Source organism: Anomaloglossus baeobatrachus, chromosome 5, assembly GCF_048569485.1.
Source record: "Anomaloglossus baeobatrachus isolate aAnoBae1 chromosome 5, aAnoBae1.hap1, whole genome shotgun sequence".
NCBI classification, from domain to species: Eukaryota; Metazoa; Chordata; class Amphibia; order Anura; family Aromobatidae; genus Anomaloglossus; species Anomaloglossus baeobatrachus.
The window spans coordinates 573,866,486-573,938,574 of NC_134357.1; the positions used below are offsets into that span (position 1 = coordinate 573,866,486).

Here is a 72,089-nt window from a genome sequence, read left to right on the forward strand (position 1 = left end):
AATTTAGTTCTATTAATCCCCGCTGAAAAGAGTGGGTTGTCATAGATAGGTATGAGGGGATTAGGGGTTGAGAAGAGGCGCAAGAGCCTTGATCCTTGTCTGACAAAGCAAGCTAGGTTTCTTATAAGGAAAGAGGGCATGATACTTAAGGCCGAAGGGATATGGTTAGACCAGATGAAAACCAGAGGGCTACAACCCTTTTTCGTTTGGGAACCCTCCCCACACACACCTATTGCCAATCCACATCGTATATATAGCCTGGGTCTCAGCTTCCCATACACGGTAAGTTTTTTAACTGCATGAGAGGACACACACAAGCTAGGGACCCCAACGTAGAGAAATACTTTGGCGTAGTGTTGGGGCTCTATTGCATTGATCAATTCAGTAGCTAAATTTCTCTTTATTCATATATTCATGGCAGTAATGCAGGTTCCATTTTTCACATTTCATTCTTACATATAGCTATTGAATTTTTCATGTCAGTATTCACACGGCAGTTTCTGCTATTCCATGTATTCCCCTTACATAGTCACTGGTGTGCATACCTTATCTCCCCATAGAAAAGAGTGGGTTGTCATAGATAGGTATGAGGGGATTAGGGGTTGAGAAGAGGCGCAAGAGCCTTGATCCTTGTCTGACAAAGCAAGCTAGGTTTCTTATAAGGAAAGAGGGCATGATACTTAAGGCCGAAGGGATATGGTTAGACCAGATGAAAACCAGAGGGCTACAACCAGGCGTGTCGTGTTCAATGTCTACCCATCTCTTCCCACCCCTGTGGTGATATAGGTCAAGTATGCATGTACCTAGGGAAGCCATACTGTAGAGGCGAAAGTCTGGGACTCCCAATCCCCCAGTCTTCCTAGGACTACTAAGTAACTGGAAGGATAGCCTGTGCCGCTTGGATGCCCAGATAATCTTATTAATTGCTTTCTTGAGGCGGGAAAAGAAGGATGCTGGGAGCCAGATGGGGAGGCTTTGGAAAAAATATAGCAGTCGTGGCAACAAGTTCATCTTAATCGCACTCATCCTACCAAACCAAGACAAGTGTAGCTTGTTCCATTGCTCAAGATCTCGCTCTGCTAACCGCAGGACAGGAACATAATTTTGAGCAAATAAACTTGTGACGTCAGGCGATATTTTGACTCCTAGATATGTGAGGGGCCCTGATTGCCATTTGAAAGGGAAATTTGACTGCAAATGAGTGACTAGAGGTTCGGGCAAATTGATATTTAGTATCTCCAATTTGTGCGAATTTATTTTAAAGTTACTTAGGTGGCCATATTTGCAAAATTCTGACAATGTTGGGGAGGCTAATTATAGGGTGTGTAATGTATAAAAGTAGATCATCTGCGAATAATGAAAGTTTATGTTCTGCGGTCTTGAGAGGAAAGCCCTTAATGGAGGGGTTACGTCTTATAGCCTCTGCCAAAAACACTTGGAATTTTTTTGCTGTTTTCCAGTACACTATATGGTAAAACTTATGGTTTCGTTTAAAACTACAACTCGTCCCGCAAAAAACAAGCCCTTATATGGCAAGAGTGACTGAAAAGTAAAAAAGTTATGGCTCTCAGAAGAAAGAGAAGATAAAAACAAAACGGAAAAACGCAAAATGCCCAGGGGCTGAAGGGGTTAATCTCAGGTGCATCTATTTTGTGACCACTCCCCTTTGTTATAAAAAATCATGTAGCTTACCATCTGATGCCGGTTATAGATTCTCATTGTATACTGACCTTTTTGGAAGGAGCCTGTCTCTGGAAGAAGCTGAGTTGTGACTATTGCAGCTGTAGTGTTTAGCTGCATTGGAGCTTCAATTATTTTTCCTTTATGTGTCTATTTTCCCTCTCTTTGTCTCCTTTACCTTGTGTTGCATTATTGTAGTGGTGAGATTACTGTTCTTGCCGGCCTTCTCACTAGCCAGGGTTAGTTCAGAATGAGCAAAGGCTGATGAAGGAGTGGAAGAAGACCCATATAAACATGTTAGGAAGCATATGTGAGTTGCAGAAGGTGTCCCCTCTCCCCATCATCAGGACCTTCCTTTATTATTTCCATTGTTTTCCTTGTGTTACGCTGCACGCTGAGTGTCTGTACGCTCTGGCATGACATAATGTTTTAGTTTTGACAACCCGCAGTTTTAGCCATTAAGCAGATCAAAGTCCTGGACGGAGGCTTAAATTTTGTCCCTGGCATTTTTTGCTGAGGATAGAAATGTTTCATGTCAGAATTACTCTAGTAATAAATATACAACGTTTAATGAATTTGATAGATTCTTCTTCTCTGAACAGAAGGCCATTGTAATGCTAAACTAAATTGAGGAGGATCGTAATTTGGAAGAATTGGTGGGGGATCATCATGTAAAACCAAAGGTCTCAAACCTCATTAGTATCCAGTAAAATCTTGCTTATCGTCATTAGACACGTTCTAGCATTTGATAGAAAAGGACTTGTTGGCTCTGCACCGTTATGTCTCCTCCAATAAAAATAATCAGTTATATAATTTAACCTTGTTTTTGTGCGTTTTAGGGAGGCCATCAATAATTGGTGATAAGGCAATGCTGAGTTTGAAATCTCACCTTAATAATTAAAGTTCCTACTCTTGAGATCTAAAATAATTTTTATTAATAGCCATACAATTGTGTTGCAGCATAATTCTTTTCAGTTTCAGTTATGAATTCTTTTTGCAGACGGAGAGAGCTCCAGTGGGGTCACGTTTCTCCCCATCACTCAAAATGTAGGATGGGGAGAGGAACAGTTTATTTTTTCTTTCGATAATCCCTTTGCAGAGGATTTGATTGCTCTGTTAGTTCGAAGACGGGGAGAGAGAAGCCGGCATGATTGGACGAGGGGATTGGTGAGCCCCAGGGAACACGAACCGTAGAACACTGGAATGGCACTGAGACGATAGGTGAGTAAAGGCTTTTTTTATTTTTTATTTTACCTGGGGAACACGTGGAATCAGAAGGAGTTTTCCTAGTAGTGGACAACCCCTTTAAAGGAGAAATCATAGACCATAGGATGGCAGGAGTGGTGAGTTGACATAAAAATGTTTAAAGGTGTGAAACAACATAAAAACAGAACCTGGTATAAAATATAAGAGAAATATACATAGGTAGTAGTAATAGTATATAAACATAATGTATGTGTAGCGCTCACCACTGCAGATGGTAAAGTGGTGAGCAGGAGTGGACCTACTGGACCACAGGTGGACCCCAGACTTACTCTTTAGTGGCAGGTGCTTGACTAAGCACCCACCACGAGGCAGACACCAGGTGCCACTCCCAGGGCAGTGACCAGGACTGTGGCAGCTGACCCCAGGGCGAGGATGGACACAGATGCAAACAGGCAGCGTCACTAGTGTATAGACATGAACCACCGGGATTGTTCAGACAAGTAGCATGGCCAGGACGGACAGGTATAGTCAATAGCAAAGACAGGGACCACCATGACAGCTGAGGCAGGTAACACGGCCAAAGCGGACAGGCACAGTCACTAGTATTGACAGGGACCATCAGGACAGCTGAGGCAGGTAGCCCGGCCAGAACGGACAGGTATAGTCACCAGTATAGACAGGAACCACCAAGTCAGCCGGGGCAAGTAGCACAGCCAGAACTGACAGGCACAGTCACTACTGTAGATAGGGACCATTGGGACAGCTGAGGCAGGTAACACGGCCAGGGCAGGCAGGCACAAGGTACTAACAAGGCAGGACAGACAGGAACAAGGTAATAGCTAGGAACTAGACAATGGACAAGGGGACTCGACAACTAGCTGGCTAGGGAATAAACCACTAACTAATAGTGTTGCGGGAGAGTGCCTTAAGTTCCCAATGCCGCTCATCAATAGGCTGAGAAGCACTTTCAAGAAATGGTGCGTGGGCTCTTTAAGAGAAGGGCAGCGGTGCACGTGCATGCCCTAGGCGCACTCACGGAGGCCCTGTGCAGCATGCACAGTAGACACCCACATGGAGGAGCACGGGGAAGCCAGGTAGCATGGTGCGGGCTGGCCGTGGCGGTGAGTGAGTTGGTGTCCCTTCAAGAGGGAGAGAGAGCAGTGCAGGGACACTGGCACTAGTTTCCCCCTCTTATGCCTGCTCTTCCTTGGACCTGAATATCTTCTCTCATCAAAGTCATCGGTAGCTGGCAGAATGGCAAGGGGGCCCATTTCCACCTCTAAATTAGGTATAATTGTGCATTTTGATGAGTTGTTGAACTTCAAAAGGGCCCAATTACTGTTCTTGCACAAGTGGATGAAGGACATATATAGAATAGGATCGATTCATATATACCAAGATGAGGGATATAAACTCCAGAATGGGCCCAGGGTGAGATCATATATAGCAGGATGGGCCCACGATGAGTGCCATATATACAAGCATCTGGCCATATATGTCAGGAGGAGGGCCATACATACCAAGATGAGAGCCATATATACCAAAATGGGGATCACGTATACCAGGATGGGACAAAGATGGGGAATTATATACCAGGATGAGAGACACATACAGTATAATTGGAAGGGGCCCAGGATTACCCCCATAAGTGTCAGCAGCAGATCCTACCCAGAACATTACGTCATGACTACATTTTTTGCTTCATTTTGTTTTCCTATTTTTTTCCTCTAAAACTTAGAAGCGCCTTATGATCATAATAATAAACTAAGTTTAAAAAGAAAGAAAATGGTGCTTTCCCTGACCAATTCTTACTTGAGCAATAGATTTTTGGATAAAACCCTTTGACTCATGGTACATCATGATCCCTTCTCCCATGTGACTCATCTGACAACAGAACCTGATTAATGATAAAAATATTTGCCAAATTCCGAAAGTAAAAATGGCTCCTCTACTGTGTGGGTTTTCTAATGGTTGATAAGAATTGATTTACCAGTTAAACATTTCTAATATTCACAACATTAAAAAGGTTTCGTCTGTGTGTGGCTTCTTCAGATGTTTAACGAGTTCTGATTTCCGAGGATAACATTTTCCACATTCAGAACATAAAAATGGTTTATCCCCTGTGTGAAGTTTTCTATGGTCAATAAGAGTTGATTTCCTAGTAAAACATTTACCACATTCCAGGCATGAAAATGGCCTCTCCCCTGTGTGTGATGTTTGATGACGAACAAGAGCTGATTTCTGAATAAAACATTTCCCACATTCTGAACATGAAAATGGCTTTTCCCCTGTGTGAATTTTCTGATGTCTAACAAGGTCTGATTTCTGAATAAAACATTTTCCACACTCTGAACATGAAAATGGCTTATCCCCGCTGTGAGATTTTTGATGCACAACAAGGTCTGATTTCTCAATAAAACATTTACCACATTCTGGGCATGAAAATGGCTTCTCCCATGTGTGAGATCTTTGATGCACAAGAAGAGCTGATTTCCGAATAAAACATTTCCCACACTCTGAACATGAAAATGGCTTCTCCCCTGTGTGATTTTTCTGATGTCTAACAAGATGTGATCGCCGAATAAAACATTTACCACATTGTGAACATGAAAATGGCTTCTCCCCTGTGTGAGATCTTTGATGCTCAACAAGTTCTGATTTCCGAATAAAACATTTTCCACATTCTGGGCATGAAAATGGCTTCTCCTCTGTGTGAGTTTTTTGATGGATATTAAGATTTGATTTCCTGGAAAAACATTTCCCACATATTGAACATGAAAATGGTTTCTCCCTTGTAGGAGCCGTTTCATGTTTCACTTCCCTTCTGTAACTTTTATTTTGTTTACAATTCTGTGATAAATCGGAATTTTGTACTTGTTTGAAAAGATCAGATGATAGAGCTTTCTGAGGAAGGACTGGAGGTATATCTGGGATAGCAGGATGCTCTTCATATGTATCATGTGTGATACTTTCATCATCTGTTATAAATTCTGAAGATATTAGATTTCCATCTGAACTCCCAATACAGTCATCTGCTAAAAATAAACACAATGTTATTAGTTTATAATGATATTATATTGAAAGTACATTTATTTTTTTAAACCATAACATCAGAAATTAAATTAGGAAAAAATGTATTCTGAATCGGTTGTCGAATTTTGACATTTAAGAGTTACATCTTCGTTAATTCGGATCTCCCATTCCTAGCACCAGTTCTTTAGAATGAGCTACAGTAAATAATCTGATTGATTATCACAATGTGAGTGCAGTATAATGAGGGACAGGGGGCTCCTATACTGTCCCTCATGCTAGGGGACCCTAAAGGTACCGTCACACATAACGAGATCGCTAGCGAGATCGCAGCTGAGTCACGGTTTCTGTTACGCAGTAGCGATCCCGTTAGCGATCTTATGTGTGACACCTACCCGTGATCAGGCCCCTGCTGTGAGATCTCTAGTCGTTGCCGAATGGTCCAGGCCATTTTCTTAAAAGGCAATGTCCTGCTGGGCAGGACACATCGCTGTGTTTGACACTGTGACAGGGTCACAGTGACTGCTGATATCGTTATACAGGTCGCTACTGCGACCTGTATTGTTCCTGCATCGTTGGTAAGGTCTGACTGTGTGACATCTCACCAGCGACCTCCCAGCGACTTACCAGCGACTTACCAGCGATCCCTATCAGGTCGCATCGTTTTCGGGATCGCTGGTAAGTCGTTGTGTGTGACTGGGCCTTAAGCTATTCCTAACTTCTGGATCACCCCTGAATATGGAGATGCCTGAGTCCTGTGCCTTACTATTCTCCTGACCAAATCTAATCTGTTATCCCCCTGGGAAGGAAGGGGCAGGAATATGATGAAAACACAGATTAAGGCAGATGGAAAACAGAGATTAAGACAGACAGGACACATTGAAAACTCACAGAAATAAACAGTGAGAGACCAAGGAGAAAAGCAAGAGCAGTAGTGGGACTACACAGCGGCAGATACCGCTCATGACAGACTGCTAGCAGCTGTAGAATTCTTACTAGACTTAATGTATGTACACAGCGGAAGACACTGCTCTGACAGACTCCTAGCAGCTGGCAAAAGTCTATTAGACTAAGCGTGCCTCTTCATGACAATAATGACCAAAGCCTAACACCTTACAAATTTGCTTATCTCATGTGCTAGTTAGTTACTAATAAAGGCCATGTTTGGGCCGCAACGTTTAACTGCACTAAATATTGAATAAATTAATTATTTTCACTTAATCTTGGAGTGCCTCTTATCTATTATTATTTTTGGAGTAGGGCTTATATTTCAAGCATTCTCCTCTCCAAAAATCCCATAAAATCATGTTAAGTCTTGTTTTTGGTGTAGGTCGTCTTTTTGGGAAAACGGAGTATTCATGAACCCTCTGCATGTCTTTGAGTTGCCCTCATAGCAACATAGTACCTTCTCTATGTGGCGCCCCTGAGGCTCTGGTAGCCACAGGGTACTGCACCTCAGTTAAGGTGCGGTATCCATCTCAGGTAAGGGGGGAGTTAATCACCGGTGTTCCACATTCACACACTACATACAGCTTAGGAGACTTCACACAGGGTGGGATGGCTCAGGGTAGGCAGGGGGGGTGGCCATGACGATGCATGGGACTTCCCCGGACTCTGAAGTCAACCACCTGGGCGGCGGGTTCCACTTTGGGGTAGAAATAGGCGCAACACACTCACATCAAAAACAGACCAGTCTGCACCATCGTTCAGACAAGACATCTCTCGAACTCTTGAACTTTACTAGGCCCGGGGCTTGGAGCGGAAGTTCAGCCAGGGTACCTAACCAGGGGTGGGATTCAGCCGGTTCTGTCCGGTTCTGGAGAACCGGTTGTTATGTGCCACCCTGGCAAAACCAGGGTGTCACAGAGGTCTGCTTCCATGTTTTTTGGTGCAGATCTCACAGTCCCTTGGGGAGTTTCCCACACAAACACACACTAGCCAATCAGGCCCCACTCACCCCCTCCCCAGGAAAACGGGAGGGGGGAAAGAGGACCTTAGAAACAGCAGAGTAGAGTGTGAGCTGAAGTCGGTCTGCAGGAGGAGAGGAGTCCGGAAGCAGCCCCTGTGTGGGGCTAGGAGAAGTGGTAGTGAGGGCCTCAGGAATAGGCCAGCCGCTTGTGGGGACCCGAAGTAGACTGGGAGAGGGTAGTGGCCCCCCAGGTGCCAGCTGTCGGGACCCTGTCCGGACCGGTACACGGAGCAGACACAGACACAGACCGCAGGCAGGAAAACAACACCTGAATTACACACACGGGTGTGGGACCCGTCCTCACAGCATCCGTGGGCACCAGTTACCAGCAATTTGGTTTACAAAAGACTATTTCTTCCATCTGCGTTCCTGACCCTCCACATCATACAGCTTCATCCAGCACCACGATAACCGAACTGTGAGTGTACTATTCCCTGCAATCCCTGCCACCACTGTTGAGGACAATAATTGAGTATACAAAAATACTTAATTCAGCCATTTCATAGACTCAGGTATATAGTTTAGTAAGATGTAAACTAACACACATATCTATGCATGTCTTTGTTCTCCTTTACTCTTTTACTAATACGTTTATATAGGTTTATTGCATAGTCAGTGTATTCTCCCTTAAAACAAATTTTATATATATATATATATATATATATATATAATCAGCACATGTATTCTCAAAGATGGCTGCCGTATCCTGTTTGCACCCGAGACAGATGGACAAAAGAAATTCCTGGAGTCTGGACTGTCCAATCAAAGAGAGGATATGCAGATCCTATACCTCATGAAGCCCCGACCTACTATACTTGATTGGACTAAAACTTTTGTTTACACCCCCTTACTGCTCGGTCTAGGCTTTTTTCAAATAATAAAGACCACTTGGTCAGTGCCAGTCATGGAGATAGATGTAACTGACTTGCTGTCCAGTTATTCTTCATTCTCGTGTGCACACATGACATTATGATTAGAAACAGCAGTCAGATCCCGAGACCTTTTGAGTCTCACCATCATCATCGTCATTTTGAACTTGACACCACCACAACTCCCAATTGGGCCCCGGGACTACACCTCCCCTACCCGTGGAGGGGATTCCACCTTGCTGCCCCACACCACCAGTCCCGGGCACGGTCCCCAGAGGCAGCGGCGGTGCCACCATCTCATCACCGCAACCCACGAGTGGCGTCATGGACAATTCCCCTGTACATAATCCCCTTTTTGCTGTGGAGCCTGGGATCACAGACCGGGTCACGCCACCGTACACCTACAAAAGTGACCCCTTGGCCCGGAACTGAGTACCCCTTATCCCTGGGCGACACAGTTAAAATACCAGCCGGTTCCCAGAAACGGCAAGAAACAGCTGCGGAGACCCGGTTCCCTGTATTCATTTGTGTTAGTGTCTCTTTAAGACACTGACACATATGAATCCCCATACCTCCGCACTGCACTTCCGGGTACAGCGGAGCCTGTCTGCTCCCTGACCCGGCGTGCAGCGATGCACTAGCGCTACAGAGGTCACGGCAGCGTGGGGAGGTACCTCCCTGTCAGCGTCAGCGTGCAGAGACAAGCCGCGGAGGAGGACGGAGGACAGAGGAGAAGATGCCGGTGCTTGCAGCAGGTAAGCGCTCAGTGAGACGAAGATGCAGGGAGAGGAGCTGCATAAGATGGCAGCTGTATGTGGCTATATGGGGAGAGGCCACATAAGATGGGAGCGCTATATGTGGAGAGGGGCCACATAAGGTGGGAGCGCTATATGGGAAGAGGGGCCACATAAGGTGGGAGCTATACGGGAAAAGAAGCCATATGGGACAGGCTCTGCAGGGGAAAAGGAGCACATGGGATGGAATCTGCAGGGGGAAAGAGGCCATAATGGGATGGGATCTGCAGGGGGAAAGAGGCCATAATGGGATGGGATCTGCAGGGGGAAAGAGGTCATAATGGGATGGGATCTGCAGGGGGAAAGAGGCCATAATGGGATGGGATCTGCAGGGGAAAAGAGGCCATAATGGGATGGGATCTGCAGGGGAAAGAGGCCATAATGGGATGGGATCTGCAGGGGGAAAGAGGCCATAATGGGATGGGATCTGCAGGGGGAAAGAGGCCATAATGGGATGGGATCTGCAGGGGGAAAGAGGCCATAATGGGATGGGATCTGCAGGGGGAAAGAGGCCATAATGGGATGGGATCTGCAGGGGGAAAGAGGCCATAATGGGATGGGATCTGCAGGGGGAAAGAGGCCATAATGGGATGGGATCTGCAGGGGGAAAGAGGCCATGATGGGATGGGATCTGTAGGGGAAAAGAGGCCATAATGGGATGAGATCTGTAGGGGGAAAGAGGCCATGATGGGATGGGATCTGTAGGGGGAAAGAGGCCATGATGGGATGGGATCTGTAGGGGAAAAGAGGCCATGATGGGATGGGATCTGCAGGGGAAAAGAGGCCATGATGGGATGGGATCTGCAGGGGAAAGAGGCCATGATGGGATGGGATCTGCAGGGGAAAGAGGCCATGATGGGATGGCATCTGCAGGGGGAAAGAGGCCATGATGGGATGGGATCTGCAGGGGAAAGAGGCAATAATGGGATGGGATCTGCAGGGGAAAGAGGCCATAATGATATGAGATCTGTAGGGGGAAAGGAGCCACATGGGATGAGATCTGTAGGGGGAAGGTCGCCCAATCCAATTTTAGCAGGGCTCCTTTAGTAATAATTTTTAAAAATTGTGGAAAAACCATATAATACAATATGACTGGAGCAACTGGTACTGGACAGGCGAGTGACGGTATAGGAGGGGAAGGAGATTTTACTTTAAATTACTTGTATTTTTTGGTTAAGGAAACTGCGTGAAAATGGGTGTGGCTAACAAAATGGGTGTGGTTACTGTGGCGCCCTGGACAAGCCAAGGGCCACAGGTAACAACACCTACACACCCCACACTCCCGGTCAGGCACACCGAAGTCAGACAAAAACCCTTGTTGCCTTCCTCCAGGGGCTGATGTCCACACCAGGGGGGTGGGCCAGGCGGTTGGCCCCGCCCACCGAGGAGTTCACAGTCCTGGAGGCGGGAAAAGCAGGCAGATAGTGTTTTGGAAGTGAAAGTGGAAGGAAGGAAAGTGGCAGTTAAGCAGCCTGAAGTTAGTCCGGGTGTGTAGCCCGGACGGATCAGCAAGGTTGGCAGACGGTGGTGACCGTCTGCAGGAGTGGCCTATTGGAGCTAACCGTAAGGACCGTGGACGGGCGGTGGCCCGGCGGTACCGGACCGGTACGCAAAGAGAAGCCAGCACCATCTGACAGGGGCTTACGGACCCCGGCAAGGCTAGGAGTCGCCGTGAATTTGCCAAATCCGTTAGCGAAGGGAACCTCCTGGGTTTCCCAGCAGCCAAGTCCCGACAGAAGGCAACCGTCCAACCGAGAGAGGGAAACACAGTCACTGCCAAGGCTAAAGTTCCCAGGGCCAGAGCCTGCGGGCAAAAGGGGCTCCTTCAGCAACCTTCAAGCTGGGGAGCGGGTTACCGGTGGGAACCCATTGGAACCGTTACACTACATAGGTGCAGGGAAAGGCAGTCACCATCAACCTGCTGGGAGAAACAACACCGTAGCCGTCTGTGGGACCCGTCCATCCAGCCGTGTGTTTTACCGAGAACTGTGTCCTCATCATTGGCTGAGTGAGTACCACCGTGCCGTGCGGCACAGCGCTGCCCCCGCGACCCTGCACCTCACCAGGCCCCATAACCCGCCTGCCATCCATCCCTACTCCATCACTGGGCCCCGGGACAACCAACCCCCTACCCACGGAGGGGAGAACTAACATCAAAGCTGCTCCCTGTCACCGCTCCCGGGATCCCCGTCCAGAGCAGCGATGGTGTCACCAACCTCACCACAACCGTGGGTGGCGTCACGGACAATATCAAATCCCCACCCTTTTCACTCACGGGCGAGGAGCGCCGCTCGAGTCCCCGGGATCCGGACCACCGCTCGAGCCACCACCGAACAGTAGCAGCAGCAGCCGCAGCGGCTGGACCCGAGCAGTGGGAGAGCGCAGCGTCCCCTCCTCCGCCCGCGACATTACACAATGGGTGTGGTTTTCAAATAGGCGGGGTTTACAGACAACCTGTTAAAAATTTGAATCCCACCCCTGTACCTAACTGCTGAGGGGAACATCGTAGGAAAAGGACAGTCTCTCTTTCTCTCTCCAAAGACCGGTAGCGGCCCCCTTACTTGCTTGGGATTGACCGGCGCTCACGACAGCACACAACAGCACCTGGGTGCAGCTTTGAATCAGTGAGTAAAAGAACCTGGAACTGCAGTTGCCAACTCTGAATAGCGACGCCGACGTCCCACACTCCGGCGCTCCCAAGGGACTGCCATTTCCCTGTTACCCACCTGGGACCCACTCCGCCTGTGCTGCCATAACACCTGCCCCAGTGAGGAATTCTGCAGCGGCGGTAACTCCCTGGCCGCATACCACAGGTGGCGTCATGACAAACTTTTCCCAAGCATCAAACTTTCCCCTCTTTCGCTGTACGCCTCGGGGCAAGGAACTGGGCAAGGCCACCCGTGACATCACCTGACCCAACGAGTAGGTTAACCACCTGCCCCGTGGGGCACTACAACTAGAAACAGTTTCAATCAGCAGGAGAAAAGCAGGTTTAGAATACCGCGCCAAACCACAAGAGTCCAGGTGAAGATAGTAAAACTCTTTTCTTTATTTTCACAGGTCTACGCGTTTCAAGGACATATCCGTCCTCTTCCTCAGGACAAATGTGCAGAAAATATGTCCTTGAAACGCGTAGACCTGTGAAAATAAAGAAAAGAGTTTTACTATCTTCACCTGGACTCCTGTGGTTTGGCGCGTTATTCTAAACCTGCTTTTCTCCTGCTGATTAAAACTACTCCTTGCTGCGGGACCGCTGCCGTCCACGTTATCTACATGCTTTCAAAGGGGTTGTGACTGACACAACCTCACCAGGTGAGTGTTCCTTTTGACATTCACCACCCTTTGTCATACCGGGTAAAACCTTATTGCGCCTTATCTCTCCACAGCTTTGCTGTGACAACTAGAAACAAACAGCAGAAGAAGCAGAAGCAAAGAAGATACAGCTGAAAAAACCAGGGCAGAAAGTCTAAAAATGTAACCACAAAATTAGTGCAGAAAGTACATGAGTAGATATCTCTTACTGGATAGATCTGGAGGAAACACATCCTGAGGAACATCGGGATCTTCTTGTTTACAGTCCTGTGGGAGAAGAGGACGGGGACATCTCTCTGGTGTTGTCCTCTTACTGGATAGACCTGGAGGAGACACATACAGGGACTGAATTCATTCCTTACATACAGATAATTATAGGCCGTGTGTATTTAGTCCTGTCTATTACCTGGTGATGTGAGGGGCTGGGGAACCTCCATCATGACGTCCTTGTACAGATCTTTGTGTCCTTCTAAATACTCCCACTCCTCCATGGAGAAATAGACGGTGACGTCCTGACACCTTATAGGAACCTGACACATACAATGATACCGTCACCCCCGATCCCTTCATAGCGTTACTGTATAATGTCCCAGCATTCCCAGCAGTGTCACCTCTCCAGTCAGCAGCTCAATCATCTTGTAGGTGAGTTCTAGGATCTTCTGGTCATTGATGTCCTCATGTATCGGGGGGTGAGGCCCCGTGATTGGGCTCAGGGGTCTTCCCCATCCCTCAGACACAGGGGCCTGACAGCGCTCACTAGAGGTCTTCTTCACTACTGTGTAATCCTGGTTATGGAGAGACACAGTAAGAAATCTCACTCCAGACATTTCCAGAGTCCTCACCTCTCCAGTTCTGTCCATCTGTTATTCCCATAGATAAGAATGATGTAATGTGACGTCATCAGAATCTCTCACCTCTCCAGTAAGCCGGAAGAGGATCTCTAGGGTGAGGTGTAATATCCTCTCCGCCATCTTGTCCCTGTCCATATCCATCCTTCACGGGGCAATCAGGAGAATTCTCTTCTATAGAGCGATTGTTCTCCCCAGCATCTAATGTGTATGGAGCCTGAGCCCAGTAATGGGGAATCTCCACACACCTCCACCTGCAGAGCCGCACACTAGATATATGGCTGCTCTGTGCTTCCAGGACCTGTGATGATGTCACATGGAGGGGAGGAGTCAGGGGTCACATGATCAGCTCCTCAGTGTAGTCCTATATTGGCGTACACACTGGATGAGGCGCGGTGTCAGTGGACGGTTATAGTAAACTATTGTTCGTATGTATGTGACCCCTGTTGCGTATGCATGTGACCCCTGTTGCGTATGCATGTGACCCCTGTTGCGTATGCATGTGACCCCTGTTGCGTATGCATGTGACCCCTGTTGCGTATGTATGTGACCCCTTCACACTCTTATTTCAATCTTTGCTAAATTGAATTTTTTATTGATAAGTTCAGGTGAGGAGAAGATTTATTGAGCGACTTTAGAAGAAAAACGTTTGGACCTGATCGTTCTTGAACACAAGTCGCTGAAAATGTGTGTATAACGTATATGGAGCAGAGCCGCATGTGTACGATGTGTATGGAACAGTGCCATGTGTGTACAATGTCTACATAGCGGAGCTGTGTATGTAACAGAGCCGTGTGTACATGACGTGTATGTAGTGGAGGCGTGGGTGCATGACATGTATGTAGTGGAGCCGTGGGTGCATGATGTGTATGTGGATACCCCTTTTACCACTTTATTAATCCCCAAAACACCTGTGCAGGTCCAACATAATCCACACGAGGTCCCACGACGATTCAAGCTCTGCTACATGTAAAGTTACAGCGTGATCATGGCACATGACTATCCGCTATGAGGTTCATGCAGAGACTGATCAGCGATTAGTGGTTAGTCCTGGCCACAGCTGGAGGTTCCTACGGTCCTCCACTTGTGACCGCAGGTAACTTGACCTCAGGTGACTTCAGTGACCTCACCTCAATTAATTCACCGCTCATCACGCAACTCACTTAGTCTGTGCCTGACCATCACAGTGTACATAGGAAATCCTGTGGATAGAAGCGCAGAATTACCAGGTAAGGTAACAGATTAGCCAAAGTAATTTAAACCCACAACTTCTGCTTTTGAATCCAGTAATTTGCATTATTTCACGCCAAATTTCATTACTACATACTGCAATGGCAGTGTTTTTATTAGAAAGGTTTTGGAAAAACATTGGAACATGTTATTAAAAGATCCTATTTTAAAGGATGTTATGCCTTCTCATCCGGGTATCACTTTTAGAAGGGCCCCTACCCTGAGAAATATTGTAGCCCCCCAGCAAGTTGAGAATTTCCACGGGTATGACGTGCCCACGGGGTCTTGGGGATTACTCGTCACCGGGCTGGTGTCGGTTTGGGATGTCACAGCGGCTGGGCCCGGTTCCGTGACCCCAGTGGTGTCAATAATAGTGGGGATGGGGTGTGGAGTTTGTATTCATGATGCCACCTGTGGTGTGTGGCCAAGTATTAGCTGCCGCTGCGGGAGGTCTTCTCTGGGGCGCATGATCACGCAACTCGGATGGTACAGCTTTCCACAGGCAGAGCTATGACCCCAGGGAGAATGTTGGGAGTAGTAAGCGCCTATGACGCAGGGCTGCGATGATAGGAGCGCCGGTAGTGATGGGACGACACAGAGGTTGCAGTCAAAGTTCTTTACTCACTGAGATTACACCTTTGCAGTGCCGTGCTCTGTTGTTATGGGCTCCAGCCGATCCAGGATAGTTAGGAGGTCAAGGCTGGTGTTTCCTCCTGTGTGTCCTTTCTAGTGGTCTTCCCTCCACCCCAGCTTATGGGCTGTGGAACGGGTCACGGGTGGTTTCTGCACTCCTCGCGAACCCTGGGATTCCCCTTCTTCCAAAGAACCCGGGTCGAGCCTCCATCTCCGGACCATGGGCCCCTTTCTATACTGTCTTCTTTTCCTGACGTCTTTTCCTGACGTCTCTTCCTGATGCCTTCTCGACCCACTCCCTGGGTGCCGACCTGGCGCTAACTCAATTCTATGTGAGATGGCTCCTAACGTCCCCTAAAGGTGCCCCGCCTCCTGGGTTGCTGAACCAGTGGGCAGGAGGTCCCATAACTTGTGATGGCCACACCCGGCATCTACCCTGGCTCAGTCCCAGTGAATGAGCTCCCGTGTTATGTGTTGGATGTGTTGTGGTGGTTTACCGGTGATGACCTCCTCTGTATCCAAGATGAATACTGCACCCCAGGTGAGGTGCAGTACTCTGTGGCGCCTGAAGCTGCAGGGGCGCCACAGGTACAGTGAACTCTGTGTTGAAAGCAGGCTCATTTTTTTATGTTTTGAAAAAAAAACCAGTTTATTCTGTAAGTCAATCTAACATCCAACATAAGAGGAAATCCTTCTGCTCTTCTTCTGGGTCGGAAGATTTTCTGATAAAGGGCCGTCTCAGATGCCAATCTTATTTTATTGTATACCTGATAGAATGCGAGTGTAATAAACAGTATATGGGCAGGACCTCTCAAACACTCCATGCGAGTGTAATAAACAGTATGTGGGCAGGAACTCTCAAATACTCCATGCGAGTGTAATAAACAGTATGTGGGCAGGACCTCTCAAACACTCCACAACAGACTTCATTCCCACAGGCATAATATTAAAACAGTTTTTTACTACATGGACTCTCTAGGCATTGTACGGTAGTTCATAATAAAAATATGGCTTTAAGGGTGACCCCATCGAACAGATCCCTCCTAATACCTCCTAATAGACTGGAGGTATTAAGTACAGAAGAAACATTCTGGATATACAAATTAAATACTTTGAAGCCTATAGGTTTAAATGATGTGACATCTGTTTTATAAATTTTATTTTATCAATATATTTTTATTCAGTTTAATAGATTTCTTGGTTTTATATTATTTATTTATATTATGATAATTTTATATTATCTTAATTCAGGTCCCGACTTTTAAATATGTTTAATTTTAATAATGTTTGTATTTATAAATTTATATAACTACTAGAAGGTGGCCTGATTCTAACGTATCGGGTAGTCTAGAATGTGTATGTAGGTTAGCAGATTGAATAATAAGGTAATGAATGGACTGGATGGGTTAGGTTTAATTTAGTATTCTTATAATTGTTTATTGGTTTTAAAATGACAAATAACAGAAGGAACAGTTTTAATAGATGATTCTAATGTTTAATTATGTCCATGGCTTGTAATGAAAGAAGACCATGAACAGTGTAAAGTTAAGTAAAAATATGCTGATGCTGTGATGTGGGCCAATGCTGGTATGTGCCCCCATCGTGGTGCAGCCACCATCCTGACATGTACCCCCATCCTGCGGGGTAATGTGTGCGGAGGGCGGAGTGTGGGGTGGGTGGAGCTGAAGACGTCAGTGTTGGGGACTGCATAGCTGGGGACAGGTGACTATCCACGTGTGTGTGTGTGTTTGGGCGCTTTCACACTTGCGTTCAGCGCAATCCGCCACTATGGAGAATAGCGCAGTCTGTTAACGCACTGCGCTATTCTCCATAGACTTGTATTGACAACGCACTGTAACACATGTCTGCGTTGCATCCGCTGGACGACGCTGCGTCGTTAATTTAATGCAGCGTCGGGTGGAGGGAACACTGCATGTAGCGTTTTTTGGGCCGTTAAAATATCGCACCTTGCCGGATTCCGTTAGAATCTGCCGAGGTGTCTAATGATTGTCTATGGTGGCAGATGCTGCCGCAATGCACTAAGCTTCAAAATCCGCTGACGGATCCTGTCACGTTCTACTGCGCATACTCAGCATGCCCAGCAGAACGATCTAAATCGTTTAAAATCACTCCTGGTCTCTCTCCCCCTCTCTCCCCCCACCTCTCCCCCACCCTCTTCCCCCCCTTTCTCCCCCTCTCTTATACTCACCGATCATCAGCGCAGCGCTGCACAGCTGTCACACTGCTCTGGCGGCTTCTCCTGCTTTTGAAATTGCCGGCCACTCATTATTCAATCTCGTATTTCCTGCTTCCCCCGCCCACCGGTGCCTATGATTGGTTACAGTCAGACACGCCCCCACGCCGAATGACAGCTGTCTCACTGCAACCAATCACAGGCGCCGGTGGGCGGGTCTATATCGTGCGGTAAAATCAATAAATAATTAAAAAAAAAACCTGAAGTCCCCCCCAATTTGATACCAGCCAAGAAAAAGCCACACAGCTGAAGGCTGATATTGTCAGGATGGGGAGCGCCACGTTATGGGGAGCCCACCACCCTAACAATATCGGCCAGCAGCTGCCCGGAATTGCCGCATCCATTAGATGCGGCAGTCCCGGGACTCTACCCGGCTCATCCCGAATTGCCCTGGTGCGGTGGCAATCGGGGTAATAAGGAGTTAAATGGCAGATTATAGCTGCCACTAAATCCGAGGTTAATTATGGCAGGCATCTCCCCGAGACACCTTCCATGATTAACTTGTAAGTGAAAGTAAATAAACACACACAACGAAAAATCCTTTATTTGGAATAAAAGACAAAAAAACCCCCTCATTACCCACTTTATTAATCCCCAAACACCCATCCAGATCCGACGGAATCCACACGACGCTTTCAGCTCTGCTACATGAAGCTGACAGGGAGTGCTGTAGAACATGACCGCTCTGTGTCAGCTCCACGTAGCAACTGAAGTGAGCCGTGCTGTCACCGGAGACTTCATTCAGATAGTGCTTGCGTGTGTGTGGGGATGATGGAGGCTGGTGTGTGCGGTGATGATGATGAGTGCGGTAGTGCCGGGGTGTGTGCGGGGATGATGATGAGTGCGGTAGTGCTTGTGTGTGCGGTGATGATGATGAGTGCGGTAGTGCCGGGGTGTGTGCGGGGATGATGATGGGTGGGGTAGTGCCGGGGTGTGTACGGTGATGATGATGGGAGCGGTAGTGCCTGCGTGTGTGCGGGGATGATGGGTGCAGTAGTGCCAGGGTGTGTGCAGTGATGATGATGGGAGCGGTAGTACCTGGGTGTGTGCAGTGATGATGATGGAAGCGATAGTGCCTGCGTGTGTGCGGGGATGATGGGAGCGGTAGTGCCGGGGTGTGTGCAGTGATGATGATGGGAGCGGTAGTGCCTGTGTGTGTGCAGGGATGATGATGGGAGCGGTAGTGCCAGGGTGTGTGTTCAGTGTACACATGCGGAGGGCGGAGTGCGGGGGTCATGGAGCCGAGCGGGGCCATGTCGCTGAGGACGTCAGTGCCGGGGACTGCATGGCTGGGAACAGGTGACTGTTCAAGTGTGTGTGCGTGTGTGTGTGTGTGCGTGTGTGTGTGCGTGCGTGTGTGCGTGCGTGTGTGTGCGTGCGTGTGTTCAGTGAACGCATGCGGAGTGTGGGGGGGTGGAGCCGAGTTACTCTGGTAACAAAGCGTTTTGCTTAGTTACCCGATGTGTACCATGGTTACCAGCGTACGCCGGCTCCTGACACGATCCCAGCAACGCAAGGGTATGTGTCGGCTGGGTTGCCGGTGTGGGCTCCCGGGGGTGCGGCACTCACCGGGGAGTCGGGGCTCCTTGTAGGTGTGGGGAAAGGTGTCGGGCGTCGTCCTGTCGCGCTGTAGTTCGTGCTGTCGACTTAGCTGAGTCATTGGTTGCAGGCTCTTTAGCGCACGCGCTGTGGTGACGGTTGTCACTGTAATGACGTCATTTTGGAGCAAGACAGACAGACAGAATAAGGCAATTATATATATAGATAAATTGTATATGATTGATGTTAATGATTCATGTTTCTAATTGAGGGAAGGGGTGCGTGATTATGGGTGTGGTTATTCTGGCACTGTCCTTCGCACTGTAGTCATACGGGAGGGCTTCTCGTTTGAAGCTTGTGAACTTTCCGTAATCTGCGTAGATGCAGACGCAATGAGGTAGTTCCCACGGTCTAAAGTCTTTTAACCTCCACACATGCGCAGTGTGGTTCTCTCCCACTGACCTGAACTCCTGTTACCCCTCAGACATGCGCACTCCTGCTTTACTCTGGCACTCGCTTTCTGAACCTTCACAGCTAGAATCACTATACTAAGGGGTACTTTGCACGTTGCGACATCGCTACTGCGATATCGTCGGGGTCAAATCGAAAGTGACGCACATCCAGCGCCGGTAACGACGTCGTAACGTGCAAAGCCTAGATGCACCAATAAACGATTGCAAAAGCGTCGAAAATCGGTGATCTGTGTAGTGTTGGCTATTTCCATAATATCGCTGCAGCGACAGGTACGATGTTGTTCCTCGTTTCTGCAGCAGCACACATCGCTGTGTATGAAGCCGCAGGAGTGAGGAACATCTCCTTACCTGCCTCCAGCAGCTATGCGGAAAGAAGGAGGTGGGCGGGATGTTTACGTCCAGCTCATCTCCGCCCCTCCGCTTCTATTGGCCGCATGCCGTGTGATGTCGCTGTGACGCCATACGGCCCGCCCCCTTAGGAAGGAGGCGGGTCGCCGGCCAGAGCGGCGTCACAGGGCAGGTAAGTGCGTGTGAAGCTGCCGTACCGATAATGTTCACTACAGCAGCTATCACAAGATATCGCATGTGCGACGGGTGCGGGTACTATCGCGCTCGGCATCGCTATCATCGGCTAGTGATGTCGCAGCATGCAAAGTACCCCTAAGGAATACAAATATATGGTGCACATCAACACTCCCCACCAATAACTAATATTCTTTAATTCAACTAAAATTCATTATTTTAACATTCCTTTTTGTTTTTAAAACTGAAATGTTCATTAATTACATTCCTCCATGGATTTTTCGTCATTGCTTCTTGAGCGGCTTCATTTGCACAACATTAAAACTCAGACGGATCACCACCTCCATGGCTTCTAACTGAGTCTGTTTAGGGCCCTTATACAAAAAAAAAAAAATAATTTTCACATATTGCTTTTTTTGCTTATATGAACTCCTTCTAGTACGTTAACCTCATATGTAGGATTGCCGCACGCGGTCTCTGCACACACACTGTATATTATGTCTGCACTACTATATGAAACCTCAACACTTCTTACCCACAAGGACTTTCCTGCTCGTGGTCTTTGAACATTCGCACTGCATATCAATTTTTGCACAACCCGTCACTGTACACACACAATTTTTTATTTTTCTTCAGATTTTTCCTTTTTCCCTTTGATAAATAATACATGAGTTTCAGGGTCAAAGTTTTTGATTGTTTTTATTTTTTTTTTTTTATTTTTCTGTAATATCATCATCAATTTATTTTTTCAGCACAACCCCCGCCCCATTTTTTAACACAAAATATACCATAACCTTTCTTCTTCTCCCATTGTTTATCATGATCCCCTATATAGGGCTGTGGATAGAGCCTCCAGCCAGTGTATTACTATGATCCCCAGTAAATCCCACAGTTCTAGACTCTCAGCATTCTGTTATATTTCCAAGAAATATTTTTACATTATTCCTTATCTCTTTTTCCTTTTTGCTTTTTGTTTTGTAATTTCTATATTGTTGCGATATTTGTTACTTCCAGGACTTTTAAAGTCATCTTTTAATACATTTTGCTTTAAATCTTGTTGCCGTTATTTGATAAGTCGACTGTCTCGCCAGAATTTGAAATACAGCGGGCGATCCTCTGACGTATCTGTATATATATATATACAGTTAGGTCCAGAAATATTTGGACAGTGACACAATTTTCGCGAGTTGGGCTCTGCATGCCACCACATTGGATTTGAAATGAAACCTCTACAACAGAATTCAAGTGCAGATTGTAACGTTTAATTTGAAGGTTTGAACAAAAATATCTGATAGAAATTGTAGGAATTGTACACATTTCTTTACAAACACTCCACATTTTAGGAGGTCAAAAGTAATAGGACAAATAAACCAAACCCAAACAAAATATTTTTATTTTCAATATTTTGTTGCGAATCCTTTGGAGGCAATCACTGCCTTAAGTCTGGAACCGATGGACATCACCAAACCCTGGGTTTCCTCCTTCTTAATGCTTTGCCAGGCCTTTACAGCCGCAGCCTTCAGGTCTTGCTTGTTTGTGGGTCTTTCCGTCTTAAGTCTGAATTTGAGCAAGTGAAATGCATGCTCAATTGGGTTAAGATCTGGTGATTGACTTGGCCATTGCAGAATGTTCCACTTTTTTGCACTCATGAACTCCTGGGTTGCTTTGGCTGTATGCTTGGGGTCATTGTCCATCTGTACTATGAAGCGCCGTCCGATCAACTTTGCGGCATTTGGCTGAATCTGGGCTGAAAGTATATCCCTGTACACTTCAGAATTCATCCGGCTACTCTTGTCTGCTGTTATGTCATCAAAAAAAACAAGTGACCCAGTGCCATTGAAAGCCATGCATGCCCATGCCATCACGTTGCCTCCACCATGTTTTACAGAGGATGTGGTGTGCCTTGGATCATGTGCCGTTCCCTTTCTTCTCCAAACTTTTTTCTTCCCATCATTCTGGTACAGGTTGATCTTTGTCTCATCTGTCCATAGAATACTTTTCCAGAACTGAGCTGGCTTCATGAGGTGTTTTTCAGCAAATTTAACTCTGGCCTGTCTATTTTTGGAATTGATGAATGGTTTGCATCTAGATGTGAACCCTTTGTATTTACTTCCATGGAGTCTTCTCTTTACTGTTGACTTAGAGACAGATACACCTACTTCACTGAGAGTGTTCTGGACTTCAGTTGATGTTGTGAACGGGTTCTTCTTCACCAAAGAAAGTATGCGGCGATCATCCACCACTGTTGTCATCCGTGGACGCCCAGGCCTTTTTGAGTTCCCAAGCTCACCAGTCAATTCCTTTTTTCTCAGAATGTACCCGACTGTTGATTTTGCTACTCCAAGCATGTCTGCTATCTCTCTGATGGATTTTTTCTTTTTTTTCAGCCTCAGGATGTTCTGCTTCACCTCAATTGAGAGTTCCTTAGACCGCATGTTGTCTGGTCACAGCAACAGCTTCCAAATGCAAAACCACACACCTGTAATCAACCCCAGACCTTTTAACTACTTCATTGATTACAGGTTAACGAGGGAGACGCCTTCAGAGTTAATTGCAGCCCTTAGAGTCCCTTGTCCAATTACTTTTGGTCCCTTTAAAAAGAGGAGGCTATGCATTACAGAGCTATGATTCCTAAACCCTTTCTCCGATTTGGATGTGAAAACTCTCATATTGCAGCTGGGAGTGTGCACTTTCAGCCCATATTATATATATAATTGTATTTCTGAACATGTTTTTGTAAACAGATAAAATAACAAAACTTGTGTCACTGTCCAAATATTTCTGGCCCTGACTGTATATATATACATATATATATATATATATATATATATATATATATATATACATATATATATAAAGGTTCTTTCCTCTGTAGTAGAGTGTTGATTTCTCCTTCATGTCCTGATGAAGGAGGCAGAGTTCTCTGAAACGCATCGACCTGAATAAAAGCATAACGAGATGAAATAATCAACATCTGATTTTCTGGTGATAGCGCGGCATACACCCGATCTCCCCCCCCCCGTTACGTCTCAATTCGCTTTCCAGGACTGCGGCTGCCGCCATCTTTTATGTGCTTTTAGGAGTTGTGACTGGCACAACCCTAATAGGTGAATGAAATTACCTTGGCTTATCTGTTACCTGACCTGGTAAGACCCTATTCTGCGCTTCTATCTACAGTATTTCCTACGTACACTGTGATATTCAGGCACAGACTGAGTGAGTCGCATGATGATCGGTGAATGAACTTAGGTGAGATCACTGAAGTCACCTGAGGTCACGTTACCTGCAGTCACAGGTGGAGGACCGTGTGAACCTCCAGCTGTGGCCACGGCTAACCAGAGTGACGTGACCATTGATCGCTGCTCGGTCACTGCCTGAACCTCACAGCGGGCGGTCATGTGCCATGATCACGCGCTGTAACTACATCTAGCAGAGCTTGAATCGTTGTGAGACCTCGTGTGGATTATGTTGGACCTGCACGGGTGTTTTGGGGATTAATAAAGTGGTAAAAGAGGGTATCTGCTACATACACATCATGCACACACGGCTCCACTACATGCGCATCGTGCACACATGGCACTGTTACATACACAGCTCCACTCCGCAGCTACACTACTACACATAGCACTGTCCCGTACACATCGTACACATGCGACTCTGCTCCGTATACGTCGTACACACATTTTTAGCGACTTGTGATCAAGACCAATCAGGTCCAAACGTTTTTCTTCTAAAGTCGCTCAACAAATCTTCTCCTCACCTGAACTTATCAATAAAGAATTCAAGTTTAGCAAAGATTGAAATGAGTTTGAAGGGGTCACATACATATGTGATGCCCTGGACTAGCCAGGTAGTCACAGGTAGTCCCTTACACAAACACCTGCCCCTAAAAAGGTACCAGCAGCCAACCATAAAACCCTGAGTCCCCCCTCTCAGGTTCTGACGTTCACACCCGGGGGGCGGAGCAAGGCGGTTGGCCACGCCCACCGAGGAGTTCGGATGGCCTTAGACGGGAAAAACACAGAGATCTGTGCGGAGGTGAAAGGGAGAGGAAAGGAGAGGAGTAGGGAGAGAGTTAGGAGGAGAAGACGTCTGTCAGGGATCTGGGTCAGAGCCCGGATACCCTGTGGCTAGGAGGTAGACGCTGGTGGCCGCCTGCAGGAGCTGGGATTACAGCCGGTGGAACCGTAAGGGACCGGGACCGGATAGTGGCCCGCCGGTACCAAACCGGGGAACCGATTGGAAACCGGAGCACTAGGAGGGGTACTCAGACCCAGTACGAGGCCCAGAAGCCACTGGACCGAGTCGAATTCACTGATTGGGGTCTGGACTTTAGGTCCTTTCCCACCCAAGACCCGACTGAAGACAACAGCACAACCAGAGGGATAGAAAGCCACCGCCCAGGCATCGAGATCCCATGGGCCAGCGGCTTCACCAGCGCACACAAAGCTGGGGAGCGGACTACCGTTGCTCAGGCATAGGAGTCATCATTTCTACCAAAAGTGAGGTGCAGGAGAAAGGCAGAAACCACCAACCTAAAAAGGGGGGAAGCGCAGCCGGCTGCGGGCACCGTCCACCATCTTGTTTGGTTTACCAGAGACTCCAGTGTGTCTGTAATAGTGAGTATAACAATGCCCTCGGGCCGCGCACCGCACCAACACGCCAGCACACATCCATCTCTCCCCTTCTTGGCACGCTCGTCATCCCCCTACCCATGGAGGGGTCAACACCAAGCTGCGCAACACCGTCCCCGGCAGCCTAGTCAACGGCAGCGGTGGTGTCCATCCATTTACCACAACCCGTGATGGCGTCACGAACTTAATCCCCAAACAACCGCGGCCTCGGCCATGGACCACCCCACCGAACACCACCCCTCAGGTAGCGCCAGCATTCCCTTCAGAGCGACGTGACCCCCGGGTCCGGGAGGAGCTCGACACACCCACCGATGAGCACGGATCCAAGCGGCTCGGCAGCCGGCCGAGCCCCGGTGCGGTACACATACGCAACAATGGATTACTATAACCGTCCACTGACACCGCGTCCGCGCCTCATCCAGTGTGTGCACATTAATATAGGACTATACTGAGGAACTGATCATGTGACCCCTGACTCCTCCCCTCTCCATGTGACATCATCACAGGTCCTGTAAGCACAGAGCAGCCAATATATCTAGTGTGCGGCTCTGCAGGTGGAGGTGTGTGGAGATTCCCCATTACTGGGGCAGGCGGCATTAACCCCTTCAGCTCTGAGACTTTCTTGCTGTTTTTCTCTCGCTGATTTCTATGAATCGTGAGGTTTTTGTTCCTTTTCCCCTGATAGATACAGACGCCCCAACTATGAGAGGCCGGAAGTGAGGAAACCCGTCTGCCCTCAGTCCTCGGCCCCTTTCTACCCTCAGTCCTCGGCCCCTTTCTGCCCTCAGTCCTCGGCCCCTTTCTGCTCTCATTTCTCGGCCCCTTTCTGCTTTCAGTCCTTGGCCCCTTTCTGCCCTCAGTCCTCGGCCCCTTTCTGCCCTCGTTCCTCGGCCCCTTTCTGCCCCCACACAGAATAATGTTCCCCAGAATGTTCTCATTATGTTTCCCCTTATTATCTCCAGCAATTGTATTATTACAGCGGATTCTTTATGATGTTACATCATCATCTTCTCCCCATTCAGGTCCCTACAATATCGGATCCTCTCAGTGGAGTTCTTCTATAGAAGAGAATTCTCCTGATTGCCCCGTGAAGGATGGATATGGACAGGGACAAGATGGCGAAGAGGATATTACACCTCACCCTAGAGATCCTCTTCCGGCTTACTGGAGAGGTGAGAGATTCTGATGACGTCACATTACATCATTCTTATCTATGGGAATAACAGATGGACAGAACTGGAGAGGTGAGGACTCTGGAAATGTCTGTAGTGAGATTTATTACTGTGTCTCTCCATAACCAGGATTACACAGTAGTGAAGAAGACCTCTAGTGAGCACTGTCAGGCCCCTGTGTCTGAGGGATGGGGAAGACCCCCGAGCCCAATCACGGGGCCTCCACTTCACCCCCCGATACATGAGGACATCAATGACCAGAAGATCCTAGAACTCACCTACAAGATGATTGAGCTGCTGACTGGAGAGGTGACACTGCTGGGAATGCTGGGACATTATACAGTAATGCTATGAAGGGATCGGGGGTGACGGTATCATTGTATGTGTCAGGTTCCTATAAGGTGTCAGGACGTCACCGTCTATTTCACCATGGAGGAGTGGGAGTATTTAGAAGGACACAAAGATCTGTACAAGGACGTCATGATGGCGGTTCCCCAGCCCCTCACATCACCAGGTAATAGACAGGACTAAATACACACGGCCTATAATTATCTGTATGTAAGGAATGAATTCAGTCCCTGTATGTGTCTCCTCCAGTTCTATCCAGTAAGAGGACAACACCAGAGAGATGTCCCCGTCCTCTTCTCCCACAGGACTGTAAACAGGAAGATCCCGATGTTCCTCAGGATCATCAGGTAGATGGAGAGAAGGTGCCATGAAATCTCCCTATGATGTGTAGGCGGCTGTGAAGGTCTTGTGCTCAGTCTTGTTTTATCCACCAGTATTATATGTTTTATACTTGTATAATGAGAGCGGTGGAGATGGTCTGATAGAGCTGGTCATAGATGTGACTTCTCCATCTGTCTGTGACTTTTGGATCACATTTATCCCTTGCTCTATGCTGAGATCTTACATCAGGGTTTTGTTACGGGGGTATCAGGACAGAAAGAGGTCACCCCTATTCCATAGGTCAAAAGGTCGCCGCACACACAAGCACTGGTTGGACTTGCTTTGCTTTCCAGTTAGCTGTGCAGACTGTCCTTGTGCTCACCCTGCTAGGGTTAAGCAGACCCTTGTTTCTTTCTTGGCTTACCGTCCTAAGTTTTCTTAGCTGTTCTGATTTCTCCCCTTCCATCTGGTTTAAGAACTCACCTCTTTGCCTTAGTATTCGCCAGTGTTTGCTTGCCATTCCATGTTCCTAGCATGGGGGTGTGAGTCGGAGATTGCTGCTTGGAAGTTTGTTTGGTGTAGTGGTATTCAGTATCTCTCTTTTGATTTATTTTGCTTCCCTTCTCTTTTTACCCACTTGTTCTTTTGGAATGCAGTTTCTTTTTCCCTTGCCTGTGATTTTCCCTTTTTGAAATTATTATAGAGCAGGACTAGTGTTCCTTCTGCCCTGCTCACTAGACACGGTTGTAGTTAGGGCTAGACAGGGATAGACACGGGATCGACACACAAGGTGAAAAAAGCTGTCTTGGGACATCGAGGAGCTCAGGGTTGCTCAAAGTAAGTGACAGAGGTTATCTTTCCTATTCTTCCCTAGAGGCAGTAGTTCCCACCCCATCTTTCTCGCTGGGCACCACTCAGCCTCTTGGTGGAATGCGACAACTGGGGACTGCTTTAAATTGGTACCTGGTGCCTACTGTCAGGAAAGTCAAACCTTACGGCTCTGGTGATGACTAGGTATTCACTTAATCATACCCCTCCGAGTAAGCCTGATTTAGGGCGCAGTGAGGCTACGCCCCTTCTCCTCGACTTATTAGGGTTATAGGTTTACATGTAAATCTCCAAATGACATGATTCAGGTGAAACCCCCAAGGGATCCATTCACTGTAATGAAGAAGCAGTGTTAGTCTGGTCTCCATCTCGCCTCTGTTCAGTGGTGTCTGTCTTTTCAGAAGTGCACAAAACTGTGGCCAACCATTCTATTTCTGCACACTTAAAAAAAATGAACACCCCAGGATCATAGGCCAGAAACAGTACATAGTGTCTCCATCTGCCTCCTTATAGGGAATGTTCCATTCAGGGTTTCATCTGAATCTCGTATTTCAGAGATTTAACCCCGGTGTAAGTGCTCAGTGTAGAGAGCAGGATAAATGTGAGTCACGCCTTACTGCGATCTTTGGGAGGCAGAGCAAACAAATCAACAGCGGTTCAAGAATTTATTATATATGGTGAGGTATAAGTGATTAGGGTTTATATCTGGTTTTTACGTTTGGCTACTATCACACACTAAAACAACCATTAAAAAAAGTTTTTTTTCATATTTTGAGAGCTACAATTGTTTAATTCTTCTACATATCATGTGAGGGTTTTTTTTTTACGGGATTTGTTGGCGTTTTTATTTGTATCATTTTCAGACACTTCACGTTTTTTGATCACACTTTATTGTGATTCTTGGGAGGCAGAATGAACAAAAACCAACAATTCAGAAATGTATTTATCTTTCATGTCTTTCACCGTGTGGTAAAAGTGATGAGACGGCTTTATTCCTCGGGTCAGGACGATTACAGCAATACCACATTTATATTTAATTCATGTTTTGTTTCCTTCACATAATTAAAACTATTTTATAGGAAAAAAAAATGATTTTGCATCGCTATTCTGAGAGCTCTAACTTTTTGATTTTTCCACTGACGGAGCTGTATGGTGGTTTGTTTATTGCAGGGTGAGATGACCTTTTCAGGGATACCATATTTAACCCTAGAACGCGCAAGCATAACAATCTACGATAGAAAACAAATGACCTAGCAGGCTTGCGAGGCCCCAGGTATGCGTTCTAGGGTTTATTACATGTGATTTTTATTTTTTTTAAACTTCTTTTTATTAAGTTTCAAAATACAATATGTATGTCAAAGATAATAATAACAAAAGTTGAGACATTAATATATCAAAATAAGCCCAAACAGTCCCTAACACCCCCCCCCCCTGCGTGCGCCATCTAACTTATAGCGTCTATTATTATGGAATTGGGCACTTATAAGTCCTAACAGGTACCACGATGTGGGCTCAAACTGAGATCTAAGCCTGGCTCTAGTGACATCTGGTAACATAGGTATGAACGGGGACCATATTTCAAAGAATTTCCTTGTCAGCTTTTCTTTGTCAGAAAGAGCGTCCAGCCAGTCCATTTTACATATGAACATAACCTTTGTTTAAATGAGTGATAATGATGGGGGTCCTGGACTAAGCCACTTATATAATATACTTCTTCTAGTGGCCGAGGCCCATATAATAAGAGCTGCTTTAGTATGTCCTGGTATTTTTAGCTGGTCTTCCTCAGGAATGTTGAAGATAGCCCATTGTGGCGTCAATGGGAATTTAATGTCATACAGTTAGGTCCAGAAATATTTGGACAGTGACACAATTTTCGCGAGTTGGGCTCTGCATGCCACCACATTGGATTTGAAATGAAATCTCTACAACAGAATTCAAGTGCAGATTGTAACGTTTAATTTGAAGGTTTGAAAAAAAATATCTGATAGAAATTGTGGGAATTGTACACATTTCTTTACAAACACTCCACATTTTAGGAGGTCAAAAGTAATTGGACAAATAAACCAAACCCAAACAAAATATTTTTATTTTCAATATTTTGTTGCGAATCCTTTGGAGGCAATCACTGCCTTAAGTCTGGAACCCATGGACATCACCAAACGCTGGGTTTCCTCCTTCTTAATGCTTTGCCAGGCCTTTACAGCCGCAGCCTTCAGGTCTTGCTAGTTTGTTGGTCTTTCCGTCTTAAGTCTGGATTTGAGCAAGTGAAATGCATGCTCAATTGGGTTAAGATCTGGTGATTGACTTGGCCATTGCAGAATGTTCCACTTTTTTGCACTCATGAACTTCTGGGTAGCTTTGGCTGTATGCTTGGGGTCATTGTCCATCTGTACTATGAAGCGCCGTCCGATCAACTTTGCGGCATTTGGCTGAATCTGGGCTGAAAGTATATCCCGGTACACTTCAGAATTCATCCGGCTACTCTTGTCTGCTGTTATGTCATCAATAAACACAAGTGACCCAGTGCCATTGAAAGCCATGCATGCCCATGCCATCACGTTGCCTCCACCATGTTTTACAGAGGATGTGGTGTGCCTTGGATCATGTGCCATTCCCTTTCTTCTCCAAACTTTTTTCTTCCCATCATTCTGGTACAGGTTGATCTTTGTCTCATCTGTCCATAGAATACTTTTCCAGAACTGAGCTGGCTTCATGAGGTGTTTTTCAGCAAATTTAACTCTGGCCTGTCTATTTTTGGAATTGATGAATGGTTTGCATCTAGATGTGAACCCTTTGTATTTACTTCCATGGAGTCTTCTCTTTACTGTTGACTTAGAGACAGATACACCTACTTCACTGAGAGTGTTCTGGACTTCAGTTGAAGTTGTGAACGGGTTCTTCTTCACCAAAGAAAGTATGCGGCGATCATCCACCACTGTTGTCATCCATGGACGCCCAGGCCTTTTTGAGTTCCCAAGCTCACCAGTCAATTCCTTTTTTCTCAGAATGTACCCGACTGTTGATTTTGCTACTCCAAGCATGTCTGCTATCTCTCTGATGGATTTTTTCTTTTTTTTCAGCCTCAGGATGTTCTGCTTCACCTCAATTGAGAGTTCCTTAGACCGCATGTTGTCTGGTCACAGCAACAGCTTCCAAATGCAAAACCACACACCTGTAATCAACCCCAGACCTTTTAACTACTTCATTGATTACACGTTAACGAGGGAGACGCCTTCAGAGTTAATTGCAGCCCTTAGAGTCCCTTGTCCAATTACTTTTGGTCCCTTTAAAAAGAGGAGGCTATGCATTACAGAGCTATGATTCCTAAACCCTTTCTCCGATTTGGATGTGAAAACTCTCATATTGCAGCTGGGAGTGTGCACTTTCAGCCCATATTATATATATAATTGTATTTCTGAACATGTTTTTGTAAACAGCTAAAATAACAAAACTTGTGTCACTGTCCAAATATTTCTGGACCTAACTATATGTGGTTTGTAAGACTGAATGGACGCTCCTCCAAACCCCCCGAATCCTCGCACACTCCCAAAGGTGATGTAATAAATCTGTCTTCCAAATGCCACATTTAGAGCATACATGGTTTGTTGCTGGGTTTATTTTTGATTGAATATAGGGGGTGAGGTAGGCTCAATGAAAAATCATCAGTGCCATGTCGGTGTAACTGCTAGCTGATATCAATTTCCTGTGAATCAATGTAGCTTTCAAGAAATCCTCACTTTTATATTCCGGTATGGCCTCCCCGCACTTAAAAGGCTTCCGACTCCTGTCTCCCACGACCAATGTGATCTTAATCTTGCGTATACAGTTAGGTCCAGAAATATTTGGACAGTGACACACGTTTTGTTATTTTAGCTGTTTACAAAAACATGTTCAGAAATACAATTATATATATAATATGGGCTGAAAGTGCACACTCCCAGCTGCAATATGAGAGTTTTCACATCCAAATCGGAGAAAGGGTTTAGGAATTATGATTCTGTAATGCATAGCCTCCTCTTTTTCAAGGGACCAAAAGTAATTGGACAAGGGACTCTAAGGGCTGCAATTAACTCTGAAGGCGTCTCCCTCGTTAACCTGTAATCAATGAAGTAGTTAAAAGGTCTGGGGTTGATTTCAGGTCTGTGGTTTTGCATTTGGAAGCTGTTGCTGTGACCAGACAACATGCGGTCTAAGGAACTCTCAATTGAGGTGAAGCAGAACATCCTGAGGCTGGAAAAAAAAAAATCCATCAGAGAGATAGCAGACATGCTTGGAGTAGCAAAATCAACAGTCGGGTACATTCTGAGAAAAAAGGAATTGACTGGTGAGCTTGGGAACTCAAAAAGGCCTGGGCGTCCACGGATGACAACAGTGGTGGATGATCGCCGCATACTTTCTTTGGTGAAGAAGAACCCGTTCACAACATCAACTGAAGTCCAGAACACTCTCAGTGAAGTAGGTGTATCTGTCTCTAAGTCAACAGTAAAGAGAAGACTCCATGAAAGTAAATACAAAGGGTTCACATCTAGATGCAAACCATTCATCAATTCCAAAAATAGACAGGCCAGAGTTAAATTTGCTGAAAAACACCTCATGAAGCCAGCTCAGTTCTGGAAAAGTATTCTATGGACAGATGAGACAAAGATCAACCTGTACCAGAATGATGGGAAGAAAAAAGTTTGGAGAAGAAAGGGAACGGCACATGATCCAAGGCACACCACATCCTCTGTAAAACATGGTGCAGGCAACGTAATGGCATGGGCATGCATGGCTTTCAATGGCACTGGGTCACTTGTGTTTATTGATGACATAACAGCAGACAAGAGTAGCCGGATGAATTCTGAAGTGTACCGGGATATACTTTCAGCCCAGATTCAGCCAAATGCCGCAAAGTTGATCGGACGGCGCTTCATAGTACAGATGGACAATGACCCCAAGCATACAGCCAAAGCTACCCAGGAGTTCATGAGTGCAAAAAAGTGGAACATTCTGCAATGGCCAAGTCAATCACCAGATCTTAACCCAATTGAGCATGCATTTCACTTGCTCAAATCCAGACTTAAGACGGAAAGACCCACAAACAAGCAAGACCTGAAGGCTGCGGCTGTAAAGGCCTGGAAAAGCATTAAGAAGGAGGAAACCCAGCGTTTGGTGATGTCCATGGGTTCCAGACTTAAGGCAGTGATTGCCTCCAAATGATTCGCAACAAAATATTGAAAATAAAAATATTTTGTTTGGGTTTGGTTTATTTGTCCAATTACTTTTGACCTCCTAAAATGTGGAGTGTTTGTAAAGAAATGTGTACAATTCCTACAATTTCTATGAGATATTTTTGTTCAAACCTTCAAATTAAACGTTACAATCTGCACTTGAATTCTGTTGTAGAGGTTTCATTTCAAATCCAATGTGGTGGCATGCAGAGCCCAACTCGCGAAAATTGTGTCACTGTCCAAATATTTCTGGACCTAACTGTATATGACTAGTTGAGAAAATCTGTGTCCTAGCTTGTCTCAGAGATGTATCTAGGTCTGTCCCTCGCTCATGTAGTGGTTTATTAGCGATACATTTCTGTGCAAAACTGCGAGCTTGGAGGAACAAAAAAGGGTTTCCAGGAAAAGCTTGGAAGCATTGTGACAGTGTCTCATAGGGGAGTATTAAATATCCAAGGTCCAGTAGGTCTGCCACATAGACACACCCCTGCCTCGCCAATGTATCATATTGTGATGGAGTCCTGCCCTTAAGGAACCTCGAGTTCCCCATAAAAGGCTGGAATGGCGAGTCCCAGGTGCTTGCCCCACACAATTTCCGTATACTTCTCCATGTTTCAATCGTCTGCCATATTGTTGGAAGCTCTCTAATCTCATTTGGAGTTTCATCACCCTTCAGTTGCATGTGATTTTGTTTTTTTTTAATTCTTTTTATCATGTTTTATTCCTCTTTTTCACTGTCAGTTTGATGAGAAAACATACTTTTTTTTCCACTTTTATGAATTTAATTTTGTTTTATGGTGTTTACTGAAGGGTAACTAATGTGACAGATTTATAGATTAGAGTGTTCTGGATGCAGCAATACCAAATATGTGTGTTTTTTTTTCTTTATTTTTGTTTTTACATAAATATACGTAATTATTGGTAGAATATTTTTTTCTTTTATTTTTTTTATATTTTTTTAAAAAAATCCTCTTTTTCCCCACTTTTTTTTTCTTTTTACTTAGTACCTACAGTTAGGTCCAGAAATATTTGGACAGTGACACAATTTTCGCGAGTTGGGCTCTGCATGCCACCACATTGGATTTGAAATGAAACCTCTACAACAGAATTCAAGTGCAGATTGTAACGTTTCATTTGAAGGTTTGAACAAAAATATCTGATAGAAATTGTAGGAATTGTACACATTTCTTTACAAACACTCCACATTTTAGGAGGTCAAAAGTAATAGGACAAATAAACCAAACCCAAACAAAATATTTTTATTTTCAATATTTTGTTGCGAATCCTTTGGAGGCAATCACTGCTTTAAGTCTGGAACCCATGGACATCACCAAACGCTGGGTTTCCTCCTTCTTAATGCTTTGCCAGGCCTTTACAGCCGCAGCCTTCAGGTCTTGCTTGTTTGTGGGTCTTTCCGTCTTAAGTCTGGATTTGAGCAAGTGAAATGCATGCTCAATTGGGTTAAGATCTGGTGATTGACTTGGCCATTGCAGAATGTTCCACTTTTTTGCACTCATGAACTCCTGGGTAGCTTTGGCTGTATGCTTGGGGTCATTGTCCATCTGTACTATGAAGCGCCGTCCGATCAACTTTGCGGCATTTGGCTGAATCTGGGCTGAAAGTATATCCCGGTACACTTCAGAATTCATCCGGCTACTCTTGTCTGCTGTTATGTCATCAATAAACACAAGTGACCCAGTGCCATTGAAAGCCATGCATGCCCATGCCATCACGTTGCCTCCACCATGTTTTACAGAGGATGTGGTGTGCCTTGGATCATGTGCCATTCCCTTTCTTCTCCAAACTTTTTTCTTCCCATCATTCTGGTACAGGTTGATCTTTGTCTCATCTGTCCATAGAATATTTTTCCAGAACTGAGCTGGCTTCATGAGGTGTTTTTCAGCAAATTTAACTCTGGCCTGTCTATTTTTGGAATTGATGAATGGTTTGCATCTAGATGTGAACCCTTTGTATTTACTTCCATGGAGTCTTCTCTTTACTGTTGACTTAGAGACAGATACACCTACTTCACTGAGAGTGTTCTGGACTTCAGTTGATGTTGTGAACGGGTTCTTCTTCACCAAAGAAAGTATGCGGCGATCATCCACCACTGTTGTCATCCGTGGACGCCCAGGCCTTTTTTGAGTTCCCAAGCTCACCAGTCAATTCCTTTTTTCTCAGAATGTACCCGACTGTTGATTTTGCTACTCCAAGCATGTCTGCTATCTCTCTGATGGATTTTTTCTTTTTTTCAGCCTCAGGATGTTCTGCTTCACCTCAATTGAGAGTTCCTTAGACCGCATGTTGTCTGGTCACAGCAACAGCTTCCAAATGCAAAACCACACACCTGTAATCAACCCCAGACCTTTTAACTACTTCATTGATTACAGGTTAACGAGGGAGACGCCTTCAGAGTTAATTGCAGCCCTTAGAGTCCCTTCTCCAATTACTTTTGGTCCCTTTAAAAAGAGGAGGCTATGCATTACAGAGCTATGATTCCTAAACCCTTTCTCCGATTTGGATGTGAAAACTCTCATATTGCAGCTGGGAGTGTGCACTTTCAGCCCATATTATATATATAATTGTATTTCTGAACATGTTTTTGTAAACAGCTAAAATAACAAAACTTGTTTCACTGTCCAAATATTTCTGGCCCTGACTGTATATGGGGCATCAACTTTTATTACTCTGACCACTGGTATAATGTTTTACAATCCATCCATATTGCAATACACTACACCTGTCAGTGTGATGCTGACAGAACGCCTGTTAGACATGTTCCAGGCATGGTCCAACACAACACCATAGCTGGTAGATTTGAAGGTCATCATTTGACCTGGGGTTCCATGGCAATAATTGGACCCACGTGATCACGTTTCGGGAGCCCCGATCGGGTGGGAGAGAGTGCATTCCCTCTCTCAGCCTGCTGAATGCTGCGATCGCAATTGATTGTAGCATTTAGGCAGTTACACAGCCAAGGACCGTACAGACACCATAACCAGGAGATATCAGTACATCCATTTGTGTGAATGCACTGCTAAATAAGTCGTACCAGTACATCAAATGTCAGAAAGGGGTTAAACTGTATAGAATTACAAAAGCATTAAATGTGTTTGTTTTTTTTTTGTTTTTTTTTTATTTCACCTCTCTGTTGTGGAAATATTAGCAATCTAAGTACTGACACATAATGAGTTCATTTTTTTATTATGTCCAACTGGGTATTAGTTACTCTCCGGTGGGGGCTTGTACGTCTTCTGCCTGTATGGGCTGCCCAATCATAAGCAGGCAGCCAAAACCTAGAGTGTGAACACCTCCCACCAAAGCTTAGGTTTTTCAGTGTGTGAGATGAAAAGCTGGGTTTACACACTGCAACATCGCAAAGGACATCGCTGTAACGTCACCGGTTTTGTGACGTAACAGCGACCTCCCTAAGTCTCTGCTAAGTCGCTGGTGAGCTGTCAAACAGGCAAACCTGGCCAACAACGCAACAGTGATCCGGACCTGCAGAGCGACCTAGCTGGTTGTTGGGGACGTTGATAAGCAGCCTTTTGAAAGGGAAGTTGCTAACAAAGTCGCTGCAAAGTCTTTCACACACTGAAACTTTCCAGCGATGCTTGCTGCACAGCGGGAAACAAAGGATCTAGGAATGGTCCTGAACGATTTGTAACGATTACAACTTCACAGCAGGGGCCGGGTCGCTGATAGGTTTCACACACTGCAACATCGCAAACAACATCGCTATTGCGTCACAAAACCGGTGACGTTACAGCGATGTCGTTTGAGATGTTGCAGTGTGTAAACCCAGCTTAAGGATACAACTCTGATCTCCTGGTCTGACCTCCTGCATGATTAGACAATGCTGGGTATAAACCACAGATGACTCACACCTTTCAGATAAGAACTACTCATTGCCTGTCCAACTTGTAATCTGTGGATGAATATTACCATATATTGGGTGTCCTTTTAGGATGCACTTATACAGTGCTGGTCAGCCAGCCTGATCTAATAGTATGAGCATCACTAAAAGGCTGGTGACCAGTCACTGTGCACCACACTTATTTGAGTGAATGACACCCTATACGGGCCTTATCTGTGTACATTTATAATACTGGGCAACAATTCCCACCATGAATGGTACTATTGTTACCTTTGTTAGTAAATATGGCTGCCCTTTCAGTGCTCTGAAAACTCAGCTTTGCTCTGTTAGTCTAAAGCAGGGGTGGGGAACCTCCGGCCCGCGGGCCGCATGCGGCCCGCCATGACCTTTTATGCGGCCCCCGGGCAGATTCCCGGGGGAGGCAGGGCTTGTGCTGTCACCGCAGTTTTGCAGGCCGTCAACCCTTTAAATGTGATCAGGACTTACTTTGTGGGTGGGTCCCACAGCAACCTCACAGCTTCCAGCAGTGTGTGCCCGCCCCCCTGCCCTCCGGAGCTGAGTACCCGCCCCCTTCCCTCTGGAGCTCTGTGCCTGCCTTCTCCTTCTGATGCTGTGTGTCCGGCGCCTGCACTCTGATGCTGTGAGTGCGATGCTGCTCTAAGTCCAGCACCGGCCCTCTCCTGCTATGTGCCCTGTCTAGTGCTTTGTGCCTCCCCACCCCAGGTCTGTAAACCCTCTCCCCCAGAGTTGCATGAAACCCTCAGCGCAGTGTGCCCCCCAATGTCCTGTGTGCACCCCCCATCCTGTGTGCAGCCCCCAAGTCCTATGTGCAGCCCATCCCCCAGTCCTTTTGTGCAGCCCATCCCCCAGTCCTTTGTGCAGCCCATCCCCCAGTCCTTTGTGCAGCCCATCCCCCAGTCCTGTGTGCAGCCTAACCCCCAGTCCTGTGTGCAGCCTAACCCCCAGTCCTGTGTGCAGCCTATCTCCCAGTCCTGTGTGCAGCCCCCCCAGTGATGTCTGTGCTCCCTCTAGTGATGTCTTTGCCCCAGCCTCTCTTGTGATGTGCATGCCCCCAGCCCCACTTGTGATGTGCATGCTCCCAGCGTTCCCAGGGATGTGTATGCCCCCTGCGTCTCATGTGATTTACACATTGGAGATGCTGGGGGCATATGCATCAGATTGGAGATGCTGGGGGCATTTACATGTCCCCAGCCCCTTGTGTAATGTTTGTGCCCCCAGTGTCACCTGTCATGTGTATACAGTAGTCTCAGCGTCTCCTATGTGATGTATATACAGCAGTCCCAGCGTCTCCTATGCATTATACGTACCTTCAGCGTCTCATGTGATATAGATACAGTGTCTGTTATGTGATGTACATGATTTACCAATCTTATTATCACAAAGAGTTGACTATGCTCCAGACGGAGACAAACATGAAAAACCAGTTGCGAGAAGAAACATGATTAGTATCACCGAACATCACAGCCACACCAAAGAGAAGCCACTCCGGCCATCATTATAGGGGTGAATTAATTAATTGTTTCACCAAATATAGCAGGGTCATTTAAACATTGATAATTTTGTGCGGCCCCCGAAGGTTGGTAGAAATTTCCAAATGGCTGCTGGCAGAAAAAAGGTTCCCCAACCCTGGTCTAAAGCCTCATTCAGACACCCATGCAGCACAGACATCTGAATGAGGCTTTACACTAACATAGAAGAGCTCAGTTTGCAGAGTGCAGTAAAAAGAAAGTAACAGGAAAGTCAGCATCTACTTACAGTCCCAGTATCTAATCACATGTTATACATTCCGCTAAGACATCTATCTAATCCTATATTGTGAGATACAGTTGCCAGAGCCATGTATCTAAACCTATCATGTGTGATTGCTGTGCTGTGTATTTACTGTTAGGATAAGATATATGGACTGTATCTTACATATCATATGAGATACAATCCACTGATCTGTATATCCTATTATGTATGAAGCTGACTCCTGAACTGTCTATTTACTGCAACTTAAGCGCTGCAGCCACATTCATATGACTGTTCCGCTGAAATCTCTGTAGAGACCAGTGAGCAGCACAGTGACAACTAAAAAAATTAGAAAAAAGTCTATAGTAATATAACCGCTCTTCAGTTATAAGCCGTCAATCCATCGAGTATTTCAGTTTCTTCATCTGTTGGGCCGCACCAACCATAACTTCCCATAAACTGTTCAGAGATGGGACTATTTTCCTTCAGCAGAAATCTTCCTTAGAAAAGGAGCCCACAAGTTCTCTGTAGAATTTAGGTCAGGTGAGGAAGGATCGGAATCAGTAAATATCAGTTTTCTTGAAAGATTCAGACTTATTCCTCAACCACTGCTTTAAGAATATTTCTTAGAAAAACTTGTTGTGTAGAGTACACAGGGAGCGCAGCAGGCAGATTATATAAGTGCGATTCTGTTGTTTACAGGATGATACTCCTGTGTCTTCTTTAGTCTCTCATGACATCACTGCAGGTATGTCATTGGTCACAGCGGTGATGTCACTATGTATGACACGTGATCGCTGTGGCCCTCAATTTGCTATAACTCATGTGACTGTGACACCACTGTGACCTCAATCACCAAGGATCCGTCCTGACCGGATATTAACCCTAGAACGCATACCTGGGGCCTCGCAGGCCTGCTAGGTCACTTGTTTTCTATGGTAGATTGTTATGCTTGCGCGTTCTAGGGTTAACCTTATATTTCACAGCAGACTCTTTATGATGTTACATCGTCATCTTCTCCTCTGATAGATACAGATGACCCATCTATGAGAGGCAGGAGGTGAGGAAACCCGTCTGCCCTTAGTCCTCGGCCCCTTTCTGCCCTTAGTCCTCGGCCACTTTCTGCCTTCGGCCTCTTTCTGCCATCGGTCCTCGGCTCCTTTCTGCCCTCTGTCCCTTTCTGCCCTCGGTCCCCAGCTCCTCTCTGCCCTCGGTCCTCGGCCCCTTTCTACACCCACACAGTATAATGTTCCCCCAGAATGTTTTCTTTATATGTTTCACCTTATTATCTCCAGTAACTGTATTATTACAGCGGATTCTTTATGATGTTACATCATCATCTTCTCCCCATTCAGGTCCCTACAATATCGGGTCCTCTCAGTAGGGATCTTCTATATAAGAGAATTCTCCTGAATGACCCATCAAGGATGGTAGTGGACAGAGACAAGATGTCGAAAATGATATTACACTTCATCCTAGAGATCCTCTTCCGGCTTACTGGAGAGGTGAGAGATTCTGATGACGTCACATTACATCATTCTTATCTATGGGAATAACAGATGGACAGAACTGGAGAGGTGAGGACTCTGGAAATGTCTGTAGTGAGATTTATTACTGTGTCTCTCCATAACCAGGATTACACAGTAGTGAAGAAGACCTCTAGTGAGCGTTGTCAGGCCCCTGTGTCTGAGGGATGGGGAAGACCCCTGAGCCCAATCACGGGGCCTCCACCTCCCCCCACGATACATGAGGACATCAATGACCAGAAGATCCTAGAACTCACCTACAAGATGATTGAGCTGCTGACTGGAGAGGTGACACTGCTGGGAATGCTGGGACATTATACAGTAATGCTATGAAGGGATCGGGGGGTGACGGTATTATTGTATGTGTCAGGTTCCTCTAAGGTGTCAGGACGTCACCGTCTATTTCTCCATGGAGGAGTGGGAGTATTTAGAATGACACAAAGATCTGTAAAAGGACGTCATGATGGAGGCTCCCCAGCCCCTCACATCACCAGGTAATAGACAGGACTAAATACACACAGCCTATAATTATCTGTATGTAAGGAATGAATTCAGTCCCTGTATGTGTCTCCTCTAGGTCTATCCAGTAAGAGGACAACACCAGAGAGATGTCCCCGTCCTCTTCTCCCACAGGACTGTAACCAAGAAGATCCCGATGTTCCTCAGGATGTCTTTCCTCCAGTTCTATCCTGTAAGAGATATCTACTCATGTACTTTCTGCACTAATTTTGTGTTTACATTTTTAGACTTTCTGCTCTGGGTTTTTCAGCTGTATTTTCTTTGCTTCTGCTTCTTCTGCTCTTTGTGTCTAGTGCCTTCTCTATGTTGTTATGAAGGCAACTCAAAGACCTGAAGAGGGTTCGTGAATACCCTGTTTCCCTGAAAATAAGACCTACCCCAAAAATAAGCCCTAGCATGAAATTATGGGATTTGTGGAGAATGCTTGAAAAATAAGCCCTACTCCAAAAATAAGCCCTAGTTACAGTCAGGGCCAGCTTTGGGAGCAATTTTTCAGGAACTCCACTGTCTACGGAACCCCATCAGTGTTATTCTGAGACATCTGATGACTTCAAACTCATGTGACATGATGTAACGAAAGGTCTCCTAATTGCAGGAGTCTAAAGAACTGAAAAGAAGACTGGATGGCATGCAGGACTGGCATTAGGGGAAAGGGACAACAAACTGGGCAATTTCACAGGGCTCCCATTCTCCTAGGGGCCCCAGTGTTTATGTGCCGATTATAGGACTGCTTAAAAACCTTTTTGACATCACGTCATGTGATCAAAGGTCTTAATTGCAGGAGTCTAAAGGTGAAGAGGAGACAGGCTGGTGTGCGTGTTCACGCCAATTTTAATCAGCTTTGCCAAAATGAGCAAAGCTCGGCCAGAACAAGGGTGTGATGCCACCTTGTCTCTAATTTATACCAAACTGCAGCATTCCCTATGCCAAAAATCTCACTCCAGTCCCTAACATAATTTTTCAGTGTACATCATCACATTGTTGTCCCGGACAACCCCGTTATATATCTGGAATCTGTCTGTAACTATTTTATTCGGAAAAAAAATCTCTTTGAAAATGTCTATGTTGTGGATCAATGTTGCAAGGAGATTTCTGCAGGTTTTGCCAACTGTCATGGCAGCGTCAGGATCTATGGAAATTATAGATTCTTGTACGTTGCATGTTAACTTCTCTGATGTCTGTGAGCAGCGCAGGGAGACGCAGGTGTCGAACCACAGGCTTGGGCAGGCTAACGAGTTATTCTCTGCAGGGCTGCTTGTAAATATCTTTGATCACATGCTGTAGAGGAGAAAGTATCATTTGCTCCCCTCCTGTATATGCCTACTGGACTATTTCATTGATGCCAGCTATAGCTTACCTATACTGGTCTGGTGAGGTGTTGTTTGTGCATTGTTACTGTGAGCTGTTGTGGTGTTAACCCTTGGTGTCTTTTTGTTGCTTTTCTCCTTATTCTTTCACTTTTTATTTCTGTGAGTTTCATCAATGTGTTTCATCTCTCTTAATCTGTATTTCCCATCTGTCTTATTCTGTGTTTCCATCATATTCCTGCCCCTTCCTTCCCCGGGGGATTACAGATTAGATCTCATCAGCAGAATAGTAAGGCACGAGACTCCAGCATCTCCATCTTCAGTGGTAATCCAGAGGTTAGGAATACCTTAGGGTCCCCTAGCATGAGAGATAGTATTGAAGCCCCCTGTCCCTCATTATCCTGCAGTCACATTGTGACAATCAATCACATTATTTCCTGTAGCACATTCCAGAGAACTGGTGCTAGGAATGGGAGATCTAAATTAACGAAGAAGTAACAGATGACAAAATTTGACAACAGATTAAAGGGAACCAAGCATCAGGTTTTTCGTCTATAAGGTGCAGCCATTTCAGTACTGGCACTATCAGGCACAGTGTTTACATACCATTAGTGGGCAGCTCGGGTGTTTAGGCAGTGAAATCCAACTTTATAAAGTTTGAAAATTCGTGCACTTTTTGATTGACGTGTGCACCTCTCTCCTAATGTCCGGGCGTGTTATGCACTTGTATCCCCGCCCCCCTCCCCACCCCCCGCCGCCTGTTCCTCCCTCTCTCTGGTTGTATTTAAATTTCCCTCTTCAGTAACGTGACGTCGGAGTTGGCGCCTGCGCTTATCTCCGGCGCCATGTTTCTGAAGCCTGCAGTACCGTGCAGCCGTGTGCACGAGAGGGCGGCGCATGTGCCCTCGCTTCTTCAGATCCCGTTGTGACCGCGGGAGCGCGCGCGGTCACAACAGGACTGGCGAACAGCTGATTGGAGGACGTGATTAGCTGCAGCTATGCTACCAGCAGCCGCCTAGGACACCGGGGCTCAGGTGAGGTGAGTTCACAATGCTGTGTGTGCGCGCCCCTGCGTTGACCTGGGCTCACCTTCTGAATGCCAGGTCACCACAGGAAAGCACTCACAGCTGTGTGTCTGTGCTATGTGTGTGTGCAGTGTGTGTGTGTCTGTGCTATGTGTGTGATTCTGTGCTGTGTGTGCGCAGTGTGTGTGCGCAGTGTGTGTGCGCAGTGTATGTGTGCGGAGTGTGTGTGTGCTCAGAGTGTGTGCGCAGTGTGCGCGCGCAGTGTGGTGTGTGTGTGCACGCTGTGTGGTGTGTGCACGCTATGTGTGGAGTGTGTGTGTGTGCGCATGCTGTGTGGTGTGTGTGTGTGTGCGCACGCTGTGTGGTGTGTGTGTGCGCACGCTGTGTGGTGTGTGTGTGTGCCCTGAATCCAGGCCTGGCATTACTGTAGTTTCCTCCAGTAGCCAGTCCGACACTGCACTGAAGTGTGTAGTTTTTTTTTTTCCCAGATGATATTGGATCCGGATTGGACGGCGCGGAACCCTTGACCCAGGATTACGGCGGAGAGGAGTTCTTTATTTCAATAAAGATGGAGTCACTAATTGTGTTGTGTTTTATTACAAATAAAAATATTTTTCTGTGTTTGTTTTTTTTTATCTTTACTAGAAATTCATGGTGGCCATGTCTAATATTGGCATGACACCATGAATTTCGGGCTTAGGGCTAGCTGATAATACACACCTTGCCCTAACCCCATTATTACCCAGTGAGCCACCCGGCATCAGGGCAGCTGGAAGAGTTGGATACAGCGCCAGAAGATGGCGCTTCTATGAAAGTGCCATTTTCTGGGGTGGCTGCGGACTGCAATTCGCAGCGGGGTTGCCCAGAAAGCTTTGGCACTCTGCACTGCGGATTCCAATCTCCAGCTGTCTAGTTGTACCTGGCTGAACTCAAAAATTGGGCGAAGCCCATGTCATTTTTTTTAATTATTTCATGAAATTCATGAAATATTTAAAAAAAAAAAAAAAAAAAAAGGGCTTCCCTATATTTTTAGTTCCCAGCCAGGTACAAATAGGCAGCTGGGGGTTGGGGGCAGCCCGTAGCTGCCTACTGTACCTGGCTAGCATACAAAAATATGGTGAAGCCCACATCATTTGGGGGGGGGGGAGACAAATAATCCTGCATACAGTCCTAGATGGAGGATGCTGAGCCTTGTAGTTTGGCAGCTGCTTTCTGCTCTCCTGCATCCACTAGTGGATGGAGTATGCTGAGCCTTGAAGTTCTGTTCCCCCTGCCTCTCCCTCCAGCATACAGTCCTGGATGGAGCATGCTGAGCCTTGTAGTTCTGCAGCTGTTTGCTCTCCTGCATAGACTAGTGGATAATGAAGAACATATTGAAGGAAATGACATCAGACCTTTTTTCTTTTTCTTTTTTTTAACAATCTTTAATGGCATTGTTCACTATTAGAAAACGCATAAAAGCGCAGTGAGCAAAAATGCAGCAAAAAAACCGCACCAAAATGCGGTAAAAACGCATGCATTTTTTGCCGCATTTTTTGTCGCGTTTTTTCCCACGGGTGCGTTTTTGTCTGATCACTCATTCTTTTCTCCCTATCAGAGCAGCACCACTCAGATCAGGAGAAATGCTCATCTCCTGTAACCTGCAGTACTCGGCTGCTGGAAATCTTAACGTTTAATTATTGCAAGAAAAAAAAATCTGTTTGTTACTCAATGTAAATGAGTTGGGTGGGCTTAATTTTTTCAGATTTGATCCTGATTTTGTTTTTGTTTTTTTAATCTACATACACATATATAAGTATTTGATCAATAAAAAAAAGTTCATCTCAATATTTTGTTCTATATCATTTGTTGACAATGACAGAGTTCAAACGTTTTCTGTAAGTCTTCACAAGGTTACTTAAGCAAGCATTGTTGACCTTAGGGAGATCAACATATCCACCGTGGAGACACCATCACGTGTTTCTCAACGCAGTGATTCTAGAGCATTGCCCCCTGGGAAGTATGCAAATAAGAAAGCCGCGGAGACACCATCACGTGTTTCTCAACGCTGGCAGGAAACTAGCCAGGTCTTTCACCGGGAAGGAACAACCACGGGAAGGGCAGTCTCCAGTCAAGGAGACCACCTATACCAAACATGGTATCCATCCACAGACAGCCGTTTCGGGGTATTTGCCCCTCATCAGTGTGGAGTAGGAATCTGGCTAGTGGGGGCAATGCCTAGTATAAGACTACTTAAGCAAGCATTGTTGACCTTAGGGAGATCAACATATCCACCGCGGAGACACCATCACGTGTTTCTCAACGCAGTGATTCTAGAGCATTGCCCCCTGGGAAGTATGCAAATAAGAAAGCCGCGGAGACACCATCACGTGTTTCTCAACGCTGGCAGGAAACTAGCCAGGTCTTTCACCGGGAAGGAACAACCACGGGAAGGGCAGTCTCCAGTCAAGGAGACCACCTATACCAAACATGGTATCCATCCACAGACAGCCGTTTCGGGGTATTTGCCCCTCATCAGTGTGGAGTAGGAATCTGGCTAGTGGGGGCAATGCCTAGTATAAGACTACTTAAGCAAGCATTGTTGACCTTAGGGAGATCAACATATCCACCGCGGAGACACCATCACGTGTTTCTCAACGCAGTGATTCTAGAGCATTACCCCCTGGGAAGTATGCAAATAAGAAAGCCGCGGAGACACCATCACGTGTTTCTCAACGCTGGCAGGAAACTAGCCAGGTCTTTCACCGGGAAGGAACAACCACGGGAAGGGCAGTCTCCAGTCAAGGAGACCACCTATACCAAACATGGTATCCATCCACAGACAGCCGTTTCGGGGTATTTGCCCCTCATCAGTGTGGAGTAGGAATCTGGCTAGTGGGGGCAATGCCTAGTATAAGACTACTTAAGCAAGCATTGTTGACCTTAGGGAGATCAACATATCCACCGCGGAGACACCATCACGTGTTTCTCAACGCAGTGATTCTAGAGCATTGCCCCCTGGGAAGTATGCAAATAAGAAAGCCGCGGAGACACCATCACGTGTTTCTCAACGCTGGCAGGAAACTAGCCAGGTCTTTCACCGGGAAGGAACAACCACGGGAAGGGCAGTCTCCAGTCAAGGAGACCACCTATACCAAACATGGTATCCATCCACAGACAGCCGTTTCGGGGTATTTGCCCCTCATCAGTGTGGAGTAGGAATCTGGCTAGTGGGGGCAATGCCTAGTATAAGACTACTTAAGCAAGCATTGTTGACCTTAGGGAGATCAACATATCCACCGCGGAGACACCATCACGTGTTTCTCAACGCAGTGATTCTAGAGCATTGCCCCCTGGGAAGTATGCAAATAAGAAAGCCGCGGAGACACCATCACGTGTTTCTCAACGCTGGCAGGAAACTAGCCAGGTCTTTCACCGGGAAGGAACAACCACGGGAAGGGCAGTCTCCAGTCAAGGAGACCACCTCTACCAAACATGGTATCCATGTGCCAAGTCTTCACAAGGTTGGCACACACTGTTGGTGGTATGTTGGCCCATTCTTCCATGCACATCTCATCTAGAGCAGTGATGTTTTTGGCCTGTCACTGGACAACACGGACCTTCAACCCCCAGCAAAGGGTTTCTATGGGGTTGAGATCTGTAGACTGGGTAGGCCACTCCCGGACATTTTGCTTCTTGCGAAGCGGCACCTTCGTTTCACTGGCGGTGTGCTTGGGATCATTCATCTTCAATGCCCTTTCTGATGGGAGGAGGTTTGCACTGAAAATCTCACAATACATGGCAAAATTTATTCTTTCATATACACGGATCACTGGTCCTGGTACCTTTGCAGAGAATCAGCCTCAAAACATGATGTTGCCACCACCATGTTTCACAGTTGGTATGTTGTTCTTTGTTTGCAAGTCAGCATTCTGTCTCCTAATCAAAACACGAGTTGTGTTTCTACAAAAGAGTCCATACTTGATTTTCCATCAGTCCAAAGGACATTCTCCAAATACTTTTCTGGACAATCGTAATGCTCTATAGCAAATTTCAGATGGTCCTGAACATGTACTTGATTAAGCAGGGGAACACGTCTGGCACTGCAGTATCCGAGTCCCTGGCGGCGTAGTGTGTTACTGATGGTAGCCTTCGTTACGGTGGTCCAAAATGTATGCGGTTCATTCACTAGGTTCCCCATTGTGGTTCTGTAACTTTTGGATACCGTTGTTGGAATCATTTCAACTCTTCAGATCTTGAGGAGCACCAGAAGAAGGGAGATTATCAGTGGTCTGGTTTGTCTTCTATTTTATTATTATTGCTCCCACAGTAGTTTTCATTTTTCAAAGCTGCTTGACTATTGCAGATTTAGTCTTCCCAGCATTGTGCAGAGCTACAATTTTGTTTCTTGTGTCCTTCAACAGCTTTTTGGTATTCACCATAGTTGAGTTTGTAGTGTGACTGTTTGAGGTTGTGAACATGTGTCTTTTATACTGATAACAAGTTCAAACAGCAGGTGCCATTACTACAGGTAATGAGTGGAGGACGGAGGAGCCTCTTACAGACAATGTTACAGGTCTGTCAGAGCCAGAAATCAAAAAATGTTTGTTGGCCCTCATATAACTGTATGTAAAGTATAAAGGCTTCATCACAGCCCTCCAAATATTACCATGGCCCCACAAAGCTTTACATATAGTATAATGTGCCACACAGTCCTCCATATAGTAATGTGCCCCATATAGTCATCCGTATAATCTAATGCACCTCATAGTCCTACTTATATTATAAAGCGCACCATAATACTAAGTGTCTGAAAACTACTATATGGAGGCAACAGATCCTATTCCCAAAAAAACAAAACAATTATTTTAAATTTTTTTTTTTTTAATTTAAACAAAGCATTGTTTAATTTAAAAAAAGCAAATTTAAACAAACAGTTTAATGGCGATCGCTTTATTCGCATAATCACCAGCCTCCACAGGAAGTCACGTGATGGGATCACGTGGATCTGATGGTTGTCGTGTTACCACTGGGTCTTGTGATTACTCCTGTAGCTCACGTTACGCAGGTCCTATAACCAGCAGCCGAGTACTGCAGGTTACAGGAGATGAGCATTTCTCCTGATCTGAGCGGTGCTGCTCTGATAGGGAGAAAAGAATGAGTGATCAGACAAAAACGCACCCGCGGGAAAAATCGCGGCAAAAAATGCATGCGTTTTTACCTCATTTTGGTGCGTTTTTTGCTGCATTTTTGCTCACTGCGCTTTTATGCGATTTTTAACAGTGAACAATGCCATTAAAGATTGTTAAAAAGAAAAAAGGTCTGATGTCATTTCCTTCAATATGTTCTTCATTCTCCACTAGTCTATGCAGGAGAGCAGACAGCTGCAGAACTACAAGGCTCAGCATGCTCCATCCAGGACTGTATGCTGGAGGGAGAGGCAGGGGGAGCAGAACTACAAGGCTCAGCATACTCTATCCACTAGTGGATGCAGGAGAGCAAACAGCAGCTGCCAAACTACAAGGCTCAGTATCCTCCATCTAGGACTGTATGCAGGATTCCCCCCCCCCCCAAAAAAAATGATGTGGGCTTCACCATGTACAGCAGGCAGCTACGGGCTGCCCCCAACCCCCAGCTGCCTATTTGTACCTGGCTGGGAACTAAAAATATAGGGAAGCCCTTTTCTTTTTTTTTTAATTATTTCATGAATTTCATGAAATAATTAAAAAAAATGACATGGGCTTCGCCCAATTTTTGAGTCCAGCCAGGTACAACTAGGCAGCTGGGGATTGGAATCCGCAGTGCAGAGTGCCCAAGCTTTCTGGGCACCCCCGCTGCGAATTGCAGTCTGCAGCCACCCCAGAAAATGGTGCTTTCATAGAAGCGCCATCTTCTGGCGCTGTATCCAACTCTTCCAGCTGCCCTGATGCCGGGTGGCTCACTGGGTAATAATGGGGTTAGGGCTAGGTGTGTATTATCAGCTAGCCCTAAGCCCGAAATTCATGGTGTCATGCCAATATTAGACATGGCCACCATGAATTTCTAGTAAAGATAAAAAAAAAAAAAACAACACAGAATTTTTTTTTTATTAGAAATAAAACACAACACAATTAGTGACTCCATCTTTATTGAAATAAAGAACCCCTCTCTGCAGTAATCCTGGGTCAAGGGTCCCGCTCCATCCAATCCGGATCCAATATCATCTGGAAAAAAAAACAAACTACACACTTTAGTGCAGCGTCGGACTGGCTACCGGAGGAAACTCCAGTAATGCCAGGCCTGGATTCAGGACGCACACACACCACACAGCGTGCGCGCACACACCACACAGTGCGCGCGCACACACACACCACACAGCGTGCGCACACACACACCACACAGCGTGCGCACACACACACCACACATAGCGTGCGCACACACCACACTGCGCACACAGACTGCGCACACACAGCGTGCGCACACACACACCACACTGCGCACACACACTGCGCACACACACTGCGCACACACACACACACACACTGCACACACACACTGCACAGAATCACACACATAACACAGACACACAGCTGTGAGTGCTTTCCTGCGGTGACCTGGCATTCAGAAGGTGAGCCCAGGTCAACGCAGGGGCGCACACACAGCATTGTGAACTCACCTCACCTGAGCCCCGGTGTCCTAGGCGGCTGCTGTGCTGGTAGCGTAGCTGCAGCTAATCACGTCCTCCGATCAGCTGTTCGCCAGTCCTGTTGTGACCGTACGTGCTCCCGCGGTCACAACGGGATCTGAAGAAGCGAGGGCGCATGCGCCGCCCTCTCGTGCACACGGCTGCACGGCACTGCGGGCTTCAGAAACATGGCGCCGGAGATAAGCGCTATGCGCAGGTGCCAACTCCGACGGCATGTTACTGAAGAGGGAAATTTAAATACAGCCAGAGAGAGGGTGGAACAGGCAGCGGGGGGGGGGGGGGGGGGGGGGGATACAAGTGCATAACACGCCCGCACATTAGGAAAGAGGTGCACACATCAATCAAAAAGTGTACGAATTATCAAACTTTATAATGTTGGATTTTGCTGCCTAAACACCCGAGCTGCACCCTGATGGTGTGTAAACACTGTGCCTGATAGTGCCAGTACTGGCTGCACTTTATAGACGAAAAACCTGATGTTTGGTTCCCTTTTAAGAATACATTTTTTCCTAATTTAATTTCTGATGTTATGGTTTAAAAAAATAAATGAACTTTCAAGATAATACATTAAAAAATAATAACATTGTGTTTATTTTTAGCAGATGACTGTATTGGGAGTTCAGATGGATCTCTAATATCTTCAGAATTTATAACAGATGATGACTGTATCACACATGATACATATGAAGAGCATGATGTAGTCCCCAATATACCTCCAGTCCTTCTTCGGAAAGCTCTATCATCTGATCTTTTCAAACAAGACCAAAATTCCAATCATCAAAAAACTCTCACTGGGAAGAAGCCATTTTCATGTTCAAAGTGTGGGAAATGTTTTAGTGAGAAATCAGTCCTTGTTAGGCATCAGAAAATTCACACAGGGGAGAAGCCATTTTCATGTTCAGAGTGTGGGAAATGTTTTATTCGGAAATCAAACCTTGTTTCGCATCAGAACATTCACAAAAGGGAGAAGCCATTTTCATGTTCAGAGTGTGGAAAAGGTTTTATTCAGAAATCAGACCTTGTTAAACATCAGAAAATTCACACAGGGGAGAAGCCATTTTCATGTTCAGAGTGTGGGAAATGTTTTATTCGGAAATCAGAACTTGTTGGGCATCAAAGATTTCACACCGGGGAGAAGCCATTTTCATGTTCAGAGTGTGGGAAATGTTTTATTTGGAAATCATCCCTTGTTACACATCAGAAAGTTCACAAAAGGGAGAAGCCATTTTCATGTTCAGAGTGTGGAAAATGTTTTATTCAGAAATCACACCTTGTTAAACATCAGAAAATTCACACAGGGGAGAAGCCATTTTCATGTGCAGAGTGTGGGAAATGTTTTATTTTGAAATCAAACCTTGTTTCGCATCAAAAAATTCACACAGGGGAGAAGCCATTTTCATGTTCAGAGTGTGGGAAATGTTTTATTTGGAAATCACAGCTTGTTTGGCATCAAAGATTTCACACCAGGGACAAGCCATTTTCATGTTCAGAATGTGGAAAATGTTTTATTCAGAAATCACACCTTGTTTTGCATAAGAAAATTCACACAGGGGAGAAGCCATTTTCATGTTCAGAGTGTAGGAAATGTTTTATTTGGAAATCAAAACTTGTTATGCATCAGAAAATTCACACAGGGGAGAAGCCATTTTCATGTTCAGAGTGTGGGAAATGTTTTATTCGGAAATCAGAGCTTGTTTGGCATCAAAGATTTCACACTGGGGACAAGCCATTTTCATGTTCAGAATGTGGAAAATGTTTTATTCAGAAATCACACCTTGTTTCGCATCAGAAAATTCACACAGGGGAGAAGCCATTTTCATGTTCAGAGTGTGGGAAATGTTTTATTCAGAAATCATCCCTTGTTACACATCAGAAAATTCAGACAGGGGAGAAGCCATTTTCATGTTCATAGTTTGGGAAATGTTTTATTCAGAAATCACACCTTGTTTTGCATAAGAAAATTCACACAGGGGAGAAGCCATTTTCATGTTCATAGTGTGGGAAATGTTTTATTTGGAAATCAAAACTTGTTATGCATCAGAAAATTCACACAGGGAAGAAGCCATTTTCATGTTCATAGTGTGGGAAATGTTTTATTCGGAAATTAGAGCTTGTTTGGCATCAAAGATTTCACACTGGGGACAAGCCATTTTCATGTTCAGAATGTGAAGAATGTTTTATTCAGAAATCACACCTTGTTTTGTGTTGTAGTGCTAGCGCCGATATTAATTATTATTGCCAATAAGCAGGCTTGCTAATAATGTAATATGAGCTAACACCTGATATTAATAAATATCAAATTTGACGAACAATAATTAATATATGACTTAACATAAAAACGCACTTAATGTTATCTATTCTGTTGCTATATAACATTATAAATACCCTCGGCGACTAACTGAGATGAAACCGTGTACTAATAAACAATATTTATTAAACACTCAAAAGTCTACAGTATATCTATATTGCTACTCAGTACCGCCACAAAAAGCACAATATCCAATAGCACAAACCCCACAATATTCTATAAATTCCCACCCACGTCACACATACAGGAATGTCCACCCGAATTCCTATCACTAACTATCGCTATGGAGATAAAAGGGTTAATACCGCAATGCAATCTGGAGGGAAGCAAAGCAAATGTTAATGATACTTAGGGGTACTTCTCACATAGCGAGATTGCTAGCGAGATCGCTGGTGAGTCACGGTTTTTGTGACGCACCAGTGACCTCATTGGCGATCTCGCTGTGTGTGACACTGAGCAGTGATCTGGCCCCTGCTGTGAGATCGCTGCTTGTTACACATAGTGCTGGTTCATTTTTTGGACGTTGCTCTCCCGCTGTGAAGCACACATCGCTGTGTTTGACAGCGAGAGAGCAATGATCTGAATGTGCAGGGAGTAGGGAGCCGGCGTCTGGCAGCCGCCGGTAAGCTGTAACCAAGGTAAATATCGGGTAACCAAGGGAAGCCCTTTCCTTGGTTACCCGATATTTAACTTGGTTACTAGCGTCCGCCGCTCTCACGCTGTCAGTGCCGGCTCCCTGCACACGTAGCCGGAGTACACATCGGATAAATAAGCAAAGCGGTTTGCTTATTAACCCGATGTGTACTGTGGCTAGGAGTGCAGGAAGCCAGCGCTAAGCGGTGTGCGCTGGTAACCAAGGTAAATATTGGGTAACCAAGCGCTTGGTTACCTGATATTTACCTTAGTTACCAAGCGCAGCATCTCTTCTACGCGTCGCTGCTGGCTGGGGGCTGGTGAGATCTGCCTGATTGACAGCTCACCAGCGACCATGTAGCGACGCACCAGCGATCCTGATGTTAAAAATATACCCTTAAATATATTTTTCTTCAAATACGTAAAAGCGCATGAAAGAAAGAACTTCAAAAATGTAAAAAATAAATGTATTTTATATCTATTTAAAAATGGTTGCCAGAATTCAGTTGCAGAAATGAAAAATTAATATGCTTCATTAGCTTACGTAAAGAGTTAATAATTAGTCTATTCTAATCAATGGAAATCTTCATTCATCTTTCTTGAGTCTGAAAGAGAGCAGCCACATCTTGCTTCGTCTCGGGTGGAAGGGCTGGATGGATGGATCCCTGGGTCAGTTGGCGACGTGAAGGAGTGAGACCCCCTCCCTCCGTGTCCTGTCATTTATATGACAACTGTCCAAGCCATATAGGGAACTGCTGCTGGACGCATGTTACATGGTGTAATCCTTTTGCTGGAAAAATCCAGATGGATATATATACCATACTATGTCAGCATTTATGTATATTCAATACCTTAATATTTAATACAGATACCTTTATCTTAATTTAAGTACTGTTATCAATAAGCTATGCCCTTCCAATATAGACAGAACTGTGAACATATATAATATGTCCTATTATAAAATGTTTGATAACTAGATGTATTAATTTTAATGTTTTTACACCTGACCAGGTCAGATCGCTGGTGGGATCGCTGGAGCGTCGCTAAAGTGTGACGGTACCCTTAGTCTCCAGGACTGGCATCAGCTGCTCCTGATGATGGGACAACTGCAGAATAGGTAGCAAGAGAGAGATATAGAGAGAGGGAAAGAAAGAGTGAGAGATATATGTATCTAGGGAGAGAGATTAGAGCAGCAGGGGTAGGAGAGAAATAGGAGTGTAATGGAGTGTCCAGTGTCAGGCAGCTGCCACCAAAGCAAATAGGGTGATGGGATGCATTAGAAGAGGTCTGGCGGCACGAGATGAAAACATCATTCTCCCTCTGTACAAATCACTCGGCAGACCACACTTGGAGTATTGTGTGCAATATTGGGCGCCGGTGCTCAAGAAAGACATTACTGAACTTGAAAGGGTTCAGAGGTGGGCAACTAAAATAATAAGTGGAGTGGGTGCATTACAATACCCAGAAAGGTTATCAAAATTAGGTCTATTTATTCTAGAAAAGAGAAGACTTGGGAGACCTAATAAATATGTACAAGTATATCAGAGGGCAATATAGAGATCTCTCCCATGATCTGTTTGTACCAAGGACTGTGACAAGAACAAGGGGGCATTCTCTTCGATTGGAGGAAAGAAACTTTCTACATCAGCATATAAGAGGGTTCTTCACAGTAAGAGCAGTGAGGCTCTGGAACTCTCTTCCTGGGGAAGTGGTGATGGCCAACTCACTGAATGAATATAAGAGAGGAATGGATGCTTTTCTTGAAAGCAACAGTATAGAAGGTTATGAATAATATTACAGGTAGATAGTTGACCTAGATTAGTAGTCGGGAGAGAATATTTTTCCCTATGAAGAAAATTAGCTCCTACTCTTGGGTTTTACCTTCCCCTGGTTCAACACTGCAGAACAGCTGCACTAACAATAGGCTGAACTAGATGGACATAATGTCTTCCTTCTGCCTTACAAACTATGTTACTAAGTTACTATGTAATGCAGACAGAGAGGGTCGAGCAGAGACTCAGAGAGAGAGCAGTCTTATAGTAGAGAAAAAAATGAATAGTTCCCCAGATGTGTCCCTGCCAAATATTTAAACCTGACAGGCCCATCCCTGTGTAATAATTACAGTCAGAATATCTGCATCTGTTTGAAGATGGTATCTGATGGTCACTATGCCTCTGTTAATTAAATCAGGCCACCTGCAGGCATCATCTCTTAAGGCCCCTTTACACACTGAGACTTTCTAGCGATCCCAACCTGGCCGGGATCGCTACAAAGTCTCTGGTGAGTCGCTGGTGAGCTGTCAAACAGGCAGACCTGGCCAACGACGCAACAGCGATCCGGACCTGCAGAACGACCTAGCTAGTCATTGGGGACGTTGTAAAGCAGCTTTTTGAAAGGGAAGTCGCTGTAAAGTCCCCTTTACACACTGAGACTTTCTAGCGATCATGCTGCACAGCGGGAAACAAAGGACCAAAGAATGGTCCTGAACGATTTGTAGCGATCAGCAACTTCACAGCAGGGGCCAGGTCGCTGATGTGTTTCACACACTGCAATGTCGCTGGGGAGGTCGCTATTACGTCACAAAACCGGTGACGTTACAGCGATGTCGTTTGCGATGTTGCAGTGTGTAAAGCCACCTTTACTATACTTGAAAACCTGATCTTATCTGATGGGTACAGTTGTCCATACACAGAGGTGGATTTGCATATCTGATGGACAGTTGGCCATTCGTTTGATACACCCTGCTTATCTAAGGTAGCAAACAAAAGAGGCTTGCATTTTAATGACAAAGGTGACAAAAGGCAGACTTGTAAGGGATACTTCTCACATAGCGAGATCACTGCTGAGGGTACCGTCACACTTTAGCGACGCTACAGCGATCCCACCAGCGATCTTACCTGGTCAGGATCGCTAGTGCGTTGCTACATGGTTGCTTGGTGAGCTGTCAATCAGGCAGATCTCACCAGCGACCAGTGTCCAGCCCCCAGCCAGCAGCGACGCGTGGAAGCAATGCTGCGCTTGGTAACTAAGGTAAATATCGGGTAACCAAGCGCTAAAGTGTGACGGTACCCTTAGACAGTGTTGGGGATATGTATTGTGTGAAGGAAGGAAGGAATGAAGCGTCTGGGCCTGAGATAATCAAATTTATCTGCAGGCAATGGATTGTAAAGGGACATTCTACACTTCACAGAGATATTTTGTGGGAACTCAGATGAAATCTGTCCCAGCATCTTTATATACACACACACATATACAGTATATATATATATATATATATATATATATATATATATATATATATATATATATATACACACACACACATACATACACACATACTGATATTATTGGGTGACACTTCCCTCTACAATCCCTCTGTTGTCGGTATTGGTGACCCGACAAAGTATCATATGAGGGAAGTGTAGGAATATATTTGTCTACTCAACTTTATCATTGATAACCGTTCAGGATGGAATGAAGTAAAATATTACACTTAGGTATATAGACATCACCCAGCGCATCTCTTTCCTGCCGTTCAACAGAATCTACAGTCTCTATCCATAGAATACACAATCTTTGACTTTCTGGATCTTCTTGCTCTTTCTTGGCTCAGGAATTAAGCTTTTGTTGTCTGTTTACTGCTGTCTTGACTTAAGATATCCACCTATTCCAAAATAGTCTTCTTCCAACTTTGACTGGTCAGACTTTGGAGTGGCTTCACTTTAAGGCTATGTGCGCACAGTGCGTTTTTCGCGGCGTTTTTGCGCGTTTTTCGGGTGCGTTTTTGGCCTCCAAAACTGCATGACTTTGCTTCCCCAGCAAAGTGTTACGGGGGGACCGGCAGATTAGGACCAGGGGGTATATATCCCAATCGCCAGTCGGGGCCCACCGTGCTCCAGATGGCAATGGAGCTGCTGGCACCCTGTGGGTTAGGCGGAGACTATAGAGCTGGACGGCTCTGAGATAACCCAGGGACACGGTCACGTGTGTAGGAACACGTCAGACCAGACGACAACCCAGTTAACGTTTCGGTGGAGCGGACACTACTCCGACCAGTTAGTGACCAGTTAGCATTGACCGAGAAGACCACTGCGACAGCGCTCTATCGGCCACATGTGTAAGACACGTCAGGCCGAGCGGTCTTCCGATTAGCGTTTCTGGCCACCAATCGACTGGCCACGTGTGTAAAGGACACGACAGACCAGGTAGTCACACCAATAGCATTTGACTGGGAAGCCGAGGAGGATAATAGGGTTCACACACCCAATCCAGGAACACCTTGTTAACTTCACAGGGGTTTTGGGGTGCGCTGTCCGTGCGCGTAGGAGGCACAACCGGACAGGTGGCGCAACAGGTGCGTTGTCCGTGTGCGTAGAGGGCACTCTCGGACAGGTGACGCAGCAGGTATGCTGTCCGTGTGCGTAGGAGGCACAACCGGACAGATGACACAGCAGCCGCAGCCCAGTTAACGCCACTGGACTGCTATAGCACAACAGGAACGGTAGCAAGGAAGCACGGCGCCTGACCCTCATGTGCTGAGCCACGAATCTTGGCGTGACAGGCACCGTTCGCCTAGCCCTACCTACCGCTTCCAACAAGGCTTATGCCACCATGAACACTAAATGAAGACTGCGCACCTCCATGTTGTCTCCAGCCCCTTTTATAACCTGGGTCCGCCCCAAACCCAGGGTGGAACCACCAAGGCCCAATAGCAGAATGCCATGTCATCAGTGACGTCACATGCGACCTATCCGGAACCGCCACGTCATTGATGACCTCATGGCAGCCACGCCCCAAACACTTCACCAGTCATCGTCTGATGACCAATGGTGAGGTGCCAGATCATAGGGGCGGGCCTCTGAGAGCCAGTCCGGAGTTGCCACGTCATCAGGACACCTGACACCCTCTGCCCTATCAGGGCCTGCCACCTCACGGACATGCTCAGTGAGGTCCTTACCGGACCTAGCTTCTGATGCACTAAGTGCCTGAGCAACAGACTCAAAAAGCAGACTATCAGTTTGAGCATGCTCAGTAGGCACATCCCAGAACTTAGACACAGCCCGAAGTCCAAGTACCTGTGCAAAGAGGCTGTTAGGATTAATTGTGGGAGCATGCTCAGTAGCCTGAACTGAGGACTTAGTCTCAGAAATGACACAATCAGTCTGAGCATGCTCAGTAGGCAAAACACCAGACTTAGACTCTGGCTGGGGTAAATCGGCGCACGCATGCACACTAGCCGCCTCTCCACACTTAGACGTGGTGGAAGGAGCAGCCAACTGGACAACCCGAGGCACGGCCAAGAACGGCAGCCGGCGCCTGGGCGCAACAGGAACCGCAGCAGGCTGCTTGCAGCTATGGCGGCGCCGGTTCGTAACAGTACCCCCCCTAGCGGCCCTCCCACTCGAATGGTCTATAGTCGCCACAGATACCACTAAGCGACGGGCGGAAGATGGAGACATGCAGTGGGAGCTACAAGACTCACTCCACCGCGTAATCACCCCAGACGACCAGTCGATATGTGGGGAATGCCTCTTCAACCAATGAATACCCAGCAGAATATCATCTGCAACCTTAGGGAGAACCAGAAATGAAATGGTCTCCCTATGCCCAGATGACATGGCAAGGGTAATGGGCACTGTCCGCTGGTGAATTACCTTGGGCAACAAGGACCCATCCACCACACGGACTCTCACTGGCCTTGGCATTTGCACCAGCGGGATGGCATGCCGCCGGGCAAAAGAGGAGGAGATGAAACTATCCCCAGCACCTGTGTCCACACTTGCCCTTGTGGACCATGTTGACCCCTTAAAGGAAATGGACGCGGGAAATGTCACTCTAATGGATGACGCAGAGTCCAGTCTACCTCCAGCTATGGTCACCAATTGCGGTCGCTTACCTGATGCTTTGGGCAACGGTTGGCATAATGACCATACTGCCCACAAGCGAAACAGGAAATGCCCTTGCGACTCGAAGACCTAGCAACACCAACCCTAGCGATGTCCATAGGGACAGAGATGTCCACTAAGGGAGGTGCAGTAGGAGAGAGCACTACAGTGGCTGAACGACCCTCTGACCTGCGCTCCAGCTGACGTTCGGAGGTCCGCAGGTCAATGCGGGTAGCCAGAGTCATGAGGCCCTCAAGGGTAGTTGGTACCTCACGCGACGCTAATGCGTCCTTCACGTGCGAGGCTAATCCCCTCCAGAACAGTGGAATGAGAGTCCTCTCTGACCACCCCAGTTCTGCAGCAAGTGTCCTGAAACTCACAGCATATTGACTTGAGGAGGTACGCCCCTGCTCCAAAGTCAGTAGCTGTAGGGCCGAGTCGTGAGTGACCTGAGGCCCCAGGAACACTTGTCGCAAGGACTCCAAAAACTCCTTAGAGTCCTGTACTATGGGGTCATTCCTCTCCCACAATGGTGTAGCCCACTCCAGTGCTCTATCAAAGAGCAAGGAGATGATAAACCCCACCTTCGACCTCTCTGTAGGAAACCGTGCAGCCAACAGCTCTAGATGGACTGAGCACTGGTTCACAAATCCCTTACATGCCTTTCTGTTCCCCGTAAACTTGTTGGGCAGCGAGAGGTGAGGGAGGGTTGGAGTAGGCTTGGTGACGGACACCATTGCAGCCGCTTGAGCCACCACATCATCCATATCAGCAGCAAGAGCAGACCTCTCCAGAGACTTCACTCTGGCATCAAGCTGCAGTATGAACTGACGTAGTTGCTCCATCTCCGCCATGCCAGCCAGACCCTGGCGCAGTCTTACTGTTATGGGGGGACCGGCAGATTAGGACCAGGGGGTATATATCCCAATCGCCAGTCGGGGCCCACCGTGCTCCAGATGGCAATGGAGCTGCTGGCACCCTGTGGGTTAGGCGGAGACTATAGAGCTGGACGGCTCTGAGATAACCCAGGGACACGGTCACGTGTGTAGGAACACGTCAGACCGGACGACAACCCAGTTAACGTTTCGGTGGAGCGGACACTACTCCGACCACGTGTGTAGGGAACACGTCAGGCCGGATGGTGACCAGTTAGCGTTGACCGAGAAGACCGCTGCGACAGCGCCCTGTCGGCCACATGTGTTAGACACGTCAGGCCGAGCGGTCTTCTGATTAGCGTTTCTGGCCACGTGTGTAAAGGACACGTCAGACCAGGTAGTCACACCAATAGTATTTGATTGGGAAGCCGAGGAGGATAATAGGGTTCACACACCCAATCCAGGAACACCCTGTTAACTTCACAGGGGTTCTGGGGTGCGCTGTCCGTGCACGTAGGAGGCACAACCGGACAGGTGGCGCAACAGGTGCGTTGTCCGTGTGCGTAGAGGGCACTCTCGGACAGGTGACGCAGCAGGTATGCTGTCCGTGTGCGTAGGAGGCACAACCGACCAGATGACACAGCAGCCGCAGCCCAGTTAACGCCACTGGACTGCTATAGCACAACAGGAACGGTAGCAAGGAAGCATGGCGCCTGACCCTCATGTGCTGAGCCACGAATCTTGGCGTGACAGGCACCGTTCGCCTAGCCCTACCTACCGCTTCCAACAAGGCTTATGCCACCATGAACAATAAATGAAGACTGCGCACCTCCATGTTGTCTCCAGCCCCTTTTATAACCTGGGTCCGCCCCAAACCCAGGGTGGAACCACCAAGGTCCAATAGCAGAATGCCATGTCATCAGTGACGTCACATGCGACCTATCCGGAACGGCCACGTCATTGATGACCTCATGGCAGCCACGCCCCAAACACTTCACCAGTCATTGTCTGATGACCAATGGTGAGGTGCCAGATCATAGGGGCGGGCCTCTTCGAGCCAGTTCGGAGTTGCCACGTCATCAGGACACCTGACACCCTCTGCCCTATCAGGGCCTGCCACCTCACGGACATGCTCAGTGAGGTCCTTACCGGACCTAGCCTCTGATGCACTAAGTGCCTGAGCATGCTCAGTAGCCTGAGCAACAGACTCAAAAAGCAGACTATCAGTTTGAGCATGCTCAGTAGGCACATCCCAGAACTTAGACACAGCCCGAAGTCCAAGTACCTGTGCAAAGAGGCTGTTAGGATTAATTGTGGGAGCATGCTCAGTAGCCTGAACTGAGGACTTAGTCTCAGAAATGACACAATCAGTCTGAGCATGCTCAGTAGGCAAAACACCAGACTTAGACTCTGGCTGGGGTAAATCGGCGCACGCATGCGCACTAGCCGCCTCTCCACACTTAGACGTGGTGGAAGGAGCAGCTAACTGGACAACCCGAGGCACGGCCAAGAACGGCAGCCGGCGCCTGGGCACAACAGGAACCGCAGCAGGTTGCTTGCGGCTATGGCGGCGCCGGTTCGTAACACAAAGTCTATGAGTTTTCAATTTTGCTGTCCGCACACAACTGTTTTTTTTAAGCTGCGTTTTTGAGCTTAAAAAAAAATGGACATGTCAATTCTTTCCTGCGTTTTTCTACGTTTTCCCCCCATGCAATGCATTGGAAAAACGCAGAAAAACGCAGAGATAAAAAATGCAGCCAAACACGCACCAAATCGCGGTAAAAACGCATGCGTTTTTTGCCGCGTTTTTTTGACACGGGTGCGTTTTTGTGCGTTTTTTGTGGCCAAAAACGCATAAAACCGCAACGTCAAAAAAACGCAGTGTGTGAACTTAGCCTAACAGTCCATAGGAGGGCTAACATCTTTTATACACCCCTTAATCCACCAGCATTTCTGTACTTTTTCTGCAGCTTGCTTCTACAGGACTTTGGGTACATCTGGCATGATGGGACTTTCCGGGTGTCTAATCTGTAGTCTCTTTGAGCACCTCCTTCTTGGGGTACGATCACTCGTGGAATGGCATCTTTCAGCATAGGCACGACTTTCTTCAGACACTTCTCCTGAAATCTTGATTGAAGTCTGGATCAACGTTTAGGTTCTCCCATGGATAAATAAGTAGATCTTTACTACGCAGTTCAGAATTTCTTGGGTCGGCCATGATGTCACAATACCTAAGTTGACTGCGGGCTAGAACACAGTCTTCCTAACCAACTTTCAATCCATCCCTTACGAACATTACCAATTTAAAAGTTGGCGTATCAAACACCTTAGATTTTGGAGAAGAATCTGTCCCTAAAAACCTGACTCTTTGCCCCATTCACACAAAACAAGTCTACATCCCTCCCTCACCCAACACGCTTAAATCAATGTATAAAAAGAAAATAAAATCATCAATATACAGTATGTTTTGCACATATCAGCAAGGTTCCAGGACTTTTGGTGTTAGGTCCTGAACTTTCTTCAGCGATTGAATTCATGACGTATTGCCTGGTTCTCCTGTATCTGGTTGGCAAGTCTTTTTACCCTCCGGTAAACAACGCACAGACCAAGGTACATCACGATAACCAGAACCAGAAGAACTATCACCGGATGTATTATCAAATTAAAAAATGAAGCGGCTGTCGGGCTGTAGCCAAATAAACTTTCCCACCAGGACACCTCTGAGTCCTTATCTAGGGCATTTGTGATCTTTGTGATTTTGGCTTGTCATGCTCAAGCTGTATAGAGGCTTGATTCTCAGTCTCTTGAAGGTTTCGTAGTATCTCGTTTTCTTCACTGAAATCTAGAAAGAGACGCTTGAGCTCACGACCAAAACCAAGAGGAATCTTCTGTAGCCTTACGGGACTGTCAGGGCGGATGTTGAGTCTCTTCTCTGGTGTTACTGGGGTTCTTCCCTGCTGCTCTGCAACATCAAGACCTAGAACAGGACTAACGGTACAATATGCTCCTGGGAGGAGTTTTCCTCTTTCGATGCAATTAGTTCCATATATAGAATGTGATATTCCCTTCGTACCAACACCAATAACCTTGACGCATGTATTTTAGGCGGCAGGAGGGTATTGGGTTAGCCTTCATCTCACAGGAGCCCTCGGAATCCCAACACTGGTGTCTAAGCACCCGTTCTTGGTTCCCTTGGCAGAGGATAGCATCCTCTTTCCTCCAACATCCCTCTATATCAAACAGATAAGGATGGCCTCCTTCATAGGTTAGGAAGTCTGAGGGGAGCTGTGGATGAAGTCGTGTCCGATTGTTCACCATAATTCCCAGGTTAATTGCACTGTACCCATGTCTGATATAACCCGATATAGGTGCCAGGGAAGACGCAGTGCAGGTGAGATTTTGACACCCATGCCACTGAACCGCCCACCAGTTAGTGTGGTTGGCTGCAAAAGGAGTGATCAGGGAGCTTACCCTCTGTCGGAGGTTAAATAGGTAGTGGCCCTTCTATAAAGAGGACACAATATGCTTCAGATTATCTGAGAGTTCACTCTGGACTTGTGCACATGCTAGGGTAAACTGAACTGAACTCTGTCTTGCACTTCCACGAGACCTGCAACTAGCCTTCTAAACTTCTCTCGTAAAGAAGAAGATAGAGAGGTAGTGGCATCAATGTGTGCATGCTGTAAACCCTCTAACACATGGTTTACATCAAGCTGAGTTCTGAACCCTTCCTCAGCATGTTGTGCAATATCGCCAGGTTTACTTCTGAGGACTTCCATATGCATAGTATTCAGGGCACCCACTCCCAAAGCACCTCCGCTCAATCGTAATTCTATTAAGTCTCTCCTCCCCCTGTATTTCCTATGTCGAGGATCATCTTTTCTCAACTCTTGCCCCACCTCTACCCATCCTCTCATCATGTCAATTTGGTTCCTCACAAACTCCTCACATCTGTGATCCCAGTGATCAACTCTGAAGTCATCTACGGAAATTCGCCAGGTGTATAGGACAAATTTTGTTCCCGTGATGATCTTCCACGGGGACGACAGTTGAGGAGCTATGGGATCTGCCAATTGATGAGTAGTAACGTTGCAAGAGTCCAGGTGTGGTTTAACCGGTTGGAGACCTTCAGCTTCGTACGGGACCCTTACTACTGTCACACATACTTGACCTCTTCCCTTGAACTGGTACCACTGGTCACTATCTCCAGCCTGTAGTGCTAGGTTCCCAATAGGTTTGGATTTGGACAGATAGACCCACTGTGTAAATGACCAACACCCTTCGTCTACCGCCTCACAAAAAGGCCACTTAAATGGACCGTCAATATTGAAATCAAAGTTAATATCCCTTCCTCCGGGGTCTTTCCAATCGGAAGACACATATCTGTTACAGTATTACTCATTCATAGGGGTACCATACATCTACTATTGGGTTATCCACCCAGTTGCATACCAAATCCCACCTCCAGGGATTTGTATCCAACATCACCATCTGTGTATCCGGTTCTCAGTGGGCATAGTTGACAAAATAACATCCAGTTACCTCTGGTACACAGACTTCTCTCATGATTGTAATCATGAAAGACCGTATGGATGGGGACCCCTCTACCCGAGTATACCTCAGTTCCTAAGCATCAGTCCGTACCTTTAAAACTGTTGCTCTATACAAACCCTCCAGTTTTACCGGACCACTCTGATCATTCCATGAGGCCTGGCCAGAGTTGCTGCAGTTTAATTTTAACATCAGTACACTGGTCCTTAAGAAGTCTGTGGACACATGTCCCTGGGCATATTTGGATTCCCTGATGATGACCATCTGGTAATCTCTCAATATACAATATGCCTTCAGGGTGCCTTTTACAGGTATGGGTCTGTCAAAATACGTCCTCACAATAAAAAAAAACCTTGACTATCCTTCCTAGTGAAGGTAGCCTGGAGAATATATCCGTTATACTCTGCCCCAGTGACATCTTCAGGACTCAGAATTCCTTTTTTTGTACACAACACTGAGGTGGTGTTGGCTACCGCTTGCTTGTAGGGGTGCAAGTGGGGATCCCTAGACACCCATCTTAAAGATGTGATAGGTGTTGGATCTGACTCTTGAAAATGTCGGTGCTCCTTGAGATAAAGGGCGTGTAAATCAAGTTGTATGGCAGACACATTCTCTACAGGGGTGTAATGCTGTGTGACACTATTAGCAAAACCTTCTGTCTGGAACCCATACAGATACCACTGCCCGGGTGTGAAGGTAATGTTGTTGTACGGTTTTAGGATTTTACCTTCTAAGCACTCTACCATTAAGAAACCTGGTTCTCTAAGTGACATACTATCCATACCATTAGTGGGTTCCCATCCCTTCCTCAAAAAGGCTAAGCCTGCCATCATCATGCTTACCAATAGTGTGACAAACTGGAGATGTACCCTGTTCAGGTGATCCCTATTTCTCTGGCCACTTGGATATGTGGTGGCCCGGCATCCAGTGATCTGTTGAATGATTATGGTATTATTATATTAGTGTGTGTTATATGGTTTGATTAAATATCCACCATTGACCTACAAAATCCCCCTTCACCCAACTCTGTTTGTGAAGCTAATTTTGAGTTGAGGAAGCTCGGGTGGCCTTTGCTTGGTCGATGTGGATCCAAAAAGTTTCCTGACGTCTGCTGGATCTTTTCTTAGTTGTCATTGGCCTCTGTACTTTCAGCATGGTGTCACCCATTACTTCAATGACCTGGTAAGGTCCTTCCCAGCTTGCGTCCCAAGGTCCAGATCGGCGAAAAATTTTCACCATCACCTTTTCCCCTACAGAGGGCATAGGTGTCACCCCCTGTAGGTACGGTTTGTGCAACCGTAAAGCTGCATGAGGCAGCAACTCCTTCAGGTTCTGTTGAACCTGTTGGAGGAAGATGTCTCTGGCAATTGAATTTTTCATGTGCTCGGACACTTGGGGCTCATTGGGTAGACACAGGGGCATTTTTCGTCCGGTCATCATCAACTTGAATGGAGTGATACCGGTACTGGTCGCCTCGGTTGCTCGTATACCCATCAGCACAGCTGGAAGGGATGTTACCCATGAGGAGCCCTTTTCCAACAGTGTTTTGGAAGCCGTGTTTTGAGTGTCCGGTTCATTCGCTCCACGATGTCCGCTGACTGAGAGTGGTAAGGGACATGAAATCTTTGCTTTATGTCCAGAAGTCCACAAACTGTTTTCATGACCTTACCCGTAAAGTGTGTCCCTCTGTCTGATTCTATCACACTGGGGATGCCCCATCGTGATAGAATCTGTTCCCAGAGGAACCGGGCAGTAGTGGTAGCTGAATCATTCACTGTGGGGATGGCTTCTACCCATTTGGAGAAGACATCCACCACTACCAGCACGTAATGGCAGTTATGACTTCCTGCTGGTAATGGTCCTATGTAATCGATTTGAATTGCGGACCATGGACCCTCTGCTGGTGGGACACGCTGCAGCACTGGCTTCAGGGCTGATGCCCTTGGATTGACCTGTGCACATACCAGACATTGCTGGGTGACTTCCTCTACCGTGTTGGACATTCCAGACCATATTTGTTAGCTCGATATTTTCAAATAACAAATTCCTATAAATAGTTTTATCAATGTAGTTCAGCAGTATGGGTATAGAGAATTTTTTTCTTCAATCAATAAATTACTCCTAAAACTTAACTTTTACTAAAAATAAAATAAAATACCATTGGTCCCATAAAATCACACATAAAAAACACACATAGAAAGACACATGAGTATTGGTTCACAAAACTCAAGAAGGTCCAATCTCATGTGAGGCACAAATATAGGTACTAATCCCCAGAGGCCCCAATACAATATAGTCTGATGGTAGCACTCAAATATTTCCAAAAACCACTCCGAGGGGAACCGCCCCTCTGGACTAGCTAAGGATTTCAGTATGTGGACGGAACAAAAGTGAGAAATAAATGGCAATATCACTTAATGGATCAGAGTGAGACAATATGAATTAAGCAGGTATTAGCATTGCATATCTGCTCATATGAAAACATAGAAAGGTCTTACCCAATCGTAGATATAGGATTGATTCTCAACGTAGGACGTTTTGCATCAGGGTTGACTTTTCATAATAACAATCATCCCCTGTCCGTCTTTCTCGGGTAGCAATTTCATATGGAATTTATAGCCATCCCTTAATGCCCGCGCGGCACAGAATGCACATGTTGATGTGAGACAGGAGTGCCCAGGACTATTTGCAGTTTACATGAAGCTGTAAAAAAACATCAGAGACCTTACCAAAAAAACTCCCCTGATGAGTGACAGACACGAAACGCGTCGGGAGTAAGGGAGTACAAGAAAATTATCTGCAAATGATGTATTATTAAGGGATGCCTATAAATTCCATATGAAATTGCTTCCCGAGAAAGACGGGCAGATTGTTATTATGAAAAGTCAACCCTGAAGCAAAAAGTCCAACGTTGGGAATCAATCCTATATCTACGATTGGGTGAGACCTTTCTATGATTTCATATGAGCAGATGCTAATACCTGCTTAATTCATATTGTCTCACTCTGATCCATTAAATGATATTGCCATTTATTTCTCACTTTTTTCTGTCCCCATACTGAAATCTTTAGCTAGTCCAGAGGGGCGGTTCCCCTTGGAGTGGTTTTTGGAAATATTTGAGTGCTACTGTGGCGCCCCTGACTTGGTCAGGCACCACTGAGTACTGCACCCATGCTGGGGGCAGTACAATACAGGTAATCCAGAAGGCTGACCGAGGTGTGGTTACACAGGCGCATAGTAATCAGGTCTCCCACATCTACCTTTGAAGGGACCCCTGGGGAATCCAGGAGGGGGCGTGGCCTCCATCTCCACTCAAGGGGTGTGGTAGAGAGCTTGGTTGCTAAGTTGCGTAGACAGGCACAGAGGGGAGGTAGAAGTGTGTCAGTCTGAAGTGGGGAGCGCAGTGTGCAGACGTGCAGGACACACTAGTCAGACAATGCAGGTGCAGTGGCTACTGACGGGGAAGAATGATCACCTAGTAGTGCCGCCCGAAATCCACCCAAGGCTAGAGAGCAAAGGGGTGGCTGAGTACAGGGACTGCCAGGGGAAGACCAGGCCACACGGGTTTACAGGTCCCCAGCGCAGGGCCCCATTCAGTTGGCCTGCCAAACCTGCAGGTGGGGGTACTTCACACCCACCACCAAACCACCACAGAGTCCGGAGCCACGTAGCAACGAGGGGCCCACAGTTCACAAGAGGCAAGAAGCCGGAGTGAACTGGTCCAGGCTACAAGCAGACGGGCCGAAAAAGGGGAGAACAGGAAAAGCAACTTCCCTGGGTGACCCCAGCAGAACTTCAGGTCGGGTTCACCCCAAAAACACAAGGGCTAAGAAGGCGAGTCAGCAGCCACCCTCACAAGTCAGCCTGAAGGAATCCCTGGTTTCTCCTGGTTCATCACAGCTACGCCCGGGTTACTCACCCTGCCACCTGACGTGAGTAAAACCCCTGAAAGACATTCTGTTGTGCGTGTGAGTCATTCTGCGACCTCTGGTTCCACACACCCACACCGGGCCCCGGGGCCAGCCTCACTCTCGGGAGGCCACTACATCTGGCTGCATTCAATACCGAGAGTGACGTCATGAAATCCAAAAGAAGATAACTTACCTGTGACCAGACTGTCCCTCCATGTGGAGTCCCTGAAGGTAATGCAACACACCTGGGCTTCACACTACCATCAGACTATATTGTATTGGGGCCTCTGGGGATTAGTATCTGGGTCTATGTGCATGCCTCTGATAAGTGCCTCATAAGTGCTCAGAAATATATAAGAACAGAAATGTAATTCTATGGCATAACTTCTCCATGGTCATCATTCATCTCTGATTCTGACAATTCATTTGTCTCATTCACAGGTATGATCGACCGTCCATTTGTTCTATCCATCTGACTTTCCTGCTTAGATTGTCATCTCCTCATCTCCTCTCCTGCATTCACACTTAAACTGTCTTTGATTTTGGTATGCTAAACTGCTATTTTTCTGCTGTGTAATTAGTTAAGTCCTGTTTGGGGGTTCTTTTCTTTTCTTTTCTTTGAGTGGATTCTACCTGTTTGTAATTCTTTGATGTGCCTCTCTCCTGTGGGTCAGCTGATGTTCATCTGGTTCAATGAGACTTGTATAAATGTGATGCACTAGGTCTCTGACCATTGTCTATATGTGTGCCTCTGATAAGTGCCTCATAAGTGCTCAGAAATATACCAGCAATGTCCCAGATTGGACCAGAAGGTATTTACCAAACAATTCTTTATGCGTCTCATATGCCAGGTGTGAATAGTTCCTTGTTTTTAGCTATGCTAGACACTAGCAAACGGTTGACATTATCACCCACTTTCTTTTTCTGATCTTTTTCTGCCCTGTCTTGGTGTCTGGAATCTTGTGTAGTAATCCCGGATATAGTGTCTCTGTAACTGCATAATTATTCAACATATACAATTGTGTCATACATCGCTGCAGATCCATCAAATGTATCTCAGTCTGGCCTAGGGATAACGTGTGCAGTATATTCCTAAGAGCAATACATTTGGAGTCTCTTTCCAACCAATCATGGCATATTGACAGGGCAGGATACAGGGACGCTGGGCCAGACATTCTCACAAGAATGATTCTGGTTCTGCTCTATTACACTATTCGTTTGTCCTATCGCTTAGTTTCTTATGTCTTTGTTTCTGCACTCCCTCACCTATACCCCACTCCTACACATTCTGTGCCTTCTCTCTATATCAGCCCCTCTCTCATTCCCTCTCCCATGTACAACATTGAGGCCTTACTAAAGGCCACGTCTCACTAAGCAACATCGCTAGCAACATCGCTGCTGATGCACGACTTTTGTGACGTAGCAGCGATGTTGCTAGTGATGTCGCTGTGTGTGAAATCCAGCAACAACCTGGCCCCTGCTGTGAGGTCGCTGGTTGTTGCTGAATGTCCTGGTTCATTTTTTAGTTGTTGCTGTCCTGCTGTGAAGCACACATCGCTGTGTGTGACAGCGAGACAGCAACAAATGAATGTGTAGGCAGCAGGAGTCTGCTTCTGCGGACGCTGGTAACCACAGTAAACATCGGGTAACCAAGAAGCCCTTCCCTTGGTTACCCGATATTTACCTTCGTTACCAGCGTCCGCCGCTCCCACACTGCCAGTGCCGGCTCCCTGCTCCCTGCACACGTAGCTGGAGTACACATCGGGTAATTAACCCGATGTGTACTGTGGCTAGGTGTGCAGGGAGCCAGCGCTAAGCGGTGTGCGCTGGTAATCAAGGTAAATATCGGGTTGGTTACCCGATATTTACCTTAGTTACCAAGCGCAGCATGCTTCCACGCGTCGCTGGAGGCTGGGGGCTGGTCACTGGTGAGATCTGTCTGTGTGACAGCTCACCAGCAACCCGTGTAGCGACGTTCCAGCGATCCCTACCAGGTCACGTTACTGGTGGGATCGCTGGAGCGTCGCTTAGTGTGACGGTACCTTAACATTTTTCAACCATTCAAAACCATCCACTACTCCCACACAGCGCACAAAACGCTCACACAAAACACTGAATCACCTGCTCTTTCTCTTTTTCCTCCTCCTCCTGCTGCTGCTGGTGACATCTCCCCCAACCCCGGGCCCCCATCCTTTAGTACATATAACTCTCATCCTGCAACACATAGAAACCCTGCTCATCTTAGCAATATCCAGTGCTCACCTTCTCCTGCCCCTTCAATTGCGCACTCTGGAATGCAAGGTAAGTGTGCAACAAACTCCCCTTCATTCATGACTTCTTCCTCTCCAACACCCTGAACCTTCTTGCTCTTAGGGGTACTTCACACACAGCGAGATCGCTGCTGAGTCACGGTTTTTGTGATGCAGCAGTGACCTCATCAGCGATCTCGCTGTGTGTGACACTGAGCAGCGATCTGGCCCCTGCTGTGAGATCGCTGCTCGTTACACACAGCCCTGGTTCATTTTTTTATTGTTGCTCTTCTGCTGAAAAGCACACATCGCTGTGTGTGACAGCAAGAGAGCAACAATCTGAATGTCCGGGACTGGGAGCTACTTTCCTTCCCTCCACCGTCTGTGCCCGTTGCTTCTTTCCTGTCCATATATGGGTAAGCCTTGAATTGTGCCTTAAGACTGCATTGAATGACTGTATAATGTTACACGTCATGGCTGTCTTGTTGCAAGGAATGAGGTGGTCCCCCATTCCTTGTCTGCCACGGGCTCTCCTGCTCAGCGGCGCCAAAGGTCTGGGAGACTGCGCAGTCTGCAGGAGTTGCCTCCTCAGAGACACAGCAGAAGGGTGACACCTAGTGGTTCTCCCCTTGCAAGGAATGGAGCGGTCTCCCATCCCTTGCCTGCCACGAGCTCTCCTGCTCAGCATCACGGAGGCTCTGGGAGGTTGCGCAGTGTGCAAAGAATAGATGCTCAGGGAAGCAGCAAGACTTCCCATGTCTCTGCACATTGTGAAACCGAGGATCCCGCCTTTATGACCCAGAGGCAGGAGGATGAGCATGTGCTCCACGTGACGTCTTCTGATTCGCTCACTGATATCACACGGTCCCATGACGAGGCTGGTGATGTGCTGAATCCTGACTGGCTGGGCCAGGACGTCACGAACCCTGATTGGGTCACGCCCGTCTCGCGCCCGCCCTTGGGTGGAGCTACACCTCCTTAAAAGCTCTCCCTGCCATCATGGCGGTGCGCGACTGTCCTTCTATGTCTGGCAGTGTGCTGCCACGCCACTGCTCAGGCATTATTGTCTTTTGTGGGCTTGGCCCTTGCTGCTTAGGCAGCACCTGGTTTGCAGGCCGTGTTCCTGCCTTGCTGCTCCGGCAGTATCTCCTTCGGCAGGCCGTGTTCCTGCCTTGCTGCTCCGGCAGTATCTCCTTCGGCAGGCCGTATTCCTGCCTTGCTGCTCCGGCAGTATCTCCTTCGACAGGCCGTGTCCCTGTCCCAGGTGAGCTCCTTGAGTCTCCACCGGACTCGCCTGGTTATTGAAAGCACACGTGCGTGGGCACCTCTGTGCTACCCTCGTGCCATATCTTGTGACTCCTGCTGGCACACGTGCGTAGGCACCTCTGTGCGTCCCCGTGCAACACTTACACCGATCGAGAAGCCCCGAGCCATACAACCCTCACGGGTTAGGGCGGACCGGTGTACATAGATCGTCTGTGACATTCCAGACGATCACTAGTAGCAACCCGCTCACTCTTTCCTGACCATAGCAGCGGTCCCTTACACCGCACAGTGGACCTTGACCGGCGGAAGCTGTCCATTTCCCATCTTGGCACGCTTCCCTTGGTCTCCCTCGTAACAGTATAAGGCTAGGTTCGCACACTGCATCTTTTTGACACTGCATTTTTGTGCGTTTTTGGCCGCTAAAAACGCACAAAAACGCACCTGCGTCGAAAAAAACGCATCAAAAAAACGCATGCGTTTTTGCCGCGATTTGGTGCGTTTTTGGCTGCGTTTTGCTGCGTTTTTGATCTCTGCGTTTTGCTGCGTTTTTCCAATGCATTGCATGGGGGGAAACGCAGAAAAACGCAGGAAAGAACTGACATGTCCATTTTTTTTTTTTTAACTCAAAAACGCAGGTAAAAAAAACAGATGTGTGCGGACAGCAAAAATGAAAACTCATAGACTTTTCTGGGGAAGCAAAGTCCTGCAGTTTTGAGGCCAAAAACGCACCCGAAAAACGCACAAAAACGCTGCGAAAAACGCACTGTGCGCACATAGCCTAAGTCTTATACTCTCCCTGGGCAGGTTTTGTTAGTGACTCATTTCCTTACTTGCAAGCAGCAGATTCTCTAAATTTTGTTCCATGAATT

At 46.6% G+C, this 72,089-nt stretch overlaps 3 protein-coding genes across 3 annotated transcripts; 2 read left to right on the top strand and 1 right to left on the bottom strand.

Annotated features, from left to right (window-relative positions):
• Positions 1–1,470: 1,470 nt before the first annotated feature.
• Positions 1,471–23,422, bottom strand: LOC142313081 (uncharacterized). Its single transcript, XM_075352066.1, has 3 exons — positions 23,386–23,422; positions 13,070–13,183; positions 1,471–5,918 (listed from the first exon to the last, which is right to left on the bottom strand). The coding sequence occupies exons 1-3, from the start codon at positions 23,420–23,422 to the stop codon at positions 4,897–4,899; spliced, it is 1,173 nt and encodes a 390-aa protein (XP_075208181.1). The 3' UTR covers positions 1,471–4,896.
• A 3,151-nt stretch (positions 23,423–26,573) lies between these two features.
• Positions 26,574–40,487, top strand: LOC142312418 (oocyte zinc finger protein XlCOF7.1-like). The gene is made up of 5 exons (XM_075351358.1): positions 26,574–26,679; positions 26,763–26,860; positions 39,857–40,006; positions 40,136–40,315; positions 40,398–40,487. Exons 1-5 carry the CDS (start codon positions 26,595–26,597, stop codon positions 40,461–40,463), a joined length of 579 nt encoding a protein of 192 aa, XP_075207473.1. The 5' UTR covers positions 26,574–26,594; the 3' UTR covers positions 40,464–40,487.
• Positions 40,488–40,609: 122 nt separating this feature from the next.
• On the top strand, positions 40,610–51,951 carry LOC142313082 (uncharacterized; the record flags this gene model as incomplete). The annotated part of the gene is made up of 2 exons (XM_075352067.1): positions 40,610–40,718; positions 50,142–51,951. Coding segments are annotated over 2 exons (1,422 nt in total), but the record flags the coding sequence as incomplete, so codon positions are not given.
• Between the last annotated feature and the right edge of the window lie 20,138 nt (positions 51,952–72,089).

What these genes read in the sequence shown, in the direction of transcription:
- LOC142313081 (XM_075352066.1), bottom strand. Translation starts at nt 23,422, where the DNA reads ATGGCGGCAGCCGCAGTCCTGGAAAGCGAATTGAGAC. An exon ending in CCTGGAAAGCGAATTGAGAC is followed by an intron (nt 13,184 to 23,385) that starts GTAACGGGGGGG and finishes TGTCTCCTCCAG; the next exon opens with GTCTATCCAGTAAGAGGACA. An exon ending in GTTTCCTCCAGATCTATCCA is followed by an intron (nt 5,919 to 13,069) that starts GTAAGAGATATC and finishes TATTTTTAGCAG; the next exon opens with ATGACTGTATTGGGAGTTCA.
- LOC142312418 (XM_075351358.1), top strand. Translation starts at nt 26,595, where the DNA reads ATGGAGGAGTGGGAGTATTTAGAAGGACACAAAGATCTGTACAAGGAC. An exon ending in TCTTCCGGCTTACTGGAGAG is followed by an intron (nt 40,007 to 40,135) that starts GTGAGAGATTCT and finishes CTCCATAACCAG; the next exon opens with GATTACACAGTAGTGAAGAA. An exon ending in TTGAGCTGCTGACTGGAGAG is followed by an intron (nt 40,316 to 40,397) that starts GTGACACTGCTG and finishes TGTATGTGTCAG; the next exon opens with GTTCCTCTAAGGTGTCAGGA.